Genomic DNA, 72,089 nt, shown 5'->3' on the forward strand with positions numbered 1-72,089 from the left:
AATATTCAAAACCTACCATAGCAGGATTAAAAGGGGCAGAGGAAGCAAGGACAGGCTTGCACCTAAAAGCAGTACAGGAGCAGGGCCCATCTAGCCTTGCTGGTTTGTTCCAGCCTGACTGATCTTTCCTGTGGCTGATGTTCACAGAAGCCAACCTAGCCTGACCATTCTCCTCTAGGAATAACCTCTGTCTCAAAGATCTGAGCGCAATTACCAAAGTGAGCACTTCCCACAGCTTCTTTCTGGAACAAGATAATAGCACTGGGGGATAATATGAAATCTGATGTTGAAAAGTCCACTGAACAGAAACATTCCATCAATAATAATGGAAAAGGTAAAAGGTAACCAATATTAACTATAATACAGAGAGATTGTTATCCTCTTTAGTATCACCTCTTATATGCTGCAAGGATTTTCTACCACCCTACCCAGACAGTGGGATCAAACACACAGCAACCAAAGCAAGCAGAAAGCCCTTAGCTTTTCCAGAGTAGAAATGGAGCCCTTATACCACTGACTCTCAGGTGAAGGCAGTCAGAAAAACCAGGCGAAGGCAGTCAGAAAAACCAAGCTCCCAGCTGACAGAGGTTCCTGCTTAGTTCATTATCCACCTTTGCCTAATTTGTGGAGCTGGCAGCATCTCTCGTGCAGGCTCTGGAGCTGAGTTCTGCCATCTCAAATGGAGCTGGGTCACAGGTGCCTCAGCACTGGGGAAAGACACAGCTCTGTTTGAGATGGCAGAACTCAGCTCCAGAGCTTGCACGGGAGATGCTGTTACTCACCTCTTGCTATATCCTGAGCACCCCTTGCCCCAGACACCTCCCTGACTATGGGTGATGAAGGGGCTGCTGGGGAGGGATGCAGGTGCCCATCTTGGGGGTACAGCAGAATGTTGCCTGCAGTGGTGTGAAGGCCTGGGCACAGCAAGGAGCTGAAGGGGACACTGTGAGTAGTGTCTGCCCTGCCTGCAGGGGGTTGAAGGTGTGAGGGACCTGGGACACAGGTGTGAGGGTAAAGGACTGAGGGAGCTGAGCAGGGGAGAAACACCTCATTGCAGTGTCAGCCAGCAGCTGTGGATCTGGCAGTGACGAACAGCAGGAGACACATCAGAGGCCAGGGGACAATGTGAAATGAGCTGCCATGGCCAAGGAGTGCCATCCCTGAAAAGGAAAGCTGGGAAGGTGTACTGTAGCCACCACTTGTACAGCTGAGCTGTCCCCAGGCCACAGCAACCCTGTGCTGCCCAAAACATTGGCTACTGCTGGGCACTGAAAGTGGCACTTTAATTTGGCCTTACAGGCTGTAGGATCAGGGGGGTGCCTGTTCCCTGTCTCCCACCGTGTGACCAAGGCAGTGTATCCAAGGGGGTGGCAGGGGCAGGGCTCTCCTGTTGTCCCACTGGGCACCTGGGAGACCCTGCTGGCAGAGCTATGGGGGGAGGATGGGCTGGTAGGCTGAGAAAGCCCCAGTTTAAAGATTGGCAGCTTAAATAACCAACCCTCAGGTAAGGACTGAAGAGAAGGAGAAAAATGGATCTGTGATTAGGTCTGATTAGTTTGAAAGTTTCCCTGTGCACATGTTCTTCAAAATTAAGCATTTCTGAATAGGCCTTGTGTATTCTGAGGGTGAGGGAGGGAAGAGAGGAGGGAAACCAGGTGGAAGAGAAAAATGCTTCAGCTGACAATGACTGAGAGGGAGAGAATTGCACAGTAACATGCTATCCATCTACTGGGCAAGATTCATTATTCACGGCTCAGTCATCTGGTTCTAAATTTTAAATGTCATCTAAAGTGCTTTTTGAATTCATCAGTTTAAAAGATATTTACTAAGAAGCAAAACACTATGTTATTACTCAGAGGCACTGAGAGCTGCGGGACGGCAGGCAGCGTGCGGATGGCAGAGCAAGAAGCCCCCTAACCTGGAAACCTCTTATTTTCCATTCAGAGGCAGCCAGTGCTTGTTGGCCCTTGAAGCTGCCCATGGCTCCACAAGATGCTCATCCTTCCTAAAAAGCATCTCACAGATTTCACTCAGGCGTGAGGGAAGAAGGACCACACCTTGTTTGCTGCCTGGCACCAACCTCGTCCCAGTCACCGCCGGGCCCAGCGGTGCACCAGCCTGAGCACCCAGGACAGCCCCACACACCGTCCCACGGGGCACAGAGTGATGATCAGGTTTCCACATGACCCCCCAGCACTCTCTTAAGCAATAATAAAATCTCAGCCACAGTATGTGATTAGCAATTAGAAACCAGGCCTGAAAGCAGACACAGGCCTGGGAATGCTGACATTCCCCACAAACAGCGAGCCTGAGTCACAGGGTGCTGAGGTTTCCTGGGACATCATTCCCCTGCTTCCCCTTCACACAGCCTGGCACTGTGCCTTTTGCATAATCACTCCTGTACTAATGTCTTCAGCTCACATAGTCATTTCTCCACTAGCAAACCCACGCATATCCTCAAGGTATTTAAGCTACACACTGTGTGATGGTAATAGCTTTGTAATGGTGCTCATCTATCATCCATTTTAAATATCCCTTCTCGGCCCACTAACCCATCTCCAACGACTCCACTGCTCATCAGAAGCAAACATTGCTGAGAAGTTTCAGAGGCACATTTGGGGAAAAAAAGGAGTGCAAGGAAAGAACCAAAATGAAAACTTCCTAGCCAGAGCTTCATAGCCTCTGGCCCATACTCGGGACCATACGACTGAGGTGAAATTTGAGCTGACTCAGACCTGAGATGTAGCATCTAGCTCAGAGAACAGCATCAGTAATTTTGTGGAAGTTACCTTATTCCTTTCCTATGTCCATGGAGATTGTCAAACAGAAAAAATAGCAAGAAGCTTTAAAGAGGCTGGGCATAGTGAACACCATGTAGGAGAACTGGAAATAGTATCCTGGTGACTTTTTATCCATTTTGTCTAGCTTACTTGTCTCTTCTGCTCCCACTCAAAGCCCACTGGCATAAAGAAGGACTCTCACAGACTTTGTACGACTCAGAAAAAACAAAGTTTTCTGTGGTTGGGCTTAATTTCTTCCACTACCTAGAGATACAAAATTTCAGTTTTACTTTGGCTCTGGGTCAGCATAAAAGATGTTTCCAATTTTATTTGAATCACTTCACTCATGGAATAATAGAATTATAAGGATTATACAGAGCAATAATCCTCAGCATTCAATGGGATCAAAGCAGTATTCAAATATTAAGCAACACTCAGAGAAGATAGCTCAAGTATTATTATCCTCATTTTCCAGAGCAAGGATGGGAAGAAATTACTTTAGAGCATGGGATTTCTTCCCAGGGGGATTTATATTGGGAATCACATGCTCCAGGCCAGCTTGAGGGCAGGATGCTGTGGTTAGAGCCTAGCCCCATGCCTGGCCCTATGCTCCCTCCTCACCTCCACAGCACTGCTCCTTAAAGCTCTTCCCATTGGACATTTACCAGCCCAACTGCCTTTTTAAATAATGAACAAAATATTAAATATCAGCAGCACAAAGCCTGTGGATCCTCTCTCATGTGGTCCCCCCAGCATGACCTTCACCCAGCCCTGAGCAGCCCAGCTAAGCCGTGTCCCCATGGCTGATGAGCCCATGCCATCACAGGGCCTGCAGTTCCCAGTGCAGAGGCAAAGGGTGGGAGGAGACATCACCCTCCCTTTGCCAGCGAGGTCAGCAACGTGCCCCAGGCCAGGAATTCAGCTTCACCCTGCCACCAGGCCCCATGTTTCACTCATAAGACCAAACCATGTGTCACTGGTTTAATGACTGTTCACTCAGGGTTCCTCTCCAGCACACTGGGTGTGCCCAAGGCACTGCCAGGGCACCGCCTGTGCAAGGAGCACACGCTGCTGCTGAGGAGCTGCACGTCTGGCCCATGAAGTAAACAAGTGGTGATCGCAAGGAGGAGGGAGAAAAGAGAAGCTGACCGTGGTGCTGCAGTGTGTTTACTTACAGCATCTTGAATAAACAAATTCCAGGAACCAGAAAGCAGGCACTCCAATTTTCTGCACTGAAGTGCACAAGATCACAGGCATTAAGGAAGATAAAGAAATATAGCTGAAAGCCAAATACAGGTTACAGTGGCTGGAGATCATCGCTAGGAGATGAAATATTCCTTAAATGATGAAGACAATAATTCACGAGAATGAGACTCTCCAGTGAATTATGGGAGTCCTCTTCCAGTACGTTAGAAGAAATATGATTCTAAAATGTAAACGCACTCATCCATCACTGATTCTGCTTAAACTGATTTATGGATATATACATATTTTACCATTTGTTATATTTTTATAAGCCTGACATTTTAGTTCACCTGTAGATGACACTGGGACATGAAATGTACCAAAAGCTTCCCTCCACCCCTCATGTATTACAGGATTAGAAAACATTTTTAAGCTTAAGAACCAATAGAGCTGACAAAAACATAACAAAAGGTACAAAGGAAACTTGAAGTTATTATGATACTTTGAGGATGGGAGAAGAGAAAGATACTGGTAAATTAACCTTGTAGCCCCATAAAAATTTTCTATGGCCAAATCCAAGCAATAATCATTAAGAGAAGTTGATACAAAGGACTCCGATTGAGTAAGGTATCTAAAAATCAAGTACCTAACTTTAAAAGCAGAATCATTCACTTCAGTGGTGAATATTCATGAGCATAAAAGTTACAGGATCTTGGTAGACTACATTATAGACTAATGCACTTTTTTCTTACACTGGATAAATCCCTAGCTTTTTAACAGTTTTCTCTGATATAAACACACATCAGATGACCAAATATTCAGCTTTGTGTCCTAAGCTGTAGGCACCTTTTTGATATTCCTATTTTCTCTTATCTGCTTCTTTATCTTATCCAGGGAATACATGTAATATCTGGTTTGCAAGGAAAAGGAAGGAAGGAAATACATCAACCCTGGATCAACAGCCTGGTTTGCCATGCACAGCCCTCTGGGTTGGCACATGCACCTGTACAGGCACAACCCACTGTGCACCAGTGGCCAAAGATGGTATTTCACAGAAGAGTAAAAATCTCTATGCAATGTTGTCTGTAATTTGAGGATTGGGAATTGGCTCATGTAGAGAGCACACGTTACTGCAGAAAAGGCTGCCCCGTGACTTCCTGCTCCATTAGACACAGGAGTGATATTCTCTTTTAAGGCTTTGGATTTCACTGCATCCAGTCCAGCTGCGGGTGCTTGTTGACAAAAGTGGTCCTGTGCTCCCTTCTCTCCTGCTCCTGCCACATGCTTTGGCAACCTCCCTTGCCTCAGGTTGTGCTACTGCAGGGCATGGATGCAGCTCACTGAGCTCATAGAAAAGTAACTCACCAAAGTAAAAATGACGTTTTCTCCCAGATCCGACTGCGCGTGGTCCCACAGCTGCTGGGCGTGGCAGATGCAGAGCACGGAGTGGGAGGCTCAGACCTCTCTTCCCCCTCACCTCCTGCAGCCTTCTTCACTTATATTTGGTTCAACACAACAAATGCCAAATGCCCCAAAGCTGGGAGATCTTTGTCCAGAAGTTACACTGTCCGACACATGAAAGTCAGACCCATAGGTCAGAGACAGAGCACTGAGCACATTTCCTAATTTTTGAGTGCTTAAGTTCACAACCTTTGCATGTACATTTGTAAAATTCTCTGGATTTCCTTTCCAATGCAGGTAGTTTACATATGGACTCAAACATATAATCATCCAACTGTGGATTTTTGGGTATATGCTCATACAGATTTTTTCCCACACCCCCACATCCCCATTATGAAAAGCTAGTATATGTCTTTTGATGTAGGCCACGTATCTCCCTGCCAGCTCCCTGCATGCCCTGCCTCACCAAAGAGCTACCCCTAAACCATGCAAATATACATGCAACTGCCCAAACTCTATCACTGGACAAACCCCTCCCCCTATATCCACCACTGCTTTCCACTAACAACCTTTATTGTCAGATGTATTCCCAGCCAGAGCTCACAATCACAAGATGATTTGCTTAGCTGTATCTGTATTGATATTTATGAAGTTTGAGGCACATTCTAAACCAGACCAAATGTATGATTTTATTCTTTATTGAATAGTTACTGGTAATGCAAGTTGTCAGGAGAATACATTGCCCCCCCCCCCAAAAAAAGCTCTCTTAATGTTAAATCAATGATTCATTTACTCTCTTCATGATTAATTGCAAAGTATTTGGGACTCTGATGACTTTTGTGGAGGCAATATCGTTTAATCAAAAGGAAAATAGATCCAATCTGCATGGCAATACTGATTTTTCTCCTGTGTCAGTAAAACAAGGAACTATTTACTTCCACTGCTCCAGGTGCTAGGGAAAGCTGTAAGAATCAATGTGGAAGCTTGAATACTTCAGCACGGGAAATTCAAAGCTGTTCTTCTTTTGGAAAGGTGTGTCTGTCTCTTTGCTGCTGTACAGGTAACACATGACCAAAACAATGGATTTATTATCCCAACGTGCTGGCCAGGGCTGGCCTCCATCTTAAGCATTCCTAATTCAAAGGGAATCCCAGATGTTTAGCTAGTTAAAAACCAGACCACAGCCCAGCAGGTGCCCACAGTAGTTTGCAGACTGGCATTGAGCTTAGGCATCTTTTTAGCTTAGCCTAGCTACAGCTGCTATTCTCCTCCCACGGATCCTCTTTCCAAGGACTGGATCAGCACGAAGACCAGGCAAAGCACCATTACAGCCAGATGAGGATTTCCAGTGCCAGGAGGCCCTCCCAGATGCAGAGAAAACTTGGAAGAAAATCCCAGGCTGTGGTACACTCTTTAGCTATCCATGGAAGGACACTGACCCCTGGCACTGCTCACCCACGCCCGTGTCTGTACAGAACCTGCTTGCTTTGCTGCTACATGTGAAGCCTGAGAAGTCACCACGGCTGCTCTCCAGGAGCCCTGGGGCACTGGCCACCCTGACACGCTGTGATGTAGTACAACACCTCCACTCCTGCCAAGATCCACTTGGGGTACAGGGGACCATAGACGAATATACTTGATGCCCACAGTGGCATCTGAATGGTCAGACAGAAGAGTGTCCTTTACAGGATCCTCACAGCTCTTGCTGAACTGGTGAGAACTGCAAAGGCAGGTCAGGGCAGTGTGCCCATGCCAGGCCCTGGCTGCTGTGGCCAGTGTGCCCGTGCCAGGCCCTGGCAGCTGCAGGATCCAGCAGCAGCCACACTCTCCATCCCTCCCGCTCGGCCCCGTGCCGTGGGCAGGGCTGGCAGCTGCACACAGGCTCCTGGCCTCACAGGGGGCAAAGCCCTGGCTATGCTTCAAGGAGAAGAAGGGAAAGCAGGAAGCTTCAGGGATGCTTCAAGGACATTTAAACCGGCTTTTCATGCCATTTTAGCCCTTAACATGTAAATGACTGCAAAGCTAATCCATTAATATACTCTTGTGGCCTTCTGCAGTCTGATCAGACCACCATGAATTCAGAGTGGGTTTAGAAAGGAGGGCACATGTGATGCTGCTCATTATCTGCAACGGTTTTACCTTGTGGCAGATCCTCAGGTTTTGCTTGGAGGTGAGCTGGTGGTCACAGCTGGTTCCCAGGGGCCAGGCCTCTCATGGTGTCACCAGCAGTGCATGTGGCCAGTGACTAACTGGCTTTTCTGCAGGGAGTGCAGCGTTGGAGAGCTGCTTGGAAACTGGGTCCCCTGCCCCAATCTGGCAGCTGAAAAGTGCCTGCCCATCCACACACATATTTATGTGGCAGAAGGCAGGCAGCAGGTGTCCAAGGAGATCTTTGCTAATGTGACAACATGGGAAAAAACTGCTGGAAAACAAAAGTAATACAGAACAAGAAAGGCTGCTGGCATTGGCAGCAAGGGACCCAACTGGCTCAGTCCAATGTTGATGGAGAGTGGAGTGAGTGGGAGAGGACACAAAGCACCCAGTAAACGGGGCAAAGCTTGAGAGTGGGACAAGAACTGCAGGGTAACACTCCCCTCATGTTCAGTACCTGGTTTCCTTGGCTTTCCTCCTCCTGGGATTTCCTTCCCGTGTTTCCAAAATTTAAAGCCGTGTTGTCACCCAGGGAGCCAAGCAGGGAGGAGATGGCGGATCCAGATTGCAGAGGGTACAGGGAGAGGCTGAGTGGTCTCTGCTGGCCAGAGCAGGTACAACCTACCCCTTTCCTCAGCCCCAAACGAGAAAGAGCAGCTCCAAGTGAGAAACAGAGATCAGCCCCATCTCTTGCACACTGAACATCCTGCACATGTCAGACCCATGCCTGCACTGTGCAATTTGTCCTCTTCACTTCAGGCAGGGCTTGCTGAGACCTTTCATTGCTTGCCCAGCTCTGGGACAGCTCCTGTTCTGTGTGCTGGGGGAGGCTGCCAGAGCCTCCACTGAGGCATCAGACATTCTGCCTGGGGCATGTAAGTGCTGGAGACCAGATTCCACCTCAGCCTTGCAGCCTCCTGACATTCTGGGGCTCTCCAGGATGTCACTCAGAATGGCTGCCTGCTGTATTTAAAAAGGAGAATAGTCCCAGCACATATTGCAGATTGCTTCAGAGAAGAAGGCATGAAATGAGCAATGTTCTGTTTTTAAATAGCTCTGTCCCATGTTTGCCCACTGCCAGTCCATGCTGGCAGGTGAGAGGAGAAGCAAGTGAGGACTTCATCTACTGCTGGAGCCCTGAGCTGGGGGATCTTGGCACTGTACCCTGTGGCAACATGGTGCCACTTGCAAAAAGCAGCTGAAAAAATGCCAGACATCTGTGCCCTCACAGTGTGAACCAAAATGGAAAAGAACCGACTATTTTTCTTCCCGCTGAAATTTATAAAAAGCCCTTGTGTGATCTAAACTGACACACAAAATGACAGTCTCCTATTGATTATTTTTAACCTAATTTAGCTGACACTAATTGTACTGGACCTCTATAATTGTTCACAGCATTTGGATAGAATTATCATCAGCTTCATGGGGCTAATGTTATGCCAAAATCATATTTGACCCATGTTTTCAACACAGTCACACATTTACTGAATATCAGAATATCGACATTTACCTTTCTTGGGAGCTTAATTTTTCTGTTCCTTTCACATTTCCTTCCACTTCAGACACACCACACACAACTGAAAGTACTACAGGTTCCCTCTGCCCACACCACAGCTCTTCCCCAGCCTGGTGACCCCAGCAGCTTTGGTCGGCTGTCCCCTAAGCTGAGGTTCTCCTCCATGCAGCCTTGACCAAGCTCACCCCATTCCTTCTTTAGACAGGTGCAATAAGGGAAGAGTGTTTTCCTATGCTGGGAGAGTCAAGACTCTCAAGTTTGGTTTGAGTGGGGGGGAGAATCTCCTCGTAGCAGATTGAGCACAAAGGGCTCAGTAACTTCTGGAACATGGCACTGAGGTCTCCTGTGCCTCTGATGGATGGGTGATGGTACTACAAGGCAGGAAAGTCAAACATGGCCCAACCATTTAGGGCTTAATGAAGCAGACCTAAACTCCATCTGCCAACCAACAGTGGGGGAGAAGAGACCAGTGAGTCCAAGTGTAAAAGTACCACTTAATAAATGGATGGATACACTGTGCTTTAACTGAAGGTCACAGATGGTGGTCCCAAGTTAGACTTCTTGGTAGGAGCCATGTAGTTGTCTAATTACTCTAAAAGTGTCAAATGCACAGACATAGTGCTGCCCCTCAACGTTTCTATACATTTTTAATTAATGAGAGATGAAAGAACTGCGTTAGCTGTACCCACTGTTTTCACAAATATTTTAGAGCCTACTATGTCTCTACACGGGGAAGGGGAATAATAAGCTCCTACCAACAGACAGATGTAACTTCCATCACTGCTCCCAGCAGGTTCTCCCTTACTGGTCTCCCTCCTCTCCAGGTCCACTTCAAAGAGAATCTCCTCCTTCCTCCATTAGCCCAGCTTTTCCAACTAAAGCTGAGCTGCAAGGTAGTCTAAGGCCCTTAATTTCTTAGACTGTAAAGTTAGCAAAATGGGGAGATTGTGAGGGAATAGAGAAGGGGGAAAGTCTCTATTTCAACTATTCTTTCAACCCTGTCTGCTGATACTTTTACATTCCAGTGTTTTAAATATGTCTTACTATCTGCTGCAGTCACGTGCACAGGGGAGTATCATTCACAGGCAGTAAGCAATGTAGTGAGGGAAAGCTGCTGCTCAGAGGGAGCACAAGGAAGTGCCATCCTCTTTATCTGGGCAGTTTGACCACTTCTCAGTGGATGGCCTGCAATGGGAGAGCTCACTCTCTTTTTTTTTTGATGTAAGTTTTGTAGAACTGAAGTATTTCTCTGGGATGCTTACAAATAGAATCAGTTGTATTTTTAGAATAAGAAAAGGGAAAAAAAAAAGGGGGAAAAAAAGCTTTCTAATTAACTTCCTCTGAAAAATGTGAAGAAATGAACCCTGTGCTGTGCTGGGAACTCGGTGGGGGGGGGGTCCCAAGCAAGAGTTTTGCTGCTTTTGGGCATTGCTACCCAAAGGAGGCCTGATGTAGGGTTTCTAATAGCATTAGAGTTCAAAGCCATCACCAGGTCACACACTAGCAGTGACAGAATATCCAGAAGGGCAGACCCAGAAAAAGAAAAAGATGCCCTTTTGCCCATATACTATTTTGTTTATTTTCATCAGAGACTGTTTTTCAGGGTAGTATGCTATGTTTCCCAAAACACCCAAAATCTAATTTTTAATCCAACTCTTTACCATCAGAGTAGGAGACTTATTGGGGAATGATCTCAAATCTACTCAGTCCTTGCCAAGGACTGCAGTGCCTGCAGGGTGAGGCCTTTGGTGAACTGGGGAGGGGATTCATATTGCATGCTTCCACAAATAGCTTGCTAATGCACAGTTAATTGCTTGCTACATTTAGTGAATTTAAGATTCTGGATTAGAAGAAAAGTACTTATGCAAAAAGCCTCCAGAAATCTTAAGTTGACAACACATCCATCCACATTCCCATTTATCTCACCACTTCTGGACTACCTTAGCACAGTCTAGTAGGAGCTGTGTGTCTCCCCTTCATTGAATTATGAACATGACAGATCATTACAGAAAAATACAAACCACAGCACTTCCCATCAAAAAATGCACATATACAAAAATGCTGCATGAAACTATGTCAGCCCCTCTGCAATCTGTATCAGAGGGGAAATAAGAGAAGCCCTAACTATGAGAGCCTGTCCAGTTCTGTTTTCTGGAAAGAAAAATTTCACTTATTTTAAAATAATATTTGCTTTTAATTTGTTATTAAAGGATAGATTACAATATAATTTCCATCCTCTGCAAAGCTGTGAAGAACCATTTCACTGTATATGGAAACCAGATTACAAATATAAAAGTATTTAATGAAAATGTGACAATCCTTTTGTTAAGGCAATCTCAGCTGATACTCCTGCATTCTGGTTGGTGGAAGCAATACTTGCATTTGACTGCAGGAGTGATATAAAGGAATTTTAAAGAGAGTGAATAAATTAAATTATATTTATGTTAGTATTTACTTAAGTCGTGAAGATGACTTATTTAGAATGTATTCACATAAATTTTTGAGAAGGGGTAGCAAAGATTAATTGAAATATTAAATCAATTTTATGACTATAGGGGAGAATGCAGTTCATCCCTATTTGTCACTGTATTCAATAAAGCACTACAGCTTAAGACTTTGATTTACAAATAGTGGAGCAAAGAACCTGAACACTAGAATACTACTGGGTGTCTCTAAATTAAAGGATCTATGTAAAAAAAAAAGAAGTAATTCTTATCTACTGCTATTAGACTGGCACTATGTGATATATGTAAAAGATAAATAATAAAAAGGACACACCTAATGAGATTTTCAGGAACTTTCAGCCATGGCCTGAGTCTGTTCCCACTGTACTTCCAACACAAACAAGAGCTAAGTGCATTTTTAAACCTCACTCTTTCTTTTAGAGCTGCAGCTCTCATTTTTTATCCCTCTCATCTGTTCCCCTCTGAAATAACCTGCAAGGTTGGAGACTTTGACTACAGGTGCTTGTCCTCCATATGTTCAGTTCGATCCTTTTCAGCGAGGTGAGGAATTATCTCCAGGATATGAAGACAAGACTCACGCTGAACTCAATCTTCACACAGATGACAAAATGGTTTAAATGAATAAGCTGGGGGCACACTTGTGTTTTAGTGCACTGTGATCTCGTGCATGTTGGTGGTGTCTCATCAGATTGTATCAGTGCCATCCTGCAAAACAGTGTCTGGACACAGGAATTTTGCATTTCTCCACAAGGTTGTCTGAAACCATTTGAAAAACTTCTACTAACCTTCAGTGACTTTGGAGTCATCCCCTGTGGCTCCCTGCACTTCTCCTTAACCTTTCTCTCATCTTTCCACATTTTTCTAAATGATTAAAAAGCTGTGTATTTATCTACTACACTTGAGCCTTGGTGCAATCCATGAGTTTTCCTGGCACATAACAAGGATGGAATTGCTATGTGTCCCACCACAGAAATTGTGTTCAGCACCAGTGGCAAAAGCACATAAATCAAGGTCAGAGATAAATCTATCTGATATTACAAATAACTGTTAACTTTTATTAATTTGGATTATCTTTAACAAAACACAACTGTTCAGTGGGTCACTGACTGCCCTCACATTCAGTAGAACTATTCAAAATATACTGAACAAATTGAAACACAGTCAGAGAAAACAGGTGTGAAATTTGTGATGAAACAACAAAATTACCCAGGTCCAACATAGCATGAATGCCTTGGCAAAGAACACTGAGCCAGGACCTGGATATTTTGCAGGTTTTCAGTTAAAATAGAACAGAAATGGATCTTACTTATTACACAAATGCTTCCCTGCTCTTGCCACATTTTCCTAATAAATGTTTCTAATTCAGGCCCTGGTGGGTAATGTTTCTTTTGAAAGATTAGGGTTCAGGGCAGAGATATGGGTACAGTTTTTTAAACTCCTCTGCTTAGTTTAAAGCTCCTTGGTTTACCCTGAGCCTTGCAGCAGTGGGGCAGTCTGTGGCTGGAGAGTATCAATACAACTCTATTGATTCCAGACAGATTTCACCCCAATTTGCTTCAGGCATGGACCCAGTCCTTGATTGTATCCATGAGCCAGACTGTAAGAGCCTGAGTGAGCTTTCCTGACAGCACTGAGAGTCCAGGGAAAAATCTTGGATGACAGAAGATTGCTTAACATCAGTGAAAAGCACTAGACCTAGAAACACAGTTGAAACAAATTATTCCTGCCTCTGTATTTTGTCTCCCATGTCACGGTGTTATCTAAGTGCATGTGTGAATTAAGCTGGTAGAGCTGTGTGCTCTCAGGAGAAGGTGATATTATAGACTGAGCAACCACTGTGACAGTGGGCTCAGAGCTTACAATCCTATTTGTTAGACAGGCTCTACGGGCAAGTATTATAGATCAGAAACCCTGTGCAATGTCAGGTGCTATCCAGATGGCCACGCACCAGTGATTTTTGCTGAAATATGGGCTAGAGGGAGATCTACCCACCTGAGCAGGCAGTATGTGGGTTTGTGCTTTCTTGGCAAGCCAGAAATAGAAGCTTTGGCCACATGTTGATGACCAGCTCAGTCTGCAAGTCACTATCAGAAAGAAGAGGTTTCCAAGGTTCTTACTTAGTGATTTCAATACTGGATAGTTGAAGAGCTGATAATGTACAAGAATATATTAATTTTAGAAGAACAGATGTAATCTTCAGTCAGGCATCTTGCAACAAACATCTCTCCTTCAATCATGTACAGGTCAGCTTTGAATGGGAAGATGACATCAGGCTAACAATCCTGCATACCTGGAAAATATCTCCTATTTAATTTCTAATGACCTGACTGCAAAAGGCCTCTGATTGTCTTTAACTTGTCGTCAGAACTTAGTGAGCAAACAGGTTTTTCATTTGCTGCTTTCTCATATCCCAGTATCTGAGAAGCTCTGAGTGAACAGAGAGGTCCCAGGAGTTGTTTTGATCTTAGCTGGCTAAACAGATTCTCAGAATCATGTTTCTACATGAATATGCAGCATTACAACACTTGAGCCCCTGTGCAGATCTAATTTAGATCTAAGATACTTTATATTCTTCCTGGTTTTTCTCTCTTGAGATTAGGCAACATTTCAAAGTGACCAGGCACAGGTAGGTTTTGGTGTTAGCCCAGCATTAATCCCACTGTAGCATTCCTGCAAAGCACATGGGCACTGGAGGCTGGCCACGTTTGGCTCCTTCTCTTGCACAAATTGTCCCCACCAGCCTCCGGGTCACTCCAGCACCAGCGTGGGTTCCCTGGCATTCCTCCACCCTGGGGGTGGGGGCTGAATAAAGCCTGAATAACCTGAGCTGCTGCTGTATTTATGATGTGGATGAGAAATCTCATTGCCTTGGCTGGCAATGAGCTTGCCCTGGCTTCTAAAAAAATCATTATCCCATCCAGGGAGAGCCAGCCTTGTGTATTAAAGAGTAGGAAATCAAGGAGATGGAAAGGAGGAGCCAGTCTGCAGCACCGGTGCTTCCTTCCTCAGTCTGAGACTTAATTCCTCAGCCGAGCCAGTTCAGAGGTGAACAGATGTCGTCATTAAACTGCCCCCCAGTGACATGCCCTTGCAGGTGCCACGTTCCCTGCAGCAGCTTGCTCTGCTATGAGCCTCCATCCCCTTGCTCATGTGCAGCCATCCTGCCAGCCTGTGCCACCCACCACCTCTGCCAGCCAGTGCCACAGCTACGGGAGAGTGCTGGGAAATACTCTGACTGGGAAAATACCATATTTTAATTCCATACAAATCTAGGACAAGTTTATAAGGAGAAAAGACGTGAAATAATCTGAGCCCTTTTCTGCTGGAGGACTTTGGATTTTTAGTGTGTCCATTGACTTTTGGCCTTAGTATCACCCTGTATTGACACAAGCCTGTCCTGAACAAAGCTGTGTGACAGCTCTGGCTGACTGTGTGGAATTCTCCACAGCTCTTCCTCTTGAATGCTTGTGCACTCAACTTTTTCATCACAGTACTGGACAGTCATGGATTCTAAGTCAGCCCTTCTCCATCCCAAATTGAATTCCCATTTGTACCAGCTGACAATTCTGTTCAGGATGGCACAAATGTTTATGACACCAACAGAGCCTTGTGGGGGCAGAACCAAGTAAACATACAGAAGTTTTTGGTCTTCATGTATTTACTGAAAGCACTATTCTATGATAACAATATTTCAATTGAAATGGAGTTGAAATTTTCATGGAGCAGGTCCAGTATAGCTAGAAAGAAAAATAAAAAACTCTGCACTGTCTTCAGCTTAAAGCAGCTCCAACTACATCTTAAAATAATAGCTTGAGATGTACTGCATGGAGAGTGTGAGAAATGTTCCACAGTGAGGTGATCTATCAGAGGGAAACCTTGAAGCCTAAAAAGGAGGGAAAACAATAAATCCCCAGAATAAATATTGAAAGGAGAGAAAGAAGGAGAGAGATTTCATTTTATTCCATCATTTGATGCCATAAGCATGAACAGGGGAAAAGATTTATTTATTCATGTTTCCCAGACGGGCTGGTACTGTAAACAGATGGAAGAAGGGCTGGAAAATCCAAATTCCAAACAGAAGAGGTCAAGGCACAACGGAGCTGTATTTTCAGATACAGTGATATAGTGGCCATAGCTGACGCAGGGCTCGATTCCTTATTAGATTTGCAGTGGTTTATGGATGGGTTATGCAAATTCCCAATCTGCTGGAAATATGCACGGCAGGACCTCAGGTTTGCTGCAAAGCACTACCCTGGCACAGTGACACTGCAGGTCTGGCACCTGCCTTGAAAACCCTGTGTTCAGTCACCTGCAGGTTTCTCAAGAGAGCAACTCCCTGGCTTGCTTTCAAACCAGAATCTGAACATTTAGATTTAAAGGAAATATATCTGCTAATTTAACTGTTATACAATATTATATATCTGTTTCCACACAAGTTGGGATGTTAGAATGGATCTATTAACTGTTAAAAGAATGTTCTTTTAACTGTCTTATGCTAGTTTTTCAATTCAGAAGTCCACTTCAGCAAAATGTGATGTCGAAATTCAGACTTTACAAGGGCTGTTCAATTAGAAGACCAGGCTCCTTCTCAGGGCATGGAGCTTTTGCTGCTTCTGTATTTCTTGCAGCAGCACCTGGAGATGCAATTAAACACCAGCACCGCGGTGCAAAGGAATGGTTTCTACAATACAACTCACACAGAGAATGCTTTCCCATTCTCCCACTTTTGCTTTGTTTTTTTTTTTTTTTTCCTACTTTTAAGCCTGGTTACCCATATCTTCTCTATTTAAATGATAAATTACTTTAGGAATATCTCAATCAAATAAAATGCTAAGCACAATGGCTCCACGGTCTCAGCCAGTGTGTAACCATGATCCTAAGAAATGGTAACAGAGAGGATTCACAATGCTGTTATATCCCTGTAGGCTTAATTCATGGACACTGAATCATCCCATTGGTTTCAAGGGAAGCAGGTACAGTTATACACATACTTTGGATGTTGCATGATCAGAACACAAGCATGTGGGTCCATTAATTCAGTCTGTTTTGCTCTGGGCATATCTTAAGTTTCACAATCTAAGCTAAAGAGAGCCAAACTAGAGCAAAAATGTTTATTAGCAATTTTTTATTATTTTCTCTGATCCTCTATAGTGCTATTGTAAAAAGCTTTTATTAATATATTACTAAGATAGATAATAAATAACATATACCATTATATAAGAATATATATCAATGAGCCAACAGATGACACTTCATTAATATTTTGTTCAATTTTTAGTCATCATGGTATCTCTCATCAGAGAATATATTAGGTCTCTTGGTGAGTTATTACTGAAGCTCATCAGGCAGAATATGCTGGAGTTTTAACAACCTCTGCTCACAGAACTGCCTGTTTCATTTCTGTTATTATTTTTGTACAGAATGATATGTTGGGGTCCCTCATTTTAATTAAATAGCTAATAAAAGTAAGCAGTGTGTCTTGGGTTAGCCCAGTGGTAAACCAGTGCTGTGGAAAATACTCCAAGGCAATCCATCACCCTCTGCTGTGCCCAGTGAGGAGCTAAATGGGCTGTAAATGACTTGGGGAGAAGGGAAGAACTGAGCAGCTGTGGAGAGAGGGAAGAGCCAAGTACTTGGGGATGGAGGCCTTAGATGGCTCCCAGTTCCCACCTCCCTGCTCCCTGCCTGCTCTCACGTGTGCAGAGGAGTGTTTTCAGTCCAAGGCTAAACTGCTACAGCTTCTGGAGTTTCAAAGGCCTGCAGACTGGGAGGGCTGTTGCCAACTCCATTAGGTGTAGGAATTTATTAGTAGGTGTAATTTATTAGTAGGTGTAATTTATTAGTAGGAAAGTATCCACAGGCTTGATCCAAAGCCTCCTGTATTCAGTGGAATGCTCTGAACACAGCTTTGAGCAACTGTGGGCTATCTATACTAAAAACTGAATAATAATTAAAAAAAAAAGGAAATGGATTTTGCTATTACTATACCAGTCACATAGAAGCAGATCATTTCTCACAGTGCTGTCAGGTAAAGTCAAACTGCTTATCTGGGAGATTAGGGATTGATTAAAGTCCTTGCACTCAGGGATATATATCTGTATTAATCTTGGAATTATTTGTCAAACATCCAAGATCTCTGCTCTGATTTGTGGAATATATTCTGAAAGTCAACACTTCAAATGAGTCAAGATTTTTTAAATTATTTTTATGCTTTTAAGGTAAATGCACAAACTGCTTCATTGCCCCCAAACCAAGCACAGCTATTTTTAACACAGCACTATTTTTGCTTGGAAATGCACTTAATGTGTTGCTGATTGTGGAGAATGCAGCTGGGAAGCTAGAAAGTGGGAGTTAACACACTGTCAGACAAGTCCATAAAGCACAGTCACTGTTTCAAACCAGGAGCCAAGGCCAGGTTAGCACTGACAGCTCCTGCTGCCCAGTCAAGGAAGTCAGGAGGTGCCAGGGAAGCCAGCACTAAAGCACTTCCCACTTGAACCCTATTGAGAGAAGCTTTTGAAATGCAACTTGGGGTTGTATCACAAGAACCAAAATTTGACTTGCCACACCTGGAGCCTAGCATTCAGAAGATGCTCCACACACCATTCCCTAGGATCCTGCAAGCACACCCTGGGCTCTGGAGCAGGCACTGTTTGTGCCTTTTGCACTGCACAAGGCTGGAAAGGTGGCACAGGGAACACAGCTGGGCATCTCTGTGCCAGTGGCTGCTCCTACTCAGTGTAACAACTGCCTCTTGTGCTGTGGCCATTACCCAGAACTGGGCAGGTGTGGAAGCACAGAGGGCAGTAAGGTACAGCCTGCTCCAAGCCCTCGTTAGTAACCAGGGTCAGCTTTAATTTGGCTTTATCCTCCACTGGAGGTGAGATAAAGAAAGATACTGTGATTATTTTTCCCAGCTTGCCAAGCCTGAAAGCAGTCATTCTCGTTCACATTTAACAGAAAAATGTGCTGGGTAATCTGGCTGCAGTTCAGTAAATAAGTTGTATTACACACTTTCATTTGAGGGATCAAAATTTTCTGGTTTAGCAACCCCTGGCAGAATAATCAATAACTTACACTCTGAGAGTGATGGGAAGAGGGAAACAATGAAGATAACAGACTGTAGCAGGGCATCAGGACCTGCAGGAGGTCGGCTAACTGGCTGGGAGAAGGATGTTCTGGCCTTTTGCCATCGGAAAATTAGGGCTCATTGGCAAGGTAGGTAACATCTGGGGGGAGTTGCTGAGACACAGAAAATCACCAGTGCACAGCTCAGCACAGCTTTCAGTATGGCCAGAAAAAAACCCCAGATCTGGAGCATTAAGTAGTGATTATGGTTCACCCAGGCTCAAATCCTATCCTGTGCAGGAGTGAAGACAGTGTGAGCCTTCATAAAGGACAAATTACATCCCAGAGGAGAACCACAGACTGGGCAGCCCCAGCACAGGGGAAGCCAGCTGGAAAAAAAAGGGAAATTCAGTTGGGGCTTCTCATCAGCCGCAACTGTCCCAATTTCCCATGGATTTCCACCTTGCTGGATGAATTAGAACAGCTCTGTTTAACAAGCAAGTGCAGAAGGTTGCCATAACCCTGTCTCTAACTCCTGCCTGTTAGATGTTCACGTCTGCTGGGGACTGAGGTTGGGAGGACACAGGCTCAGGTTGGGTTTGGGGGCAATACTGAAGACACTGTTAATGAGGAGAGCAGGGGAAAGTTGGGGTGGTTTGTTTTTCATTTTGTCCCCTAAACCATAATTCAGACTAAGTTGGAAAGCAATTACTTTTAATATCTTATCTACAATTCCAGACTGACTAATAGCACATATAACCTCCCAGCCAAATTCTCTGAGCTGCTGAGACCCTACAACTCAAGCAGAAATGATTTGGGGGCATAGACATAGAAGAATTGGTATTTATGATCTTGCCTTAAGGTTCACAGCAGGGCTGAACCTGGTCTACTAACTGGGACTGTCCAACTGTAAACTGAATGAGAGCCTGAGGAACAATAAGGAAAAAGCCAATTAGTTGATATACTAGAAAATGGATTCCCTAGAAATAACTGTTGGAATCAATTCTCCTTAAAGGAAAAAAAATTAAACTTGGAGCAAAACAGAAAGGAAACCACCCCTAATTTCACCAGGTAGTAAGTTAAAACAATAAGTATGCAGAGTCTGTAAGATAAGACTGTGATTAGCAACCTTGATGTAAAGAGGGAAGGGTGAAGCTGTGCAGTTGTGAGGAGCCAATGGAGCCTCAGCCTCTGCCTGTCCCTGGCCCATCTGTGCCTCCCATGGGAGCTCTGAGCCTGGAGACCTTTCTGCCTTTGCTGAAACACATCCAAGTCATTCCAGGACTCAGCTCTTGTGCATAAGCCACATTTAACCAGGCTGATTTCCCTGAAATTCCAGAATCCTACCAGATTACAATGTTTTAATTTAGAGAATTCTTATTATTTACTCAGACTACCTACAAAGTTTGGTGATGCATCTCGTGCTTTCTAGGACTAATGGCTGATAGGGAAAACAAGGAATGTTCACAAGATAATTGATAAATTAATAAAACACCGGCAACTGCACTTGCACTCAGGTTTAGAAGGCTTGAAAATGTTTCCTTCTTGATCAGTTTAAACTGCAGCAGTTGTTTTAAATGAAGTGATACAACCAGAGGGCCAGAGTTTTACTGAGCTCCAGCCCCTCTGTGCCAGGTGAAAAGCTGATCTATCAAGACTAAGGCTCCTTGGCAGACAAACTCAGTGCCAGAAATTCAGGAACATCAAAGATTCTGCAGTGAGGTGCCACAGAGTGGCCCAGACATGAAGCCCTGCATGTGAACCTGAACATTGCTCCAAGACCACAGTGAGCATGTGGGGGTCACTCCTGTTGTGTCCCACACGGCTGCACAGCCCAGCCTGAAGGGGCACTCAGGCCACAGAGGGGGAACCAGCAGCTGTTTAAAGGCTGAACAGCCACCAGGGAGCACAGCATTATCCACCTCCTGCCCAAAGGATTTACCTTGCAGCTTCCCCTTTCCTATATATAGAGGGAATTCAGCCCTTCTCCAAGACATTTATCTGAACAGCACAGAAAAACACAGACTCAAACACTGCCTCACTACCGACCTCACAGTGAAAATTTAAAATGGAAAACTACCATTAATTCCTGCTATTTTCTTGTGGTCTTCAGGACCACCAAAAAACAATTGGTGTCTTGAAAATGGGCTGGATTCCTTTGGCCAGCAGAAGGCATCCAAGACAAGCTGGACTGCAGCATGCAAAGACAGAGAAGCTTTCTGCAGCAAGTCTGCCTTCAGTCACTTAGGCTAATGAGCTTAACTAATAATGCAGTAACTAGACTGCTGGCAAAACATAAATAGTCCTACAATACAATAATATCTAATAAAAGTAATGTCCAAAAGAAGTCTGAAAAATTATACTCCTTAAAAATATTCATGAATTTTTGCAAGCAATTAAAGAAAAAGTATTACAATTTTTTTATCATAAGTCTTTGCAATTAAGGAATCATCCATAATTTGTGGCCCAAATTCCCCCAGAGCAAATAGATACTAAGGCAAGTCTATAAGATTCTTATTATCTATTAATGATAAATAACTTGTTCTTTTTCTACTAAACTGACTTCGACTCTGGATATTTTCCTGGAGTTTACAGTCTAGTCCGTTGCAGCAGCATCAATTCAGAGAACTGATGCTGTGGTACTGCACTGGGTTTACATCACTTGTAGCAGAAGAGCAGCAGCAGAACCCCTTCAGAGGGGGTGCCTGAAAATTTGTTCTCTTGGCTAGACACATTATTGCCTCTTAAACAGGCAGTGTGAGCCCTCTGGGAGTGGGTCACTGATGAATTGCTGGGCTGAATCTTATTTATAGATTTCTGCAAGTCATCAGGGACAGGTTGTGTCCATGTGTTTGACACAGGGTAGTGTCAAACAGGTCAGCTTTAGGAGAAGCTCCAGGGAGGGAAGGACCTGCCCGAGCCCCCCTTCCTCTTCCAGTGCATGGGTACAGAATAGGGTTTCTCCATGCAAGCATGGATCTGGGGAGGGAATGAGCTCAGGATACCCCACACCACCCTGCAGCAAGAATCACAGGAATCCTCAATCCATCTCAGTGGTCAGTGAACGTGCAGCCAAGCCTCTGCAACACCAGCAGCCAGGGGAGAGCCCTGCTCCTGGTTTGTGTGGGAAGGCTGAGGCACAGGCCCCACAGACACCTGGGAGCTGGACACCAGGGAAGCCCCATGCAGTGCCATGCAGTGTTCCCCAAACTGGCACCAGCCTTTCAGGATGAGCCCTTTCCCCCCACAGCACCATGGGTTTGGGAGTTGCTCCGCTGCAGGACCCTGCTTGGCACAGCCCTCCAGGCACCACACGCTGGGAATACCTTCACTTCTCCACCTACCAGCAGTCTTACACCCATTAAACCTTTCCACCTCACCATCCTTGTTCTCTTATCCAGCATGTTGACACACTGTTCCAAGTTAAAGGAGTTGCAGAGGGTTTACAACACTTTTACCATGGAACGGCAACTAACGCATTGGATAAAAACGAAAAGCCTTTGCTGAAGAAAACCTCACAAACTGTCCTGACTGAAAATACACTCTCAGATTATTTGTGTTATTGAGACATAAGAAGTGGGAGTTGATGTTCCAGGTGCTGTACAAGTGTATGGACATGTGGAACTTGTAGGCGTTATGCTGTGCTTTAGTCACACGAGACGTTATTGAAATGTTTGATTTTCATTATGCAGCTACATTCCTGTACAAAATCAATACAGTGAGGTAACACAGGGGAGGGGGACAACTGCTGCATGCCATGAAGTGAATTCAAAATGCCCCTTTGCTCTCTCCATGATTACAGTCAGCAGCAGCTCTGCACATGATTAATGCCTGTCACACACCACAGTCAGCAGGGAGCAGGAGGTTCGTGGCACATCTGGCCACACCGTCACCCCAAGCTCCTCCAGCCCTGGGGAGCCCCCCAAGCCCACCTTGAGTGGGGCAAGCCCCAGCTCACCCCAGTTCACCATGCAGCTGGAACTGTTCTGCCTCTGCTGGCACCTGCAAGGGCAGCAAAACCAGCACTGCCTTACCAGACTGGCCAGAAGGTACTTTGTTTATCCACGGCTTTATTTGGGTGTACGTATCTTGAATTCATTTCATTATCATTCCCTCCCTGGGAAGGGGCTGCAGAGTTGCTGAGAAAATGTTGGACTTCAAAAGAGAGAGCCCTCTGCAATGGCAAATGACTGCGAGTGTCAGTCCTGGCTCCAGCTGTGCTGCCAGGAGTGTGGCAAGGACAGAAGGACAGCGTGACCAGTTCCCTCCTCCAGCCTTGCTGACTCCCTGCCCACCTGGTACTGATAAGAAAAGTGGGTGTGAAGTCTGGGTCACCTGTTTTCAGCTGCAAAAACTGCTCCAAGTATGGAGGAATCAATGTCACTAGTGAGGAAGGAGGCACTATCTAGACAACTCTGCAAGGCACAGGAAACCTAATTCTATGCAGCCTCCTTGCAAACGTCTTACTTATAATTGATATTTTATTGTTTACTTTGGAGACTTGCGTTTATCAATGACACTTTGCTGCATGAAACAGCTGGAACACTTCTACCTCCTTTTCCACATCCTGGGGCGAACTGTGGTGATAAATGAGCCCTGGAAAGGCATGATTTATAGCTCTGATGCCTCAAGGTGCACTGCAGATCCTTTTGTACAAATTAAATCCTGCTTAAGACTCCTTAAATTTTTCAAGGTGACCTCTCTTCTTCCCTGTCACAATTCTCATTACAAATCACTGAGACTCTCTCTTCCTTTTAAAAATGTTATTTTAACTAGAGGTCTCATCTTTCCATTTATTTCCCCTTCCAAGTTGTGTTTGGCCTCAAGCACTATCGGTTCGATGTCTGGTCAAGAAGAACTCTACCTGTAAAGGGGAGAAGGCTGGTCTCACAGTAAGTGCATCACCAGAGACACTGCACACACATGATGATGGGCTGTCTCATTGCTCCCTTGTTTGCAGATGTTGCCAGTTAAAATCACAGCTGGACACCTATAGAATCCCACTTTCTGATTTGCCAGAAGGCAGTATCTCTGATACCTGTGGTAAGGAAAGCCAACAATGATCCTGCAAAAAGCACCCACCCAGCCTGTGCTTTAACTGCTGATGGCAGGTATTTACCAGCTAGTAATTATCAGGAAAGATAGACAGGGAGCGCTTGGATGCAGTGATCAAATTGTCACAGAATTTTCACTGAGTACCCATGATACGAGTCATGAGAAATGCTGCAGGCCTACATTTAGCAAGGGAAGGTTCTGGCTCAGCTCTGCAGACACAGCTCAGGCCAGTAAATCCTCTAAGAGGAAGGAAGGACATCCTTCTTTACATGGTATCACTCCCATGTCCTTCTCAGACTAGGAAGTAAAGAGACAAATAAATGATGAAGCCTTTCAGTGGATAATAGGTGAAATAAATCATGCAGTGTTCTAAGCCATAAATATACAATCAGGGAATTTTGAATATTTAGAATTTTTGCCAGCAGTCCACAACACATTCTTATGATAGCATAAAATCTTTAAGGAAAGAGAGGAATTGGATATTTACAAGGATGAGAACAACATCCAATTGTGTTTAGTTAGTTAGTTACCTAATTATTTGTTTCAGAAATTATACCACGGGCCATGCCAAAGGTTTAAAGCAAGGATGATTTTTCCTTTGGCATATTGCTACCAGTATCCTCATCACTGGGTATACATTGACACACAGCTTCAGCCACTTTGGGACCTTGGAAAAATGTCCCATGTCTAATCAGTCCCTGCTCTTTGGAGAGAGCTGAGTGCACATGGGATCTTGGCCTTTCCTATACTGTTGTTTTCTCTGTGCTTTGTGTTGGGGCAACACTTGGACCATCAGTCTCTGTTTGACCTCTCTGTATGAACACACTGCTAGACCTGCTCTGTGTGGAAACCTGTACCGGTGTCCAGCAGTGCCAGGGGCAGCAGTCTGGGGAGCAGAGGTGCCACCATCCTGCTCTGAGACACCAGTGCCTGTTCCTGGTGTGCTGTGGTCTGGGTTACAAGGAAATGTGTGGAGTCTGGAGGATGTTCCAGGGAAACTGTGGCACCCTCTGCACTGAACAGGCCACGCAACAGCTGCAGATGGGATTATGTTCTGAGATGCCACAGTTCCATCCTGGCTAAACAAACCCTTGGCATGTAGCAAGGGCAAACCTAATTCATGTCCAAGCCAGTTTACACCTCATACAAATTTCCTAAACTCCACAGAATGTTACATAGTCCTTTTTTCTATTTAATTCTGCCTTTAAGAGAATATAGAGTGTGTGGAAAGTGTAGAGCTGTTCTAAAAAGCCAGCCCCTCCCACACACTGGACTTCATGGCCTCTGTCCCCTCCACCTTGTGTCATTGCCTGCAGATTCAAAGTGCCAACAGGAGGGTTAAATCTGCACTGTGGTGAGTGTGTGACTGCAGGGTAAGTTCTGCCTGCCTCACTCACCACAAGCTTGGCTCTGCTCTCCTGGAATAATGCTCTGATATGAAACCTTTCCTGGGATTAATGCCTGGGCACGCACCTCGGGAAAGCAGGATTCGGAATACAAAGCAGGGAGAGCTCCAAGGTCTCCTTTTGTCTTAGGGTATTTTTGCAAAAAAAGAACTGTCAGAATGAATTTCTTGGGTAGTTACATGCACATCACATGGACTTTCACTCAAGCCCATTGCAATTTGGCATTAGTTAAATGTACCATTAAAGTAAAGTGTTAGCTAAAAAGCTCCTCAGTAACTCTCCACCCTTGAAAAGCATTTACCAAACCCATATTATGTTCTTGATTGCCTCCCCTGTATTTTCTGTGGTGTTTTTTTCTTTCAGCTGACTGGAATTCTGAGATATAGCAAAACCTTCTTTGGAGTGTGACCTTGAGATACGAGCTCTTGTGTGTTACAAATAATGAAAAATTAGATATATAGGCTAAAACAGTGAGGAAAGTATTTTGTAAGATTTTCAAGGGCTGTAAGCCCAAGAAGAGCTGATGTCTATCAGACTGTTATATAAATAGTCTTGTAATGAGGAAGAACATATAAGATCCAAGATAGATTTCTGCTTTTTAATGAGATGGGAGAATATATTACTTCAGAATTTAAAGGCTAGTTTTCTTTTTGAAAATCAGATCTAGCTTTATGAATATTTTATTTTAAAAATCTAGATGATGGTAATAACTTTTATAATGCTAAGACATTTCTTTTTAACATGTAAGTATATTGTTGACAAACCTAATTTTTTCAGGAAAATCACTTCAAAGTTACTAATATACATTTTGAAACCACATTCAGCCTCAGCCCATCCACTAATTTTCCCAGTACTGAAGCTTTCTGCCATTGTGAGGAATTACAGCAGAAATTACTGATAGCTCAGAAAGAATAATTACTCCTACAGTCCCTGCTGGAAACTTGTCACAAGGATAACCTTGCACCAAAATTGTGTTTTTTGAACAAGCTTGCATCTGAACTTGGCACTGGAGTCTCTGCAAAGAGGAAACACTGCCTCATTTAACAAGTACCTTCAAATCTGCCCCGTGATTGAGATAATATTTTATTGCATTATCAAATGAGTTTTGCACTGTAAACTTATTAAAGGAGTAAGTTTTATTGCTTTATTGGAAATTCATTTCAAAAGGATTTCTCTGGTTAGATCCAGATCAATAGCTGCATTTTGCAGAATATGAAGATTCTCTTTTCATTTTGAAATAGGAGAGATTGCCTTAAGATTAATTTCAGCTGCAGTAGAAGGAGGATGTTGGAAAGAGCAGGCACAGGATTCAGTGCTGGCCATTATCTTACCAAATGTAAAAAGAAGGAACATACTTCCCCCCTCTACTGATATACTGCAGGTAGATCAGTCAAAATTTTCTCAACTGAGAGAGGCACGGTTCAAAAGTGATTGAGGACAGGCTCATGTACAGGGGGCACACACATAATTAGCCATTTTCCAAGATGTTACTCTTCCTCAGGAAGCCAGACTCAAAATCCTATGACTTTTCTAAAAGCTGGAACATCTTCCCAAAGCAAACTAGAAGTTCCAGTTTTCATTTCAATATGCTGTTTCAGTAAGTGCCCACACAAAGTAAACATGATGTTTTGTTTCAGGTTAAATATTTAATAATGAATATTTTGCTTGGTCCCCTTTAGAAATGTCAATGTCATAAGGAAAAATGAATAATGAAAAATTAATCCGAAAATAATTAGCCCTTTCCCTAAACAAATAAGAAAAAAACCTCAGGTGTTCTAATTGCTGAACTACTAATTTCCAACTCTGGTTCTGGCCAGAGGCCTCCCACAATAAAGACCCACACTCTATCCCCTGTTCATCCACAGATTCATTATTTGAACTTGGAAAATTGCTTTTTTGTAAGCCTCTGTTCCATCATCTAAGAAAGAGAGCTGATGTGACAAATCTTGGTGCAAAGCCACCTAAGTGCTGCTGATGAGTTTCACTATATGACAAGAAGGCTTTTAATATTATTATTTTCCTATAGTCTTTTCTGCTTTTTCAGTCATTCCCTAAAACACATCACATTCTAGGCCATTTTTCCACATTCTAGAAAAGCTGTAAAGATCCTCTCTCCAAAACCACGGAGATTAAAAACTCTTTTAGAAACCTTGGATTGACGTGATACACCAACAATGCTGTTTTGTGCATGAACAACAGTGCAGAAGGGAAGAGGAAAACAACCCATACCATCTCTAACCAGACAAATTCAATGTACCAATCACATTCTGTACCCCTCAAAATGTTCACACAGGAGATTCACACACTGCTTTGGGTGACTAGGTGTCCCTGTCACCCACGGGGACCAAGGCCTGCCCCTTGCTGCGGGGCAGCATCGCTCTGCAGATGTGACAGAGCACAAATGTGCTTCCATTCTCATGGGGCTGTTTTACTACACCTCACTGAAAGGGAGTCTCACACCCAACCCCACACACCCCTGCATGGCTGACCTGCTCCAGAAGGCAGGTCCAAAGCCTTTCTGTCTGACCTCAGCTGGCTTGTCTTGCCTTAAGTCAACACACTAATGTTTCTCTTCATGACAAAGTAGCCAATAACACCTGCTCCAAGCCTGGTGTTCTTCAATTTCCACTTGTGCTCCTGGTACTATCATTTGGTAGACATTATCTACAGCAAATTAAGAATTTATACCTCCGGAAAACCTTGACTGGAAGCTCATTGCGGGAAGCTGAATGGGGGTTTTTTCATTAAACTTTTTCATTTCGCTTAAAGATTGAAAAACGTATGAAACAGCTTCTCTGGGGAAGGAGAAATTTCTAACTCCTTAATAAGCACTATTTATCAAAGACATACAGTTGGAGCCGCCTGCCAGATGTAGAGTACATGGTCTGGAAACTCTTGTATATGAGCTGCCTGAAGGCTTGAATCTGCCTTCATCTGTGTGTTACGTTCACCTCTCCCTGACAGCCATCAGACCCTGGGGAAGTTCCTCTCACACCCACACACCCTGCCAAGGCCATCTTCTTCCAGTGGCATCTTCACCTCCATGATCAAGAGACAGTCTCCCCCATGGCATGAGAGACATGAGGCCCCCTGAGGGCCAGTCAGCCCCAGGTTCAGTCCCTGCACACCTCAGGCCAACAGAGACATCAATGGCAGTGAACAGAAAGACACCACGTGGGAGGTGACCATGACTGCAAATCACAAAAAGAAGCACACTGGTTTGAGTCACTGCAGCTTTCAAACCTAGTTTTCATTTAAATTTTCATTTCTACTGCCTTTATAAATCTTTTTATATCTTTAAAGAAGTTATATTCATGGAGCTGACTTATAGTAGAGGATTGTAACTTTTCAATATCTAGCCATGGTAAATATTTGTATAGCTCAAATATAACTAAATTGACCCATAAAAGCTTCATTATATTTTGAGAGTCCAGGTCTCAGTGTAATGGAAAGTTCCTTCTATGCTATTACATTCTAATCAGATTACTTATCTAATCCTCCTCATTTATCAAGTGCATCAGAATTGATCTGCAATGTACAGGAGCTCTTAGTAATTTCTGAGTTTTTTAGGGGGGAGTATTTCTGCCTCTTCTTCCCCAGTTCTTCATTTACTGCAGAAATAGAACGAGCAAACTGCAGAGCACTGGCTCTGTATAAATCTCTAATACCCAGCGAAAGGGACTGTTAGGCAGATTCACTCTTAAACATCAGTGTCTTTCTTGACATTAAAGTTGGAAAATGGAACAATTATTTTTGCATTAGCAAGTCATACTGACAAATTCCCTCTGCACCCTCTTCCTGTCATGCCAAAATGAATCATCAGCATCTTATTAAGGTGCCCAGGCTGTCCCATAACAGTAATAAAGTGTAAATGTATCCCAATTATTCATTTAATGACTTCATGAATATTCAGCATTAAGAAGCAGTAGCTGAGCTCACTACAGTAGGTTACTAAGGACACAGGCTGCATATCTCTTATTATTTCTGAGATGACTGCAGGTTTATTCAGATCTTTCCAGTGTCCATAAATGATAATTCACTGGGACAACACCTATGCTGTGACAGGTACAAATCCATACAGTTTTAGTCCTCTTATTTACATGTTTCTTGGGAAAGGACCTCATCGGGTAATAAGAACAGATTGCAGGGGAAAATCCAACTTCTCTGTCAAAGAAACAGATCTTGGACCAGAATTACATGAAGTTGGATATTTATAATATCCTTTACCTGAACTTCCAAAGCAACAAGTACCATATGCTTTCTAATACCTGCTCAACAAAAGGTCTTTACATTTTGCTTTTTGGTAGCAAGTGAATTCATTTATTGTATATGTTGTGTACTCCCTTTTGCTGTTCCCTCCCCACATCACCACTCCAGCCCAGCCTGGTCGTGCTGTGAGCTCACAGGAGCTGTTCCAGTCCATCCAAAGGGATGGTACAGGGTTAAGTGTTGAAGAATGAATTGGCACAAAAATGCTTGGCAATGTTATCACAGAAAATTGCTGCTATGACACAGATGCTGTTTTTTAAGATACGATTGCCAGTGGAAATGTGAACAGTGACTGCACATTTATCCTTGTGTATGCATTGTTCTCCATCTACCACACTGTTCTGTGCTGCCCTTTGCCCTGTGCTGGGCCATCCTTGAGAGCCAAATCTACTTGACATCTCCATCAGAACCTCTGCAAACCCGTTTGGCCAGAGATTCCTGGCAGTGCCAGAAGAGACACCCCTCCTTTACGCCAGGCTCACAGTGGAGGGCTGTCCAGCCTTGATAAGCTTGTAGTCAGAAGGAAACATTTTTGTTCAAAGAGCTGGCTAGTGCCCAGAGCAAATCTCAGGTGGGCAGGAGAGCAGCTAATCTCCTGACAGAAAATTTAATTGCCAGTCTGACAGGGAAAACCGAGGGCAAATTTTGACGGCGCAGACCCATTGTCTTCACAAAAGGGTCTACTCCTCTTGAGGAAACCTGAACCCAAACCAAAACCCAATCCTGCACAGAAAGGGATGGGAGCAGAGAGGACACGTCCCAGGGTGCTTAGAGGATAAGGATCAGCTCATAAGGCATCTGAATAAGGAGGAAACAGAACCAAGGATTCACTTATAGCACCTACATTGTTTAAAATACAGAGGGAACAGCTTTCAGTATTTTCTGCTCAGCTCATGACCTCTTTTCTTTTCTCCAGAATAATGAACTTTTGAACACGTGATCAGAAGGTAGGGTAACGCCTCAGGAGGGAAAGGAGCCAGTTTCTGATGAGTTTTGCCAGAGAGACTGTTTGAACCCAAGAATTAAACCTGAAGAATTCAAGAACAAGAGTGCCTGCACACTGGCCAGTCCCTGGAGAGCTGAAAAGCCCAGGGTCTCAGGGCTGCATCAAAGCTCAGTTGTTTGCCACCAAGCCAACCACAGTTACAGAGAATGCAAAGATGAAAAACCATTTGTAAGCTGATTTATGGTTATTTATTAGTTTGACTTTGTCAGTCCTACAGACACATAAAAAGCAATGCCTTCCAAACACGTAAGTTGTCATCCTGTGAAATTGATGCTGGTTTTAGAAGGGTTGTCCTTGGTTTTCTGTTTTCTGGTTAACTGGAGAAAATGTTACTTTTACTAGGCATGCTCCCACGAGGATGCCTGAGAGTCTTTGAAAACAAGGAGCATCAGGCTCTGGATGCATAGCTTGACTGCATTAGCTTTTATGAAATAATCTTGTAACTTGAGACATGCTAAGCAACACTTCAAAGAAAATATTTATTTTTAACTCGATTAAATTGGTGGAAGAAAGAATGTCTCTCCCTAAGCCAGCCACATATTCAAAGCACAAAGTTCAATTTCTACTTTCCTTTTCTTCACGAAACATTATTTGCGTTGCTTTTGGTCTATATGTTGTAGACTGATCCTAGGATCCCCTAGTATGCTTTTGTGGCACTCTAATTCCAGCAATTGTATTAACTATGTTCCCATCACTTCTCTTCCTTGAGCAGACCTTTTATGAAGCTCTGACATTCAGGAGGGCAATTATTAACTATACTGTGGGAATCATCACCACAGGGTGCTGGAGACCCACAGTGCAAACTGGTTCAAAATGAGAAAGATTCACAAACGGGCTCCAAAGCTCGTGGAAGGCAAACTCAGCAGCAGCTACTGAGCACAGAGGGGTTTGAGAGCAGCCTGAGGACAAAGAATCCCCAAGCAGCCGAGCTTGGTGAGCCAGGAAGCCATGCCATGGGAAGCATCCTACCCTTTCCCCTTGCTTCTTACACCCTTTCTCTAAGGTAATGCCACTGTCCGTTTTCAGGCCTGGAATACAATCGGATGCCACATGGTTGTTCTTACAATTTGAACTAAAGTTTAGGGCCATGTCTTTGCAACACGCTTTTTGTATCCACAAATGGAGTTTGATTTCCTAGAACTCGTGTTGCACAGAGATCAGTGACAGCTTTGGGATGTAAGGAAGCTGGGAAATCTGCTCCAGGCATTTAGGTGCTTAACTGCCATTGTCTTGTTATGCAAATCTGGCTCTTAAGAGTGAATCATTCTACCTAAATTTAGCCCTGTAAAAGCAAGCACTTAGTCTAAGTAGTTCTTTAGGTTTATGATATTGTCAGGGAAAGATGATTCAAGAACCTGATGGCTTTTCCTGTTGGAGGTATTAGAGTTCCAGTGAAAAACACATTTTCATGCTAATTCCTTTATATAAATGCATGAATAAATGTATGTGTGCATACAGATATTGATACATTTTAAGCATAAGATCTATGTTTTACTCTCCGGTTTTAATTAGGGACTTGTGAAGAGGCAGGATTAAATCTGAGAAAGTCATTTGGATGCCATGATACACTCGCATTCAGGAGGCTGCTCATTTCTAACCATCCCATCTGTGATATCTTTCTCTTTTTAAATGATTATGAAGACTGAAAGATTCTGTTCTCTGAGGATGTGCTCTAGTTTTCAGATAGTTGGGATGTTTGTCATGAGCAAGCTTAAAAGTCAAAGGGTTTAGGTTTTACTGAAAATACTTTACGCTCCTATAAGCTTTCCCTGTAATTTATGTGCAAGTGGCTCCAAATACACAGCTGGAGATGTCGTGTGGGAATAAACTGAAATCTTATTTCTGGGATATTGCATCAATGACTTGAGTCTTAACCTACAGGAAAAGGGATGAAGAAAGAGCGTGCTAAAAGCTATCACTATGATCAGTTTTGAGGCTCTATTCCTACTAAAAAGAAATATTTCTTCTCTTTGTCATCACAATCGAGTTGTGTTTACTCCCCGATATATTTGCGAACAACACCGAGCAACAGCACAAGAAGCATAATTCAAATGAAACATTTCCTAATTATTGTTCCATCTGAGCAATAATTATGTATGGCTGGCTTTTGTGCACGAAGACAAACAGATGCCCTGGGAAAAGGCTGGGATGCAGAAGTCAGTTGTATTTCTTTCTGAGCTGTGTGACCAGGGGAAGGCGCGTGGCAGCGTAACCACCTCTGCCCGCTGCAGGTACACTGCCCAGCCATGGCTGAGCAGAGGGGGCACCTCCCTGACCCAGAGTGTTCCAAGGAAGAGAGGAGGTCTCAAGGGTGAGCCTCACCGAGTGACAAAGGCCTCTGGAATTAACAACAAAGGAAACTTTCCCATGAAAAGAAACTTAGTGCGCATTAGTCAGCCCCCCCAAAATAAATGGAAGTACTCATGTTTGAGGTTAAATCAAATATGTTCTTAGTCACTTTGGTGGTTTGAAGAGGTTTCTGGAACTACAATTCAGAGAAGCATCTAATCTTTCTCAGAGCCTCTTTGTCATAAAATAAAGACTAGCTGCTATTTCAATATTCCATTTTCCCTGGATTCTTTGCATCTCATAGCCATTCTGTCACTCCTTGGAGACCTGAGACTTCTGCTGCTGCTGGCTTTATCCTGACACCACTGCAGGGATTTACCAGCCACCCTCACTGAGACTTGCTGGTGAAAGAATATGGTGCTTCTAAGCAGTACTGTTTAATCACTTTTGCCATCTTCTGTCTGTTGGCTCCAGGGAACAGAACTACCCCTTACTAAGACCCATGCAGGGCAGTTAAGAAATATTGCAAATGAAAGAAGGAGATCTTTATCCCCACTAATATCCTGCAGTGTCACATAACCCCATCCAGAGCTCACCCAGAAGCTTCAAAGTTTCTGGCATCAAAGTTCCCACCACCAAACCTCAACGTTTCCCACTGGCACTGCAGACAAATATCACCACATTTAAAACTGGAAATGCTGTAAATACTATATACTTCTTACATCAGCTTTAGGGCACGTACTGTGGCCCCATGGGTAGCAAGTTTTGGAAGCCAGGTCACAGAAAATTAAACAAAATCAGAGGGCTGGGAGGACTGTGCTGCACATGGAACTAAATACAGCTCTGTCTGAGACTCAAAGCACTCAGGCAGGAGCTCATTCAGGTATTACAGCAAGTTTGAAAAAATCCATCATCAGAAACAGTTCTAATTATTTCCAGCCAAATGCCTGTAACCTTGGCAAAAAGCAATTATTGAGTAGGTTATTGATCTAGTCAGTAAATAAATACACTTATGTCATCAGTAAGCTAGAACCCTCCTGGGTAGAAAACCAAAATCTTAAGGACTACTAGTTATCTGACATATGATTTTAATTAGGATTTATTGATTAAGGGTTTTTAAAAACAAATGGACTTTCTTGATAAAAGGCCTAGCACAGGATATCTACAAAGTTAAATAATGTCTGACTCGCTATATAACAACCTGTGACACACATCCTTATTACTTCACTGAGGAACTTTGCTTTTTATTTCAACAGAAGAATGCAGGCAACATTTATTCTAAATACCACGGAAGTTTAATGCAGGGGGAGAAGGCCACAGGGAGGTGGTTCTCAGTGCCTGATCTTAGCCAGCTAACAATGGGTATTGCAGTCAAATTAAAAAGAATGAAAGGAAAGAGAAAAAAGCAGAAGAACTTGGCAAATGCTAGTTCTTCTAACAAGCTGGACATAAGATGAACTGTAACATCTCCTTGGAGAGGAGCCCCTTTAGGTTCTGCAGATGGCAACAAGAACTGCCTATGGAGGGAAGCTCCATCAGAACAAGCCCCCCACCATTTCCATTATTTTCCATAAAATGATTGCTCAAATCAAAGTCTAACTCAAAGTGAATTAAATGCAGGCACATTTCTCCTGCTGCAAACTGTAACCATTCACATTAATGCAGCCAAGGACCCAGCACTACTTCACTGGCAGCTTAGGCAATTTTCCACACCACAGGTCAAAGCCACAGCATCCATCCCCTTCTCTCCCTTCCCAATTCCCTGAGCAACATATAACATGATATACATACAGATCTCCCAATCTAAGAAACAGGTTGCTAATCTTTTAGTATTACATTATAGCTAAAAAAAATTATCCTCTGAGGAGGAGATATTTCCTTTAAAAGTAACCATTTGTGTCATACTCTTTTATCCACCCAAGTCAGGAAGAATCAGCATTTCCTGAGATGCCTGTGGGGAGCTTCATGACTCTGCCTTCCAGGTAAAACTAATCCTATTTCTTTGTGTCCCACAAAAAGCATATGACCACCAAATCTCTGTGCAGCTCTATTAGAACCATTTACAGCAGAAAATGTTATTGACACTTGATTTTTTTCTTTAAAGTATTTAAGGAAAGGAAAAAAAATAAGTACAAAACTCCAAACCCCTCCAGAGGTCTCCTGATGCTTGAGTGACATAAATATTCACTAGACCATAGGAGACTCTAGTCTAGTTTGTTTAAATTCAATTATGTCACTGTCTGGAGGAAAATGACAGGGGACTAATAAAATGCATGCCAAACCTGTGTGAGGGAGCAGAGGAACTGGCTGGCCCACTGGCAGTGCACTGCAGCACGAAATGGGGCTGAGGAGGTTTTGTCCTTGGCTGATTACTTTGCCTTTATCAAGTGTGACCCCATGTCTAAATGTCACCAGGAGAGAGTGAAAACTTAAATGCTGTCATTTTAATTTCCTTCCCACTGGGTAATTATAAGTGAGACTAGAGGCTGGTTTATTGTCCTTTCCTCAGTTCAGATAAAACTGTGTAAACATTCACGACAGTCTCTCACATGGGTAGCTCTGTCCCTCTGCACCAGGGAGCAGAAGGTTCACCTGAAAATACCAGCAGCACTGATAACGAGACCTCCAAAAGGAGCAATCTCAGCATGGCAGTGGACAATTCCCAGCCCTCCCCAGAGCCTGCTGGCTGGGAATGCCTTCCCAGGACACCACTGTAACCACGGGCAGCTGCGGGGCTGAAAAATGACAATAATCCTGGGGATGTCAATAATATCTCCTTAATTGCTAGAAGCTGGTGTTTGGTGCCTGGATGCTTTTCTCTTGAACAGGTTTGCCCTTTTAAAGAATTTATATCCGTTTGCTTCAGAGAGAAAACAAACAGCAAATTATAATGCTGGGTAATGTTTGCTAATTACCCACACCAATGAAATGCACCTTTGAATGGTGTGGGCTTCCAAACTGGGACATAAACCAGCAGCTAGCTTATTTATTAGCTCTGAAAAGGAGCTGAGGATCAAAACACAACGATTATTCTCTTCAGTCCCCAGGGCTGGTTGCTGTGCAGGTGCTGATAGATAATAAACACGGTCCTGAACTAGAAATGGGGATGGGATTGGGAAGGAGTGGCCTCAAACCCAGCCCTAACAGACTAAATTTAGCTCCATAGCAGCTGCCACTGCCTTCCTCAAATCTATCCTGTAGGAAATGATGGGGCAGGATTATTTCAGCAGAATCTTCAGGACCTGGTGCCACTGACATGAGCAGAGACCCAGAGTCCATCCTCCTATTTGGCTTTTGTTTGCCATAGAAAGCCACAAATACTTCAGATTATCTTGCAAGGAAAACCTAAATGAGATGTGACATTCCAATTAACATCACTAAGCAGTGTGATTTTGGGTGTGAGGAGTGGACAGAAGTCAGGCAAAAAAGAGTCCTCTGAGGAACATGAGTCATGAGAAAACAGAGTGGCCTTGGGAGGCTGAGGGCAACAACCCTGCCGAGCCCAGCAGAGCAATCCTGAGATGTTCCCACAGTGATTCTGCTGCTGGGAGAGGAAGATAAAACACTGCTGCTGGCTTAAACTCCCTGTGAGACTCCTGTCCTGGTGTGCACCTCCTGAGTGCAGAAGGGGAAACTCCTGCCCCCCCTGCAATCAAGCACCTGCATCATCATCTACCCCAAATTGAATCAGGATGTAAGAGGTGGCCATAATGAACTACACTAAGAGCAGAGAACAGGGACAGAAAGAACAATGACTTTTTTTACTTGATTCCGAAATAAGAAAAGAATAGTTCTTTGATTAGTACTAGTGCTAGGGTCTCTATTCGAGTCATTTCCCACAGTTCTGTTATGGGCAAGAGGCAGGAGAGAGAAGAAAAAAAAAGATAGTAATAATAAAAAAAGCCAGCTCAGGCTGGTCTAGTCATCTCAAAGCATGAAGTAATCAGATGGCCATCTTTCTGTACAGCTGTGATCAGTGAGAGGAAATCAAATGTCTTTTACTTCTCTTTTTCTTTTTAAATTGTAGGACTTTTTTTCCTTTGTTTTATACAGGTGCTTTGTCCCCCCTGCATTAAATCTCATATTTATGTTTTTTTCCAAATACCTAAAAGACTTAGCCTTAAAATAAAAATTTGGATACTCAGAGTGATTAATAACACAAGGTTCCACAGGCTTTGGTACAGAATATTTGCATTAGAAAAAGCTATGAAAAAATAAATATTTAGTTTTCTCTCAAGTACCAGAGCATCTATAACAAAGCTTTTCAGCAGTCTTTCTGTAAGTTACACATCATCTTTACTATTTTCTCCCCTTGTTAGTCTCTGGGTTGAACTAGAGGCCGGGAGCTTGGACAGATTTTAGTGTGAATGAAAGAGCAGGAAGACACCAGTGTAACATCAAGGGGAAGTCTGATGGTGTACGTAAATAATGAGCTTTCTTCTCTTTTAGACTGCAGAACAGAATTTCTGTTCCCATTAAAATGGGTGAATGTGAGCACTGTGGACTCCCACCCATCCCTGGGCAGCGGAGACACAGACACAGCCCGTGCCCACGTGAGCCCAAGTTTAGGACGGGTGACATTCAAATCACACAGAAGCCACAAACAGCCCTATGTGAGCTGCAATTTTGTTCAACCTTTGACTTTTAGATGTTCAATACCATTTCCAATAACATACTATAATTAGGCAGTGTGACTGACAGCAGTCCTTGCACTGCCTTCTGAGGGAAACAGGCTGGGTAAGGGGGCCTGAGAGGCACGTTTGGGATAATCCAGTGGCTGCAGCCCTTTTCCTAAGCCACAGATACATGTCCCCAGCTTCCTGAATGACAGGATTTAACAGAAAAGGTGGAACCTGGATAAAGCAATGATGCCTGAGAAAACAGATGTCACTGCAGACCTGCCCACACAAATGAGGAGTCAAGCACAACGTTGCTCTCTATGGCCCCAGTGCTCCCAGGCAGGTCTGACAGAGGCTGAATGAGACCTGCAGAAATATTTAGTCCCTGCTTTTTTTTGTGTTCTTCCACTTTTTATAAAGTACAAATTAAACACCAAACCACACTTTGATGTTGAGTGAACTTTCCATTTATTTAATGATCTGAAAGTTTGTTCAGTCCCCCCACTTGCTGCTTGTTAACTGAGAGCAGCAGTACTATTTACTCTTACAGCTGCCAACCAAACTGGCCTTAATAACTACCTGCCGTGGGCCTGTCTCCCTCCCATCAGAGGCTGTTCCTTATCAAGAACACACTTTCATCAAGTTGGCTAAAAATAACGAACATACTTCATAGCCTGTTTTCTATAAAACAGACATCTTTTTTCAATATATGGAAATTTCATCTGTCCACTTCAAGTGGCATCTTTTTTCCTTTCACCTTCCTTACTCTGCATCCCTTACACATTTCCTGACAGCCTTTGGTGGCCGAGGAACACGTGTTGCATCATGAATGGGAAGGACACAAAGTCCAGTTTATTCCTTAAATGACACAGTCTGGGCAGAACTGGTTCTGCTGACATGCCCCCGTGCCAAGTCCAGCCTGAGTGATCAGACTGAGGTACCCCAACACTGATCCCCACACATTCAGCTGGACTGTGGACAAAAGGTAATTAAATTCCACCGCCACAAAATCCAGGATTAAGGCATATTTTCATCACCTGCATACTTTCCTACATTAGCCTTAATGTGAATGTGCTTCATTCAAGAAAATGTGAAAAAAAAGACTTGGAGTTTAAGCCCTGGTTTTCAATGTTATCAACTTTTTTTAGTGTTATCAGAATGATTTAAGGAAACCTAAGGATGAATGGGTGGTCAGCCAGACCCACAAGGTCCCAGCTGTGCAAAAAGGTGATATAAACACTCCCCAAATACCATATTTTAAGAACTATTGGGAGGTTTACCATCTTTTAATCAAACTGCTACTTTATTCCTTTAGAAAATCTCACCTTCCTCCAGCCTCAAATTACAAAACTGCTGCAGCAGCCTGCAGAGGCTTTTAAAGGAAATTTTTACCTTTGGATGGTGAAGGAGGAGATAAAGGAGAAAATTATTTCCATGGGATAGCTTCGCCTTAAAAACTTACTGAATGTTTTGGTTAGGCTGGGACATTGTTATTTTCTTACAAAAAACAAGGCTGAAATCCTGGTTTTGGCAGGGCCAGTGACTGGTTTGCCATTAGGATTCAGAGGGATTTGGACTCTGTCAATCCCTTAATCTTTTAAGAGAAATTACTACATGAAGTTTGATTGTGAAAAGAAAAACAAAAGGAAGGGAGTTTGGTTGTCTGTCCCCAGGTTGATGCTTTCCTGAGCAGTGGGAAGGAGCCTGCCCAGTGCCTACAGTCTCAACAACAATAAAAGGTGTTGGATTCCAAAATTTGGATATGAGAAAAAGAAAACTGCTAGGTTTAAACAAAAACCATGGGCTACAGAAGCTGAGGAAAACCCCTCTGCATTGACCTCATCCCTGTGGATTCTTCCTGCCTTCTCCAATAGAATATGCAGAGACTCTTTGCATGATATTATCACATGTCCTATTGTTGCTCTCTGTACCCTGTGTGTTCTGTAAATTTGAATGTCTTTCCCCCATGGAAATCCCCAAAGATAAATAGGTTTTTCCCCATGAGGGGTTTTTCCTAAGACCCCAAGAAGTGTAACTTGGATTTTCTCCTGATGTCATCTCTGTGAAAACCCTAAATTGTGCAAGTCAGGTTCTTCCCTTATGTCATCCTCTGAAACCCCCTGTTTGTAATAAATTGTAATAGTTACAACCCCCTGTTGAATATGTAGACCCTAAACCCTTTAAATATGAACTTGTAAGTCCAATAAAGCATTCCAGTTTCTTGCCTGCACCCGGGATCACTTAGCTTTATTGACCTCCACAAAGAGGACAGGGGTCAGAGCTCTGTTCCATTCAGACTCCCTTCACAGGTACCCTACACTGGCTCCTGGTTTGAGAAGATGCCCCCAGATGACCTGGGCTTTCCCAAGTTTCTTGATTTGGTAAATGTAGCTGGAGGGCTCCCTGGCAGCCCTTGCACACCATCAGCCATGTCTGCATTGCTATCCCTGCATCTCAGTTTTAGCTGCAGAGAACTTCCAGCACTGTTCACCAATGCCACCATTGTAAGTCAACATCCTTTATTTTTTTGGCCCCCTTCTCCCAGGAAAGTCCCCACATGATCCAAAGGGGCCTCTTGGAAATCCCAGCCATTACAGAATCCCAGAATGGGTAAGGTTGGAAGGGACTGCAGTGGATCCTCTGGTCCAAGCTCCGTGCTCAAGCAGGGTCAATTATTTTAGCACCTTCTCCAAAGACTGACCTTCAGCTGCTCACAGTCAGAATGCTGTCACTGCATCCTAATAACACATTTGCCACCACAGCTCACTGAGCTCATGGCTGCAGGAACGGCAGCTCTGTGCTGGGTTACATTTAAGATGTAGCCCTTTGAGTGGTTTAAGGCCACGAGGGACTGCCTCATGTCCAGTCAGTATCCTGTTTATTTTCAGGCTATAACACTTGCACTCATCCTGTTCTGAGCTCAGGACATTCTGTCTTTCAAAAAGTCACCATGGTTCAGAGGTGCAGCCTCCATCAGAGCTGCAGAATCCACCTCATCCCTCAGTACATTGTCCCAGTCACTGACTCAAAAACCCCATTTCTAATGGATTTTATCCGACTTTAGCTTCCAGCCATTAGTTTTGCTTTGCCCTCCTTTGCAAGACCAGAGATATCATCAGCTCATGGTATTCTCACTCATTTCACCACTCTTAGGGGGTATAATAAAGTCTCTTCTCAATGTTCTCCTAGACAAGCTGGGTGATCTCTTCATTTAATCACATCACATTTCGGTCTCATGTACCAATGACTCTTTTCCTAATCCACTGGCACTCTTACATGGTTATAACTACATCCACATAGGAGACAGACCTTAGGGAATTACCATAGGGAAGATCAACCTCTCTCCTTCCCTGCTGATCCATACTAGTCCAGAATTGAAAATAAAATGATTCCACATATGGCTCAAGTGTGAGTTTCATTTTGACTTTCACTTGAATTTGTTAAGCATTCAGGTATTTTGTACTTGTTTTGTCAAAAAAAAAAAAAGTACAGGGTATCTTTTCACCCAGATGAGCATTCACTTCATAGATTACTTGAGTTCAAAATGAGCTTTAAAATAGCTCTCAGCTGTATAACATATATAAAATTCTCCCATCTTATGCTCAAGGAAGGGAAATATCCTGCTGGAGCAGTTTTACAATTATATTCAAAGGACTCTGAAATACATTTTTCAGCTTTCCAGAAGTATTTTCTGCTGCTGCTGCTGCTAATGCTTTCCAAGACTCAATGCAATTACTTGTTAATAAAAACATGGTTTAATATGCTGGCAGAAAAATTGATACCATTTCCATTCTCTGCCTTAAAACAAATGAAACGTAGGAAGGAATTGAGCTGTCTCATTTCTGAAATGGGAAGCAGATATTTTTTAAAGTTCAGATCATTACCAAGCGTAATATTCATATAACAAGTTTAACTGACCTTGTGCTATTACTTCTCTGGTGCTAACTTTGTGGGGAACGTATTACTTGCAAAACCTAAAAAAAGGAATAGTGCTTCAAAACCTTCTGGCCTGCTCACTGATCAAACTGGATATCTGTGGCTGGTCATCACAGGATCAATTTGTGTGGAAGCAGTTGGTTGTGCCTGCTGCCCTAAGGCTGTGGAATAAGAACCCACGAGCCACAGGAACTGACTCCAGCCCTTCGTGCTTGACCAGCTGCAAGGCCCCAGCAAAGGCTGCACCGTCCCTGCCCTGCTCTGTGGGTGCTGCAGGTGTGTTCTGTCCTTGTTCACACACATTTTTCTGTACTTAATGGGGTCATTAACTACAAATAAGCAAAAGTCACTCTTCCCCCCTGGCTGTTGTGGGACAACTTCTAGGGAAGCAGCACTGGTCACTCTTTCCACCTTTTTTTGTCCCCGGTGCATCAGCCCCAATTGACAGTAAACAAAAAACAGCCCAGGCTGATTCAAAGCTGTTCAGGGCAGCCATTCAACTGCAGTTATTCTGGGTGTCATTAAACCCAGAGAAAGCTGCTTACTTCGATGCAGCATCTGTCTTTTCCTCGGAATAGGGAGAACCAAGTTCAGTTCCTGCTTCTCCTTCAGAGAAAAGGAGGATACATCCACCAGGAAACCCCCCAGACAGTGCACGATTTGCATCTTGCAAGGAGGAGAGGTGAAGCCCTCCTCAGTTATGGCAGTACTGACACAGGGAAGGAGAGGGAATGGCTTTCAAGGCTAATGCTCAAGACCCCCAGCAGGGCTATGGGTTAGTGCTGCTCCATTTTAATATTTAATTTCTTCTAGTGAATGAAATAGTACCTACAAGGGGCTGAAAATATAACTAGGTCAGAATACCTTGGGGCTTGGTCTCTAGTTTATGTGAAATAACTGTTCACACTCAGAAGGGATCTTGGATCTCTTGCTGCTGAAGGGAGTGCCGGGATAAGAAGCCACACAAAACACCATTTCTAGGCCTGATCACCCCACCTGGGGAAAGACCTATTCCATTTGCAACAGACACGGAGAAGGGATCTTAGCATTGTGTGGGCTGAGGGGAGAGCGTGTGAATAAGGCTCATGTAACCTTGCAAAGACATGGCTGAACTTGCTGCAAGTAAATTCAACGCAGGGGCTGGGAAAGAAGGAGGGCAAACATAAGGGAAGGAGAAGAATCTATGCTTAAGGACAACACTAACAAAGAATAAAAAAGTATGAACAAACCATAGATAAATTCAAGCTTGAAACTAGATTTTTCTTTGACCACCTCCCCTGACACAACAGAGGGAAGAGAAAACAGTGACAGCTTTGCCACTAGGGACCTACTTAGTTTTAAGATGAGGCCTGATAAGCTTCTAGGTGGGATTAGAGGGGATTGGTGGCAGTAGCAGAGGGCAGACACAATGAGCCAGAAGGTGCACTGGAGATGCCCATTTCTGGGTTGCTGCAGTACCACTGGAGAGACTTGAGAGGTGTAAGCTCTGGGATGGGAGTTTGCTTGTTTGCTTCCCTAGAGAGCCTGGATAACATTAGATATAGGCCCGGATTTAAATACCTATGCCCAGATTTTTAAAAGGAAAGAACTAATTTGAAATTTTGATCCCTTTTCAAGGCCTACAGAGATTGATACCGTGCAGAAATCTGAATCCTCATGTTTGCTTTGCATCCCTTTCCCTAAAAAATCCTTCATTCATCTGTCTTCACAGAGTTGTCAACTCTCTGGGACAGTGACTACTTCCTACTCAGTCTGAGTCTACATATAGTGCAACTCTGACCTCTCATGGGTCTATTAGCTCCTACTGTTATTTCCACATAAAACACAGATATGCATATGCATTTAACTATATATAATAATAACAACTGTTTACCTTTCATAGGTACCCTTTTCATAGGGACAGAATACTTCCAAAACAATTAAAAAGAAAATTCAAATAAATTGCCATAGAGGAAATGAAAAGGTTTTTCTTAAGTGGAGAATACACGGTGAGCCCTTAGTTCGGGTCCACCTCATGTGCAGTGGAAGGATTGCAGTAATGCCAACACACAGCCCTCCATAAATACCAGCTGCTGCACAGGCCTGCAGCTTGCCCTCCTGCCACATTAGCCCTCAGCTAATGTCAGGGAAAATGCTTTGTCTCAGTGATATTTATTTTTTTCCTCCCAGTGTGCTCTGCTGAGTTTGATTTGCCTTTTTTTTTTTTTTTTGCTTGCTTTACCTTTGTAAGATCTCAATTATGAATGTGCAGAGCTTAAATTAGAAATAGAAAAAACCCTCTTAATATTAAGCATTTCCAGGAAAGAATTTATAAACCCCAGCAATGCTTCACATGGGTGGTTCAGAACAGAAGTAATCAACCAACTCCATAAATGTCAAGGGGAAGATTACCCTTTACTTCTGATAAACCCAAATCAGCAGCCACACTGAAGGGTGCCTTTGCATGTAGAACTAAAAGGACTATTTCCTGCTTTAACAAAGTCTTTGACTTTCCTGTAGCTGAGAGTTTATCTCATTCACAAAACCAAACTCACCTTGATCTAAGAAGTTAAAACACCTTTGAAGACTATTTAAACCCTTGCTGAAGTTGATAGAAGAATGTTTTGGCTGAGCATTTCAGATAAGCAATTACAGAAGGAGGATTTTTACTTTGATTTTTGTTTGGATTACAAGATTAGTCCATCAGCTTTGAAAAGCAACCCAGAAGGAGCCTAACTCTGAATGTGACTTTCCTTGGTGTGGAAATTTCTTGCTGTTCAGTGAAGGACTAAAGCAAAGCTTGGGTACCATGGATGCTCCACACAAGTACAAACAATAAGCAAACACAGAAAATAACCACAATACATTTCTTGCCACATGTAGTTAAAAGTCTCCTTAATACATCTCCCCTAACCTGCCTGGTAAGGGTTTGAGGAGCAGAAGTCAACCAAAGACTCCCTGGAGCAGGACTGCCTTGGGCCAAGAGCACAACGTGGTCTGTAGGGCTGCTCACAGACAATCCCCACCCAGGAGTCAGGTAGGATTCACTGGGCTCCCTAAAAATAGCAGCCTGCACACTTGGCATTGTGGCCCTATAAGAAACTTCATAGGCAGAACACAAGAAGAAGCAGTGCAGTCTGAAGCTGGCTACCCTTGCAGGCACTGACTCGTGCTCAGTAAAAACCAAAAAGTTAAATGCTTGATTTAGCACTTCTTTCAGAGGTGGAATTAATGCACAGAGCAAGATTTTTAAAATACTACAGAAAATATTAGTCTGTTTGAGTACAATTAGACAATCTCACCACGTGTCAGTGAGGAGCTGGGAGCTGCAGGCACCAACAGGGCAGCAGGCAGTGCCCTCCCCAGCCTGGTGCAGTCCTGGTGTGCCCAAGCAAGGAGGGCAGAGTGGGCTGGGTGCTGGTAACCAGGGTCAGCCAGAGGTCCTGTTAGAGTCACACAAGTCCATAGTGATGAGGAAAGTCCAAGGTCACCTGCAGCACATCAGGGCTGGCCTTGCAGACAAGTAGCCAAATCCAGGACAGGGGAAGAGAATGTAGAGCCTGGTGGCACACCCAGTGTGTATTTGCAATGTGATGGCAGGGCAGTGAAGGCCTTCAGATGCTTTCTCTCAAGATGGTATGTTACTGCTTTCCTTATTCCAGCCTTCTGGTGGCATCCATGGCAGAAATTATCTGAACTGAAGCAGAAAGGCTTGGGCATCCTGGAAAAAAAAACCCACAACAATTGAAAAAGAATAAAGTGGCTTAGTTTCTTTTTTAAAAAGAAATTACGCTTAAAACCACAAGTAAGTTAATTTTACAGCATCTCTTTTCAGTCAGGATGACAGAGTGTCTCTGGCATTTACATGAAGCAGAGACACAAGAAACAAGCTCCTGTTTCCTGTTCTCATGTGAAACCAAAGGAAAGGAAAAATGCAATTATGAGATGTATAAACTACTCGAGAGATGTCCATGGTAAGCTCTTGAAAATCTTCTGTAGCACAGGTATTTCAACACACCCAAATAGTACTGAGCTCTTTATTTTCCCTATAAACAGTGAGGCACAGTAATTTCACAATCTGTCAAACGTAGGAGCAGACAAAACCAAACTGATTGTTGAACCAATAGGAAATGGACTGTGAACATCACGGATTTTTGGCCTCTTCATTGTGTTCTCAAGTGATCCAAAACTGCCAGGCATTAATATAAGATCACTTATTGCCAAGCTATTGAAGCAAAACATGAGGAAATCAGAGCTCTTGTTCTCATATCAGCGGCATAGCAAAAACCTGTGCAAGATTCTTGGGAAGACTAAAACTGCAGTTTGTTGAAGTTGGTGAGCACATTAAGTGGGCTGCACAAAGCCAGCACACGTACAGACATCTCTAGCCCCAGGAACAGGGAAGCACATACAAGAAATAAGCTTGGAAGCACATTCATGGGCATCTACACTGATTTGTAACACATTTTTGAACCATTCCAGTCTTTGGTTTGGTAAACGCCTCTCCCTCCAGATCCTCCACCAGTCTTGACTGCTGGGTAGGAACATTGTTTCTTTAAGCAAATTAAACATGGTGTGGGCTAAGGCATCCTCAGTTTTCCCAACAACTGATTAGCCTTTTTGTTTATAGCCATTACTAGTTTTTGGACCACCAGTGTAAGCCCTGAAAAGTGAGGACTCCTTTCTCCTGGCATTACGGCTCCCGTGAAAAACTTCCTTCCTTTCCCAGCATTAGGCACCATTTACTCACAAGATGGAGGCTGAGCAAAGAAAGGGTTAATTTTCCAGAACTACTTTTGTTTAAAGCAAGTTAGTCAAATGTAGAACTAACCTCTGACAGATTCTGAGTAGATTCACAATGCATGAAATTTAAATAGAGAAATTTCTCTTAAAAAAAAATTCCCTTGAGCCAAGAGAGGTCGTTGTCAGAAACCATAACTAATGCAGCAAAATGGGAGAGCGTCACAGGGAGTGGATGGTCCTTGGCAGCTGGTTAATGGTGCTCCTCAGCTGCAGCACTCAAGGCTGACCAGCACTGATTTTGCTCCTGATGTATCACTCCCTCGGTCCGTGGTGACTCAGCCGCTGAGCCCCCTCAGCCTGCGGCACAGCTCATTGTGATTCACTCACTGGCTCCCAGAAAGCAGGCCGGAAAGTTCACTTTGGTTAAAATATTCAGCCTTAGCAGGGAAGATCCTTTGAGGTGAAGTTCCTCCTTTGCTGTTGCTCTCCTCCCCCCTTTCAAACTGACAGCCATGGAGAAACAGAAGGCTAAGTGTCCTTCAGGACAGCCGGATCTAAATAGGGATAAATTAGCTCTGGAGTGCACTTGGCAGTGACACAAAGCCACCAAAGGTCTAAACAGGGATTCACAGCCCTTGTCTGTGTCCTGCACACCCTCCTCAGTCCCCATCCCAGGACAGTGTCATTGTGGCTCCAATGTCAGGAAGCGTGGTGAATGGGAAAAGTTTATTTTTTCTGGACTCTGCATTTTAATTTATATCTTTATAACACATTTCTAATGTTTCTAGCTCCAGTGATTTCTCAGCCCAAATCCTATGAGCAGGAGCTGATGTTTTATTCTGCATATGCCAGGTGACCTACAAGACCAGAAGGTGTGAGCATTTTCCTGCTCAAGACTTGCTTCATTAGAATAATTTCCTGCCCGGGTTGCAATCACCTTTCCTGGATTTTTTTGTGCCCCCTCCCTGCTCCTGGCCATCATGTCACACACCTCCCTTCTCATCTTGCAACAAACAGGTCCCAGTCCCTGAGGGGAAAGGACCTGTGTTTGGGAAATGGTGGTAGGAGAGGGAGTAGGTGTTTCCCATCAGTTTTTTCCTCTACTTCAAATTTCAGAGCCAACAAACATGTCAACTCCCCACCAAGGTAAAGGAACTTTTAGGCTACCAGAGGTCTGACTTGCTCTCAACAGCAAGTGCCTGTTCAGATGGGTCCACAGCAGAGGCATGGCCACTTCTGCTGGACATTCTCATATCCCTGCCACTGCTGTGCTGGGTGGGGGGAAGGTTCTGGCAATGTCAGTCATTTCCAGCTCTCTGTTTGGACTTCCCCATATATATCCTCGGCTCAAGCCCACTAATAACCTGTTCAACACCTTCCTCTTGCCTCTGGATCTCTCTCTGTCTCTTGTAACCTTTGCCAGAAGCTGCCTCGCCAACCTTCATGCGACAGGAAAGCTTCACACAGCTCAGCTAATGAACTGAGCACGGTTCAGGCAGACAGACAGGGAGCAATGGCAACTCACAGAGAATGTTTGCAGGGCTGCCTCCACTTTTCCCTGCTCTTGTTTTCACAAAGCAAGCCAGCCTGGAATACTGGGAATACTGGCAACAACAGAGGTGCCTGGGAGAGCAAAGTGACTTGCTTAGTCCAAAACGCAAGCGAAGCTCACAATGCTTTAAAGACCAGCCAAAAAGTGCCATTTCCCCCCCCCCCCATCTAGTTTTTAAGGAGGAATCACCATTTGCTGGCAAAGTTTCTTTATAGCACATAGAACCCGAGAAAAAGGGGTGCTTCTGGGTAGCACGTGGTATAAAAAAAATGAAAATCAGCAAGAAATGAGATCAGCAAAAACAGGCTGCCACCATCATCAGAATGGAGGCAATGCAACAGAGTGAGACAGCAAAAAGAGAACATAAAAAATGTAGATGGGAAATTTAGGTTTGATGCAATTAAAAAGGATGAGAGAAATCCATGGAAAGGATGTGGTGGGATGATATGATGGGTTTGGTATCTACTGGAAAATACAAGGAGAGGAAAGGGAATTGGGACAAGCAGGAACTATAACTTTCAGCAACTGCTACAGAGGAACTAAAAACACCAGTGGAGAAAAAGGAGATGCAGCTGCACTGGCATCATATTTCCTTCCCACACTGGAAGTGCAACCTTCACATTTATTGAGCAATCACATTAATAAAAACATCGTAAGCCTTTCTATATTTATTTTGGCAGTTACATTTTCAACTCATGAGATCAAAGATTTTTTCAAAGGCAATGAAGAAAGTTATTAAAGAAATATTTAAAGACAACAAATTAACAGTAAAAGACATTTTTAAAAAATGGCTATGAGAAGCAGTCAAATTGGAATCAGAGCAGCCTTTTAGCTGAGTTTAGATTATAGCAAGCAACTTCTTATAGCTGCTTTTAGTTCAATGAATTCAAAGACTGTATGTGAATCAGACATTTCTCAGTGCAGATCTGGGCTTTGCTGTGTGAAAGAGAGAACACCTTGCCAGCACCACTTTTGCAGGGAGGTTGGCAGTCAGCCATATTACAGGAAACTGAGAACAAAATCACTCATTGAGTCCTGTTATATTTTAGCTTTTATCACCACTACAGAAGCTTTTGAGTTTAACTACCCTTTATCAGCAAACACCAGTCTTTGAGACCAAGAACTGTACCTTAACCAACACATTTCGTCACTCTCATTTCTTAGTACCTTAAAACAAAAATATCCCCCTGAATCCCACATTGGATATATCCCCAAGTTCTTTTACTTAATGTAAATATCAGCATCTGGTCCTAAATCAAACAACAGCACACCATAGCCTACAAATTCCAACTGCCTCTACTCTTTCAGCTGCCTTTATTTATTTTCATAAACTGTGCTTTCAAACCTAGATGCCACGAGTTATCCTCATGTTTTCATTGCTTCATTGAAAATTGAGGTTTCATATTCGAGCATCAGCTCCATTTTTAGCCTTATCTGCACAACTTCAAAATGGCATGTCAGTCTGCCTTGTGGAATATTTCTCTTCTTGTCAACTCCCTAATCATTGTGTTGGTTTGTAAAGCTCAGTATAGCTCATTAAACTCTGTGGCACCTGATGTCCACTTCAAACACAGTGAGGTCTTCTGGTCCAACATGGTTTGTTTAAAGGTCTGCAGGAGCTGGATTAAAGAGCACACCTGAGGTGACAGCATGTTTTTTGTTGCCAATCCTGCCCTGACTCAAATCACAGTGGCAGTGCTACTCACCATCCATCCATCCATCCTTTCTTTAGCAGACTAAGCCAGAGGGCAGGGTGGAAACCAAACCTGGTGCATATCTTGACTCAGTTCTGCGAATTCAAGGTGCATAAAGGAAGGTGAAGCTTTGTTACCTACAAATCCTCATTGTTTTGATAGCTATGAAACTTTCCTGAAAAAAATGCATGGTTGACTTGTTGGTGTAACATGATGCTGCCACTAAGACAGAAGGGATGTGCACAGGTGAGGCAGGACAGCAGAGCAAGCTGCAAGTCTCCTCACTCTGCTCTCCTGTGTCACAACCCAAGTCTCCTTTCACTTGCATTAGCACACGAATATTTCTACCCAGTGAGGACTTGAGATGAATTTCAGTTTGCTCAGGCACTCAGGCCTGCCTGGAAGGCAGAGCAGCTGTAGCCTCAGAGCCAAGGCTGCCACCTGAGGCACACTTTGTTCAGCAAGCATTGGCTGCCTGCCTTCATCTCCCATTTCCCAAAAGGAGCATAAAGTCTTTATTTTTCCTTCAAGGGGGTGAAATTGCAATAAACACAACATGAGGACAAGGGACGTGCCAACAGAGCCTTCTGGGCTGAAGCTGGATACTGAACAATTAGGTACATTAGAAGTTTGAAAAGGAATGTAAATGGAGCCAGTAGGGAAAAAAAAGGTCTTTGGCTTGCTGACCCAGCCCTCATGAGCAGTGGTTTCTGTACCAGAGAGGTATTTGATACCAGAGTACTGAGAATACCACGTGCACTCACACCTGTGTAACAGAATGAGGGTGTGTGTCAGGGCTATTCTGCTCACCATGCAAAGCAGCACCAGAGGCTGAACAGGCTCCGCAGCCCCTTAAAAGAGCTGTTTTCCACCTAGCTTCTCAGGAGTGACAGATCCAAGATGTGAAAAAGGAGAGATTTAACATGCCCAAAAAGTTCTGACAGAATACAGTTGAACATCTTTAAGTATCTGAATACAATAAAAATCTGCTATGAAAGCCTTTTAACTCAGAGACAATGTACCATGAACACAGTGGGTTTTCATGCAAATCCTTAAAATGTTACTTCTCAGTTTATGCATCATTACAGGCAGCTTAAAAAGGTTTTACAGAAATATATTTCAATCTTGAAGTGCTAGTAGTCAACTATTCAAAGAATGATGAGATAGGAGAATGCTCAGCTGCTTTAGTATCATTTAGAGATGACATAAATGACACTGAACCTTAGAGGGTTTTGGAAGTTAAATAGTTGGCATTAGCAAGGCAGGGCAGAAATAATCTCTATGGTAAGCACAGGCATTACCAACATTTACTTTATTTCATACAGAAGGGCAGTTGTTGCTATTTCAGAGTAGACAAATCTTTCTGCATTAAATGCAACAAACTAGATTTTGGGGTAGGAAAAACCCACACAGAAAATTGGGATACTCCTGCCTTCCCACTGGTGTTACTCTGTGTGAATGGCAGCTGTAAGAGCATCTGGAGGTACAAAGGCACTGAACTGTCTCAGAAAGCAAGGGCAGGAGTAATGCACTGATGATGGATGAAGTGATTCCTCCCCACAGTGGTACTTCAGCAGCACCTGCCAACTGATCTGGAAGTAGAGGTAATTCAGGTACTAAACAGCAGTCTTTTGACACCATCATATTTTTCTTCAAAGCTTACACAGCTTTCTAAGAACTATCTCACTTTAGAACAGGCTAAGGTAGTATTTAGGAGTTTCAGTTATTTCTTCTCCCTGTGCTATTCCATTACCCACACCTACTTTACCCACTCCAGATGGAAGTGCTGTTGGTTCTACTTTCCCTCCCAGCAAGGAAACCACTATTTCTTCATATAATCAACCAGTGGCCCAAGTACTAATGCAGCTCCCCTGCCTTGGCTGTGGCTGAGGGAGGTTCATGGCATTTTATTTCCTCCTCACTGTCACTACAACACTTGTCCACTGCTGCTGATCTTCTGGAATATGCCAGTCCACCACTTGTGTTTTATTCATGGCTTCTAGAAAAAAAAAAAACTGATGCAGAATTTCAGTCAACAGAGTTTTGAATAAACAAAAATAGATGGCAAGACTGAAAGCCAGTCTGAATTTATTAAAGTGGAAGTTGAAACAAAAAGATTTCCCAGAAAAATGCCACTGACATTTATATTAAAGAGGGGAACAAAGCCCAGATCTGACATTTAAATATAATGCCACCTGTGTATAACCTAAACCTCATTTTTTACAGGCAGTTGGAAAGCTTCAAGGCAACTCCTCTTCTCCCTTTGTTAATCGTGAAGCCTTTCATCATAAAGGATTTGCTTCTTTTGCCTTTTCACTTTCTTTAAAAGTGATATGAATAGTGACTATGCAAAAGGCAAGGCAGCAAGAATTAAGTGAGTTGAAGAGATCTCAGCACAGGTAGTAGAGCATCACATTTAATTCCTTTCATCCTTATTTTAATAACATTTATCATGATGAACTCTTAAGTCATTACAGGGCATGAAATATGCAGTGCTGTGCTTTGCCATTTAACATATAATTTATCTCCTCATTGCTGTGACTAAGACATTATTACTTTTTTTTAATAACTTCTTATCAGGCAGGTTCAGCCACATACCATTGGTTTTATTTCAAAACTTGGCACTACAGTCATATTCAGGAACTGATGCCCAATTTTTTTCTTCATTACTAAGAAAAAACCCCAGGCCACATGTCAGAGTCACTAATCAACAAAGTTACCTGCAGGTGAAAGGTAGGGAAAGGAGATCTCACTTATCACAGACCTTGTTCCCAGGCTTTTTGTCTCTCCTTGTCTGGTTGAATGCTTCACTGATCCACAGGGTAAAGAAGAAGGAATATTTTTTTAGGTTAGAAGGGGTGCTGACAGACAAAGAATTTCACCATGTCACCTCTGTATCAGACCTATCCATTTGTGATCAAACTACAATGTGTTGTTGAGCTGAACACCTCATCCTGATTCGAAGCGACTGGAGTACTTATTTCATCTTTAAATAAATCACTAATTTCTCTCACTGTGCAAGTACTTTCTCTCACTTCACTTTAATTTCCAGCTATTGGACTTAGTAGGTGGAACAGAGAGCCCTGGCTTAGAAGTCTCCTAATGTGTAGGTACTTGCAGGTTCCTGCCTCCAAGCCCACCCGGGCAAGGGACAAAGACTGGTATCTCCTAATGTCTCACTGAACACTTTGTTTGAAAGTTCTTTGCAGAGGAGAGTGGAAGGTACTGCCTAATGCTTCTTAAAACACTGTAATCCCAAGATCACTGCTTCTTAATATTGCTTTTAGCGTGACTCACTCGGGGTGAGCACCAAATGTGCTAGAAAAAGCTCTGTACCTCAGCAGACTTTCAGTGCACTTATACAGGGGAAGCAGTGATGGCAGCAAGAAACAATCAGACCAGAAAATGAAAGATGAGCAGGAGTCAGAGCTCATCAGCTGCTTTGACTTCAAGCATTTTGTAGGCATTGCGAGAGAAGCAAGATTTGAGAAGCATAACAAACACAAACACGAGTTCAGAGTGGTGGTGTTACTATTATTAGCATGTTTTTTCACAGATTGCCTCTCTCCTAATTTTCATGATCACCTTTGCAACAAAGTCCGGGCTGAACAAGATGAGCTACACAAGCACACTAACATGTCTTCAAGCCAGTGGTCATGGCTGAGGAAAATAAGTCAGGTGGCCAGTTCAGCATGGTGCTCAGGCAGCAAAGGCATTCATAAAAATGTACTGTGCACATAAAAAATAATCAGGAAACAACAGCCAAAATGGTCACTGTGCACTTCCTGTAATTTAACTGCCCAGCTGCAACTCTGAATGTCTCTTCACATGATGGGAAGTTTGGAAGTGCCTTGAGGACAAGGAGCCACAGTCTGACTGCAAAGCAGAGTGGATTAGGATAACTGGGGCTAGACTAGACTAGACAGAATGGGGTTCCTCTCTACGTCCTCATGAAGTTTAAGGTTTCAAAAATAATGAGAAAGCTCTTCTTGATTTCGGCTGCCCTGATTTTAGCCCCAGGTGGTGTAAAAGCATATAGATTTTGATAACTCAAAGTAGACAATTTGTTAGATAAACCAAAAGACATTACCTTGTTGTTCTCTACAGATAATTTGGTGAAACAAAACAGAAAGGGCTCACTCTGTGCATCAGTTTTGGATTTGCATCAGAGCTGAATTACAATACCTAGAGAACTTAATGAGTCTATTGGCTTATTTACCCATTTATGAACTGAGTTATTAATGATTAGTTCACAGATTAATTTGCTACGGCAGTTAACCTGACACAATTAATCATTATGAATATAGGACAACTATTACTTTGCCTTTCTGCTGAGGAACCCCCCCCACTCAAAATGGACAACTGGCCTTGCACTGTCCCTGCCCAAGGCAGGGACTCCATCAGTGAGGCTCAGCCTCTGCCCAGGGAGAGATCCCTTCGTTGAGATGCCCTGGCCCTGTTCCCTGTGCACACACAGCCGGGCATTGCTCCGTGTGGTCTGTACACACCGGGGGAAGGAGGAAAGGCAGGGATTGCACAGAGCCAGCTTTTGCTCCTATTGCCATTAGACTTCTGAACGCTGCCCGTGCAGAACAAAGAGCAAAGGCAATTGTTCCGGCTCGGCAACCTCTCCGGGGGTGCTGCTCTGCTGCCCACCCCCAGCGGGAGGGGAGGAGAGCCCAGCCTCGAGTGGGGTGACTGAGAACTCGGGTGTTCGCCGCAGGCACAAAGAGCCGATGAACCAAAAGCTCACCCGGCAGCCGGTGACAGCAGCGTCCCGGTGTCCCGGGGGCCCGGGGGCACAGCCATGTCCTGCCCGGGGCTCCTGGCTCTGCACAGCCCCGAGGGGCAGCAGCACAGACCACGCTTAAAAAACATTCCGTGTGTGGAAACTGCATTTATTCCTCCTCCCACTTCAGACACAATAGGCTCTAAGCACTCCTCACTTAAACAGCTTTTAACCCCCCCATTTGACAGATATTTAAGAAACACAAACTTCAGTTGTATCTCCTTCCATTGGCAACTAAGTGGTTGAAAAAAATCTCCAGTATTAGCTTCCTTTTTGTACACTGGCTCTCAATCAAGGATACTTCAGAAACTGTTCTATTTGTCACAGTACAGTAATCCAGCACTTTGGGAATCATAATGTATCATTTCATAGCTTTGGTGGATAAATAGCTATAATTTTCATTAGTCCTTCTTGAATAAGCTTTCCTAGAGTGTGAGGTTTTCCCTAAAACTGTCTTTCTACTGCTAACTGGTAAGCTACGATGAAAGGACAGAAATGACAATAAAGCCAATCAATATATTACCCTGTATGCACACATTATATACAGCAGAGGAAGGGCTTCCTTTGTACCAGGTGCTCGAGGGGACTTCGTAGCCTATTCCAGCAGCTGCTCTCTGTGCACATCTAAACAGGCCAAGGCCCCACCTTGTGTCTGTGAGGACACCACCGTGTGCTGCCTCCTGGTGGGACAGCCTGCCTGTCCCAAATTTACTGGGGAAGGGGTTGAACTCTCCTTCCTGTGAATGTGAGTGATGTCCATGTGTCAGAGGTGCAGCTACACAAGAAACCAAGAATCCAATACTCAGCTGCAGGAAGGAGCAAAATGCTATTAAGCCTGTGGGCTGGGAATACAGGCAAATACCCCCCTGTCAAAGGCAGATGCTCTTTTCTCTAGAACAGTAACAATGGTGAAAAAATTCCAGCATCTCAATGAAGGGAAAAATGTAGAATACTTTCATGTACAGTTTTCTTCAGTTAAAAAGAGCATTAAAGTACACAGAAGTGACATGGAAATTAAACACTGAGTAAAAACTTGAGGAGCTTATAAGTTACTTTCTAATATGGCTGTTTATTGTTTTAATATGATTTAGCCCTGCTCTCAAGGGGCAGGTGGACCAGACAACTCAAGTTATTCCATCCCTCTCTGAACCAGTGTTCAAGGTTTACTTATAAGCATTTTTCTTGGCATCTTTTACCAATCCAGAAAACATCAATTTATGTCTACACCATGCTGGTAACACCTATTACCCATCTGCTGGCCCCACACATAACCACAAGGATGTTAAATGTAACCCAAACACTATAAACAGAGCAAACATGAAAAAAAAATTAAGTAAAGCCATTTTCTTTCCAGACACGTCTGAAGGCACAGAAAATGGATCCTTCCCCCAGCTGGAGCAGATTTCATCTTGAGCATTTGCTATCTTATAGAGCACTGTAATTGACAAATTATCATGGAATAATTTTTGCCACTAAATATATCTTTATAGATTTCTCAAGTCTTGCTGTGTTTCTAAGGGCATTAATGCAATCTCTTAATATCTCAGCTATCTCTAAACAGAAGGCAGAAGCCCTTGATTAAGTAATTAGTTGTGTCAGTAGGAGAAATCATCAGCAAAATCATACCTTCCTTTGGTATAAAAGAAACAAAAAACCCCAGAGAATAGATTTGTAGTACAAATTAAAAAATCCATTTATCTTTCATCAATAATTCACCTCGGCACTTTGCATCCCTCTTGTGCAGAGGGCAAATGGCTCAGTCTCTCAGCACAGAAAGTACTCCCAAACTGGGGAAAAGGCCCATAAGCAGATGGCACCTCCACACACAGACACACTGTGACTTCCATTGGTTCTCCTGTGGGACAGGGGATACATCCCTGTCTCCCTGCAGAGAGTGACAACTTTGTGATACTCTGTGGTTGTGTTTACCTGATTAACTTATCCTTGGCCAGAAGGGAAGATGTGGTCTGGCCTCAAAATCTGTTATAAATTCTCAGCAGGATAACAAACCTCTGGAAATGCATTGATCTGTCAGCCCACATTCACAGACGGGGATCACTGAATGCTTCCTTCTGCTAAGGAATTCACTGAGAAGAAATATAGCTAACCTGGGTGGTTTTTTCCATTCACTTTCAAAAAGCCCAATAACCACATCTTAAAGGCTGAATCACTACAAGAGCAATCTTGAGAACTAATAACATGAAAGCCAGTATTGATGAGACTGGGGTGAGAGAACAACTATGCAGCTGCTTTTCCCGTAAACACAGGGAGCGGGAAACCTGCTCATTTCCTTGTGGGCAAAATAGATGCTCAGGGGATGTAAATTCCACCAATTTCAAACCAGAACCAGACCACATTGCTTTAGAATCCCTTCTTCTGCTTTCAGAGTGATTACTGCAGCAGTATTATACCACTTTCTATGTAATGTCAGTTTTACTTCCAACCACTTTACATAATAACACTTGATTATTCATTACATATTATTTTGACTCAGTGCATACACTCCTGCCCTGGGAATACAGCACATACTTGCAGAAGCAGATCTTCATCTTCCCCTGTGCTTTGTGCTTTTCTTACCTGGCATTATAGAGGCTGTGAGTAGGTTGGTCTCTAAATGCACATCACTCAGCTCCTGGCCCTGCACATGGATGACAGATTTGTGCTTTAACGTGGCTGAGTCTAAATAAAGCTTTGGTTTGTCTGAGATCAGCTTTATCTGGTCTGGTAGGTAGATGATCTTTGCTTTGCCAGTGCTATTTTGTAGTCAAAAAACCCCTACTTTCTATGAGGGTTACTTACAGCTGAACAGAGAATGGTTTTATAAGTCTGATCGTGTTCCTCACAGCATTGTCAAGGAAAAAGTAGTACAACAGGCAAACATGCTGATCCAAACCTCTCTCCAATCAGCAGTGAACCAGCCTGCCCTGTCCCACAGCCAGCTGAGGAAACCTCAGAGCCACTACTCAGCTTTGTGGTCTAGTGACCCTCTGCTGCTCACCCTGACAAAGGAATCCTCAGGGAAGCAGGATGGCCCGTGCCATAGTTGAAAGTAAATGTTAATGACTCCATCGGGCCTGAAAACTTTACACTGGGAGAGTTTCCTTTTCCTTTTTTTCTGGAACTGCCCAGATGAATGGAACTCCTTCAAGCAGCCTTTCATAGAGGTCCTGGTGAGATGGTCAAGAGTACCTTGAGTTCTGCAAAGACCCCTTTTTCTACTGTACAGCAGGAAAAAAAAGAAAAAGACAGGACTGAAATAAATGTTTGTCTAAACTCTGTACACAAGATATTTTCAGTGTGGTTGTGAAATGGCTTTAGAATTGGTTTCAAAGGAACATAAAATGGCTTTGTAATTACAAAATAGATTCAGAATGATTGAAGTCAAGTACATGTTCTGAAAAGCATCCTAAAAACGTCTTGGCATTACAGAGCCTTAGATGTTTGTTTTATGTTCTATCTTGGGAGCAGATAAAATCTGCTTTTTTTCTAGACATTAATGTCTGCTATAAAGTGTAATGAGAAAGTTAGCAGGATGTAGCAGAGGAAGTATTCTCATGCTCACAGAAGAACATTCTGGGCAGCAGTGCTGCTGGGCAGATAGTGCCACAGCAACTGAGGGGAAGCAAGTGCATGGGAATACAGCCTTGGAACTCAGGGAGGCAAAGAGCAATCCCCTTGCTGTGCAGCCCCCTGGGTTTTACAGCAGGCCTGGAGATGTGTTTCCAGCCTTTGGCGCTGCTCACCAGTGCCAGGAACCCACGGGGGCAAACACAGAGCAAGTGGGTAGTGAGGGGACATTTTCCAAGAGCAAACATGGGACATCATGCCAGAGTGCTGCCTCTGCCTGCTCTGAGTGCTTGGGGAAGCTGCCTCAGGGACAGAAGCTTGGACTGCAAAGTGAGCCCAAAGAAAGGTGTCAATGGGAACCTTGTGATTGAAGAACCATGAAAGGAAATTAAGAAGGGTGTCACCTGAATGGCTCTCAGGTAGTGCTCGTCCCTCCATTGACTCCAGTGGGTACATCCTCTGCTAACTATGACTGCACCACACAGCACTTCAGTTAGACATTAGCTAATGGTAAAAGCACTCTCTTCATCCCACCCCTACCCTGAATGGCCTAAGTTATGCTGCTGCAGTAGACAACAAAGCAGTTGCAATGCAATCACCTCCACGCTCCCCACAATTCTGCAGATCTATGCCTTTGCTCCTCACTAATTAATTCTTGCCCTCATTCGGCCAATGAATTCTTATTTCAACTCAGGAAGAATTTGCAATATTCATGCCTTGATCATCTGAACAGAATTATTTTGGACAGCTAATAGGACAACTGAGGAAGTCCAAGCTCCACGCCACAAAATGTTTCTGTTTCAGCAGAGAGCCCATTCATTGGATCTTGGTCTCAGTGATTTTATTAGTCAGACTCTGGGGGGCACTGGGATCTCATGATGAAAGACATGGGATAGAATCTCTGTTGTTTCCCACACTCATATTTGCAGCTATTTGGATTTTGAATGTAAAATCAGGGCCAACAGTGATTAAGTTTCACATGAGTTTCATCACGCTTCAGAATTCCCCTACTTCCACTTCTACAAACTCTCTCTGGACCTCTTCAGCTGGGAAACCAGCACAGAGATCTCAGGAGAAAATGCTTATCTTCAGTTCTGAAACTGAATATGCTACATGAAACTGCAACGTGTTAAATATATAAGAAGTCCTACACGCTCAGCTGGCACAGCACGAGCATGGACATGGGCTGGTGTGCTGAATCCCAGAGCTGCTCCCTCTGGACTGCTTACCCCTTCCCTCTGCCCTTCACAGTACATTAGGTTAGCTTTTGATCCCAAACAAACCTAGAGAACACAGGGACATGAGCAGGTTGCTGTTTTTTATCCCATGGCTTCTGCTCAGCAGTGACTTTTCTTTCCTCAGAAACACAGGGTGGGGTTTATGTTCTCTTACAATCTTTATCTTGCTCTTCTTCATAATCATCTCAGCTTACAGGGACAAAACAGCATCCAACACCCTTATTAACTGCAATGAGAAAATTGCTCCTAAAGACCCGTTAAGGTGATAAGGCAGAAAAACTATGGTTTGAGGTAGGCACCAGGAAGCCTTCCAGGATGCCAGTTGCCTGGAACATCCACACAGTCATTCGCCCTGTTCACAACACTAACAAGGAACCACTACCATAAAAACAGCAATAATAAATAGATCCAATTGGAAAATGCACATTTCAGCCTGCTCCTTCTATGGATGATGTGATATCATCTCCTCTCCCTGACCGTCTGATACGGTTAGAGCCGAAATGGCAAGAATGGCAAACATTATCATCAGACATGTGACTTGCAATTTAAGCAATAAAACCATCTTCATGTAACTCCCTACTATGTAAGGCAAAAATAGCACAGAATTTAAGGAATTTTTCTATATATGCAGTATTTCAACTGACAATTGCCTGCTAGCAGTCTCAAGACCAAACAATTACACTGAAACATGTTTAAATAAACCATACTTCTGCTTAAATGCACAGATTTTCAAAGAACACCAAAAACCTTGAAAATCTCTTCAAATTAATCACTGCAAATTATTCAGTCAGTTACAATTCTAGTCATCTGTGCTTGGGAGAATAAAAAGCATGTAATTTATTTGTCTGACTCTCAAAAAATGTCCACCCATTCCTTTAAGCTCTCTTTTCACTGTGCTTTATGGGGACTGTTAGACAGCTCTACAAAAGCATTTTCACAGCAAACTGAACTTCCCAAAGTACACTGGGCAGAGACTAGAACTTCTAGGTGAAATCCCCAAGAGGGAATATTATGTGGCATCTTTGATAATTGTAGTCCCTATTGTCTTTAATTTCTAGATTAAAAGCAGAAGGAGGTGGTGAAAGAAAATTCTTTTTCACAGACTGATATTGTCGTCTGAGGATATTATCTAACTATAATTTATGCTTTAAAGCACTTCAAAAGGAACTGATATTTTTGTAGACGCCTGAACTCTCATAATCTGTACAGCTGCCAGCTGTTAATACTCAGGAGAAATAGAAATTCAGTTATTTAAGACCATAAAGAAACAAACCAAAAATCCAACCTAAAAAGCATACAAAGAGAATTCTAATTTGACCTTTGTCTTTAATCCAAAGTCAGAGACTGTTTGGCTGAAAATGTGGTAATTGCAAGACTCAATTCAAACCCACTCAAAGGCTGAGAAAGCTGATGTGTATCTGATCCTCAGCTAAGCACAGACAAACCCAGTGCACAAACACCCACCTTCACAAGCCTTAGAATGATCTTTATTTTGGAAAAAGAGTCATCAGCCTGTACTTCTGTCACAGCAGTGCAAAGGAACCAGCACATGTACATCTAATAGTGCCACTGTCACCACTAAAGGCTACAATGGACACTATTCCATCTCTGCTTTGGATGCATGAGAAGGTGTCACTGTCACTTCTGCTTGGCACTTTCTGGAGCTATTATGGGTGTTGAACTAAACAGTCCAAAGTATCAAGAACTGGATTTTGCTGCCCTTCACTTCCCCGAATAGCACAGCTCACCCCAAATCCTCACGCAAACAAAAGGGTTTCTCAGGAGGTAGTGTGTTAGTCAATATGGGAAAGAATGACAGTGCTTTGTCCACGGAGGGGATCCCACACTGCACCCTGGGGCTATGGCTCCAAGGAGGAAGAAGGCTCTGTCCATTGTCCCACCGTGCTTTGGCAGTGCTGGGGTGTTCAGATATATCTGACTTTTCCAAGGTTTTGTCTTAAGATTTATTCATCACTGCTGTCCTTTTTGTGGGAGAAACTGAAACTCAACTTGATCTTGAGAGGAACCCATTAAAGAAACCAAAGCTCCTCCACCCTCTGGCCACTACACACCTATCCCTTACCTGGTCCACATTTTTCTGAGCCTTTCTGTTTCTACCGAAAAGGATGACCCAAAAGCCAACTACCATACCTTTCTGTAAACCCTCAGCTCCACACCTCTCCTTTCTCTCAAGGGTACTAGAAAAAAAACCACAATTCTTACACCCAAACACTGCTCTTCAGTAAGTCCAAGCAGAAGCTGCCAAGAGAAACAACATTCTCCCAACAGCTCCCATTCTCCACCATTCAGGCATCCACGGCCAGCCAATTCAGCAGGACACCTGACTGAAGCACAGTGCTCCTGCTCTCCATGTCTGAGAACCTGCCACCCAAAGGCACCTCACCTGAGGGGCCACTCCACTCAGCTCACCTCTCCTCCTGTTGCCTAAAAGACTCAGGCAGAAAAAGAACTCCAGGGCAATTTAAGTAGGAGGTAAGATAAGAGAAGGTTTTAATGAAGCCTCTCAGGCTCTGAGAATACAAATCACAGACACACCCCCTGACCCAGGTGTTACAATTTTTATAATGATGTTCATCCAATCCCTACTTGTCCACCCCCTGTCCTTTGCCCTGTTCCGCCCCCCACCCCTCGGGAATTGAGTCTAGGGGAGCTTTGGGACCCCTTCTTCCTCATCTTCAGCTTCTTCAGAGCACATACAGTCCTTGGAGACTTTCCAAAGTCCTGGGATATATCTTGTTTTCCAGGCCAAGGTGTAGATATTCTTAAACAGAATGAAGGCTTACCTTGAAAAAGAGACTAAATATGCTACTGGAATTTAGGGGGAATGTATATGGAATGGGGTAATAGGGTTGAGTATGTGTAACTACTGTGCTAAAGAGTGAGGGAAATACTTTTAAATCTACAAAATTAAAAAATCAAAAAACTCCAAGGCAGCACTCCCCATCACAGTAGGAAAACAGTGAATCCAGAAACCTCGGCCTGATTTCACAGGTTGCCCTGTGCTTCCCACCACAAGACATTTCAGAGGTAACCTCTGCACAAGCAAATACCAAGCAGGCCCTGGGCACGAAGCACCCAGAGATCAACCTTCCCTGCTCCAGCTGCTGAGGAACAGCAGCCACAGAATTCCAGTTTTAATCATAGTTTTGTTCACTCTCCACAGAGCAGTAATAAAAAGTTCAACTGAGAGGAGGGGGAAGACATCCCACAAGTAGTCATTCCCACCAGCCATACATCTGGCCCTTAATTACCCTATGGTATTTATATAATCAACAAAATATTCAACTTGTATGACTGATCATGCTGGAGTAGTGGAACACATTAGCAAATAAATAGCAAAACACACAAATTTGTCAACAGATGGATTACAACCCAGTGTAATTAAATGCAAAATAGTTCTGCTTTTAAAGCAATTGCTCATAAATTAGCCTGTCAGCAAATGTATGCAACTAATTGCATGAAAAAAAGTAGGCCATAAGACAATGTTATCTGCACATAGTCTTTCCAAACAATGTAGAAATGATTGGGTACATTATTAATTGAAAAGAAGTCAAACTGCATTAGTTTAATTGCTCTTTTTTTGTGCAAACCTATTAGAATAATTTATACCATATTTACTCCTCTTTACATTTGATGATAGGTATTTAACTCTTGTTTGTAGACTAACAATGATGATTTCACCTTTTTCTCATCTTAATAAAAGCAATAAGAATTCTATGTTTGTCCATGGCAATGGTGAACTAAAACTGTTTCCCAAGAGGGTTTAAGGAGAACAGCAGCTGAGGCTGTCCTCAGAGACAGTCTTTTTAAAATGAATCTGAGACTGTTACGGAAATCAAAGGTGGCAAGAAAAGCTTGTCTGAAGAGACGAAAGACTAAAGAACTGTAAAACATGTTCTAAAAAAAGTGTATCCATAATGACTCTGACAGCCCTGAGCAAAGCCAATGCAGAGCTGTGAGATTTCACATCCAGGGCCCGGCTCAGGGACACCTAATTAAAGGTTTAATCCCATGATTTTTGGCCCAGGATGTACCAAGGCTAGCTCAGGATCTGGGAGCTGCTGACCAAGAACCTCTGAAAGGCCATGCAGGAAAGCAAACCTGCTCTCTTATCCTCGCTGGGCAGGATTTGGCATCTTTGGCTTTGTGAATCCCCACTATTTTCTCCAAAACCCCTGAAAAGCACTCCTGGCCCAAGGCTGACAGTCTCAACACAAAGATCATGTTGATTTTGGGTAGCTTTGCTTAGGTTCTGTAATCAGGAGAGAGAAATATTGAGCTTAATTCCGGCCTAGTGCTGGTAGATGGGGAGAGCTTCTGCTGACATCAGAGAAACCACCTCGAAAAAGATCACAAGTGTGATGCATTTCATGTACCTAATCAAACCATCTGCAACTTGAGCACGGGCACAGACAGTTGGGGAACTAAGAATCACCCATGTAAATTATTCAGCAACTAATTAATGCATTTGAGAAAAAATGAAAGTTTTTTACTTTACATATCTTAAGCAGTTTTCCTCTCCTTTCTCTACATGAACTAAAACTGTCAGAGAACAAGAAACAGAATTGCATGGATAAACTACCAGTTTGGTGGCAGAAACACACATCCCTCCAAAAAGCTCACAAATGAGCAAACTTGTCAGCTGAACCAAAATGAAAACTCTAAAATCTTGCTAATTTGTCACAAAAAAAGAGAAAAGTTCTCTCAAAATCAGGTTTAGACTTCCCAGGAGGAAGAAAATAGGGTTAAGATTTCCTCATCCTGCTCTGCAGGTTTGGAAGATACAGTTTGATAAGGATGTTTATTTATGTTAATAAACAGATCAATAAGTTTAACAAGTCTTTAGTATTGCAAAGAATGTTTCTGCTTTTCTTACATTATGTTTCCTAAGCGGTTTTGGAAAGATACAAAATCAAGGCTATTAAGAAGAATTCTTTGATTCAGACAATGCAGGTGACCTGGAGAAACTGAGCCAAAAGAAATGTGAAAATAAGAGTAGCAAATTTAAACTCGTTGCTCCTGGGTTTGTTATTTCACAGCATTATTTCCAGCACAGGATTCACCTTCAAAATCCTTATTTGACACCATTGGAATTGCTGGTTATAGTTTTTTCAAAGTGAGTGCTTGCTCCTGAGAAATTTGCATTATATGAATTTTGGGAACGTGATCAGAAATTAAATTTAGCAAGTCAGCTGCTCTTTCAATATCCTCCAGGCCTGCAGGGTTAGGAAGAGCAGATGGGGTGGACCTGGAGCACTGTCCAGCACCTTTGCCCTCTCAGACCACTGGGGAAAGTTAAGGCTACAAGGGCCACTTGCATTCTGTGCACTGGTGGAATCCTCAAGAAATGCTCTGGCTTTACCACTAATGGCACTGCTAAGAAGAGGTAAAAATTAAACTGCACTGGAGGGAAGCTTCTGTGACCACTTTCAGTACACATTATGTTTCTGAACATTTTTGCTTAGGCCATATCTTGTTGAGAAGTGTTAATGCCTCCTGAAGGAGGCATTGGGGATCCATCCAGAAATCTCCCAATACCCATCCCGGTGCCACTGAGCAAAGGAGCCTCACTGATCCTGAGCCTTCAATCTTTGCAAAGCCAAAACAGGATTTTTATTTCTTCCTTTTTACATTAGATCCAACCAAATGGTTGGTCAGAAGCACAGACTTGCTCCACAGCTGGCAACTTCTCAGTTCCTCTCTCGATCACCTTAGGGTGCCTGTTGATTAGAGAAAGTGAGGAGCAGAACTGCAGAGACACCAACAGCCCTGGTAAACACCTGCTTCTGAGACAGAGGAATTTCACAGCAAAGTTAGGCCCTACTTAAAGAATTCTAATGTATTCAGCAAGTGTAGGACAGTGCTGAATTATTCCTGAATTGATAATCAACGGTGCTTTCTTCCCCAGTTGCAAGATTTGCTTCACAAGGCTGGCTAAACTTTTACAAAAAATGCCACAAAGCTGACAAGCATTTCCAGATGATGGGGAGAAGAACTGCTGTTAATTATTTGTATTCCTGAAGGGCCCAGGAGCTGGGGTGGCAGGCCAGGAACACACAGCCACGGCTGTCTCCATGCACAGTTGTCTCTGCTGCACAGACAGAGCAGGGACAACCTCTTGTCCCACGTGCTTACAGACCAACAGGGCATCGGTGTCTGAAGGTGCCCAAATTATGGACCCAAGTGTGAGGGACTTTCCATCTTAACTGCCAAAGGAGAAATGGGAGAATGCTTACACTACTCTAAATATGACACTTCCTTTCTGTGCTTTAAGATGTGTAATCTGGGTGCATGCACTCAGAAAAAAAAATTAAGATTTGCCAATGTGGGTGGATAAACCTGTCATTATTAAAATGAATCCATTAACTAAGATGTTCTATAAACTCCAGATGATCTCCCTCCTATTATCCCGTAGGGAGATTAAAAATTTTCATTGTTGCTTTTATGCAATTTTTTTGTAAAGGGAAATAGCTCAAGGTTAAATTGAAAAGCCTTTTTCATCCAATAAAGAGGCCATATTAATTTTCCCTCATCTTGGAGAAAATATATGGCCTTGTGAGACATGAAGGCTGTAAGTGTGCTTCTTTCTAGGCTCCTTGCTGATCTGTTTAATAATGGAGCAGTGCCTTGGCCAGCCATCTGCTTTACTGCATTGCTTGGAAGGGAGCAACACTGCCCAAGTCACTTCCAAATAGTTAAATTCAATCCGAACAGATAAAAGTTTGCAAAATACATTTTAAATCCCAGGAACAAGCAGTTAAGCCCTCTCTTGCAAATTAGGCCTTCAGTGCCTGTGATCTCCCGTTTAATTTACTGCTTCCAAGAAAGGAAATAGAAAATAAGAACAATGTTTCATTCCTGGCAGCAGTTTAGAGTACGAATGTGGGGACTTATGCCAACAAAGTGCCATTAGCAACCATGCCAGAAAGTTACATTTTGGCCTGTTGTACACGAACTCTGCATTGGTTTTAATCAAATATACATATACTCACACACACATTAGTATTTACACATGCACACACACACCTGATTTTACAGCTGCAACAGAAATCCTGGTCTCTGTACGAGGTTAACTGGTATGGCCCTACCCTGACCCAGACAGACAAACTTCAGGGCTTCACAGATTCCTTAATTATCATTTCCCAAGAGCCAGTGTAAGACAGTGTTTCTCCTGGCACACACTGCTGTCCTCCCACGGTGTCCTTTATGCACCTCTCCATGTTCTCTGCTGCCCAGTCACTCAGCACGCAGCCAGGTCTCCTCTGCTCGTGTCCCCCCTTCACAGGGAGGCCATCCCCACCACCCTGGCTAACACTGGGTGCTCCAAGATTCTTCCACAAGTGAACAGTTCTCTATAGAGTAAGCTCTATAATCAGAGTACTGGTTTTCATACCAGAAACGCTGGCCAAACATCCGCTCGGGGCACGTGCAGCAGGTTTTGGAGTGAAGCAGCCATGGTGCTGGCACAGACTGTCTGTACAGCTCATACACGCTCAAGAAGAGTCAGCCCAGACATACTGCATCCCCCAGCTTTCCATGGAAAGATGGAGTCTTGGAAAATCTCTGTGGGTGGCAGCCCTCAGCAGTGACAAGCTCAGCAGCTGAGGAGTTACCTGGTGGCCAGCCCTTTGTGCTGAACTCTACCAGCACGTTTCAGGATGTTTTGGGATATAAATGTAAGCGAACAGCCCGGGGCAGGCACAGTCCCCACAGCAGTTTGCCTGTTCTGAGTAGAAGGTGGGCTGACCCCTCTCCATGGGTGAGGGCACACAGCCCCAGCCCACCAGACATCTCAGAACAGTGAGCCCTGTCCTGCTCATGGCAGCTTTGGGACTCATGGAATGCATGAACAGAAGGGAGAGCACATCCACTGTAAGGCACTAATGGCCCGTGGCTGTCACCAGGGACTAATCTTTCTTGATGCTTTCAGGGGGATGATTAGAGTTTATGCTGGAATGCAAGTTTCCATGAACAGCCAAGGTAAGTGAACATCAGGAAATTATACGAAGCATCAGCTTTATGAGCTGAAAGATTTGTTACTTCCACCCACACAACTAAAGGCATTATTTTAAGAAAGTGTTTAAATTCTTCTTAAACCTTATTCTTGATACATCAAAAGAAAGAATCAACTAGAACCCTCCCCCAATTCTAGTGTCAACCTCCCTGGGTGCTTTTCAGAGGTTTTTGATTAATAGCTTAACTCCTAATTGTCTATTCAAAGCCTGTGCTGGTTCTAAAGTCTACTTGATTATCAGAGCTGCAGCCAGATGTGCTGGCATCCCCAAGAATGCCTGTCCCCAGGATTCTCAGAACACCACATCTCCAGGCCAGGAAGACAGCAAGAAGCCACCAGCCTGGACCAGACACCCCCCACCCAGCCACCACCACTGCTGGGACCTCTGCTTCACTCCTGCCTCCCCCTCCACCTGATGGGAGCAGAAACAGTCCAAGAGAGTTGCTTGCATTTTATAGGGGATGTTCACTTCTGAGAGGGGGCCTGGAGGAACAGACCAGGCAGAATATATGAGGGCAAAAAGGAAGACAAACACAGCCCTTCCCAATTTTCCTCTCCATCCTTCTTCCCCTCCCCATGACTCTACTGTACATTGTTTTAAAACAGGTTTGCTATTTATCCATGACACCACAAATAATCTACACTTGCTCTGCTCAGTTACAAAGAAGTATTTTCATTTAAAGAACACAAAAAAATCCCAAAGCAAAACTGCTAAGGTCACCAAGTGAAATAACAGAGTTACATATCAAATGGTTTATAAACATCAGACTCTGAAAAACAACACTGGTTAGAACAAAGATTCTGACCCTTACCACAAGTCTTTGCAGAAGACTGAACTAGTCTTTTGTAAGTATTTGATCTGAAGAAGTACCGGTTTGGGAAACATGAAAGAGTAACCTGCCATCTGAACCAGTTGGGGAAAAAAAAAATCAATAAGGAAAAGTTAAGTTGAAAGCCTTTGCATGAATTTCCAAATGTCGTAGAAATATTCTTTTTCACCTACAGATCAAATAAATATGGGAATCTTCTGCCTACAGATATCTTTCATGACTCGTATCTCTTCAACACAGAAGCTGCCTACTCAGAATTCCGAGTCCAGCTCCTCCTGCCTATGAATCAAACAACTTCTCTGAAAGCAGCAGGAATTATTTGCCACTTGGCTCTGCTTCTTGGCAGGAATCACTGACATGCTCCTGATTGCACGTACATTTGTCTCGTACACATGCTGTCTACCACAAGTTGATCCAGGAGGATCTAGTGTGGCTTCTCTAGGCAGGAGTTTGTTGGGTTTGGATTTGCACACAATGACCTCTCTGAGAGCTGCTCAAAAGGCAGTTGGTAGCTCTCTCTGTGACTGAGGGCTCTGTTTCTGAAATGCTGAAAAGGTCTGAACAAAATGTCCCTTGACTTAAATCCTTTATTCATTCCAAGGCGCTCATATAAACTGACCAACTCTTTACACAAGTGATGGTAAGTTGTTGGTTCAAATCATTCCTAACCGAGGTCTAATTGATTTAGAAGATCTTTCTCCATGATCGTACAGAGCTCTGGAGCAAACCTATTAAGAAGAAAGGTAAGAACATACTGCAGCTAATTTAAGGATTAAAACTTCATCCTAAAGCAAAACTAAGTTTGACTTAAATCTCTGGGTTTTGAAAGAGCTTGGATAGTCCCCTTCACCTCCTCTATGTCACCTGTGCATTGCTGGGGCTCAGGGCTTCAAAATACAAACCCAGCAAAACCCTTGTGTGTGTGAAGGAAAGAAGAGACTCAGTCAGTCTAGGAAAAGAACGAATTCTGAAACACAGACAACATGTCCTTTCCTCTCAGTAACACTTCAGTAAATATTCAAATGCCTGGTACTCTTTCAAATCCAGTCTTTTGTGACAGCCTCCTGCAATTTATCCTCATAGAGTGTGAAGAGGGGAGTGAGGCTGTGCCCGGCCCAGCAGCCTGTCTGAGCACACACAGGTACAGGAGCAGGGCCTGACGCTTGCCTGCCACAAGTAAAATTAAGTCTTCAATCTTTTTTTTCACAACTTGAAGCTGAAAACTCCAATCAATAATACTCACAGTCTCCCTTGAGCTACGACCAAAGAATACAGGCCAAAATCTCTGTTACTTATTTTTTTAACTCTTCCCCATAGCAATTCTTCTAAAAATTCAGTCTTGTAGTTCAAGCTTAATTGCTCACTTTGAGACAATCCAAACCTCTAGGAGCCCTGTCTGACTGAAGAATTTGTAGTACCTTTGATGTTTTTGTAGCATCAATGCTCAGAGGCACTTTTTAAAAAATTTATACAGACTCCCTCTCCTCATGTGCAAACAACGGGACATTAATAATCTAGCGGTAAAATTTAAGACATTTGCGTAGTTTGGAAAATAATGAGACCTCTATTTAAGATATCTGCCCCTATGTAAGTTATTAGAGTACAAGGATCTGTCCATACATAAAAATCAATCTTAACTGTCCAGAACCAGCTATCAGCTGGATTTAAGAACACATCATTGTAATTCATTGCAAGTAACAGACACACAGCAAGTGACAAATACCTCAGCCAAAAGCACATGTGATGGTCTGCTCCCAAGCTGTTATTTTCCTGGGATCAGACACATTCTTTTAATGAGATGCTCTGTGCATGGGATATAAGAATGTCTGTCTGACCTTAACTCAGCAAAGGACTTGCTCCCAAACCCAATTAATGTCTGTGCTTAAGAGCAACGTTGAACTTGGAGGAAATTCAGAATTCCCACTGACTTCAACAGACAGGAAAGCTGTAGCAATATGAATCCACAGCATGCAGAAGTATCCCAGGGCCCACAGAGCCTCATAAGGGAAGCACAGCTCTGCATTAATCTATCTCAGGTACCTCTAGTGAGGATCCATTTGTGCTGTGCTTTGCTAAGTGATGCTGCAATGGCCCTTCTTCCCCCAGGACAGCAATGCCCCAATTTCCCTCCTGGCTATCTACTTTTGAGCTCACAATTCCCTTTCCAAGTGTGATTTCTGCAGTGAAGTTTTGATGCTGCTTCTTAGCACCACGACCCTGTTCAGGCTCGCAGTCCTTGCTGGTGGGAGCCACTGCCCAGATCCACGAAAGGATGGTGACCGATCTCTTACGTTGGCAAATGTTCAAGACAGAACCACAGTCTTCAAAAAAGGCTACCAAGTTGCAGCTGCCACCTGGGCCAACAACATCTCTGTCTCCTACATATCACAGTGCAGACACACCTCTGGCAATTCAGAACGCCCCATAGGCCCAGACCTGCTTTCATTTCAGCTCATGTGTTCAGACCACTGATCTGGGATGGAGTGGGAATCCCAGCACTATCACTAGTCATGAATAAAAGCAAGCTCTGACCTATTTTTTCACCACTGTAGTTCGACAAGTAAGGGCATAAGGAATTAATTCCAGGAAAAGACATGGGTTGTCTTCTGCAGAAGGAGGTGACTCAGTTCATGGAAAAAAAATGGCAATTACTCAACGTTTTCTACAGCTGGCTTTATCAACTCCTCCTTTGTTTCTGTGATACCAGCGACTGCACTCTCTAGAGAGCCTGAAGTCTAAAAGCAGGACTGGGAATCCCTCTGTGATTGGGATGATCTGTCCTTCAGACAAATAATGTAATACTAAATGTCAGGCTTATATCTTCTGTATATTTAGCCCAAAGTGTTTTGACAAGGAGAGAAGGGTCTTAAACATATGCTTAAAGGCAAGTACAAGCTTCAGTGCACTACAAATAGAGCTATTTAAGTTTGAAATAACACATTTTGTAAAGCTCTGATCCAGAAAACACACTTCAAGGTTTTGCACATAAATACTGCACAGAGCACCAGTAGCTCTAACATTTCCCATATGCTCCTGTGCACATTTCATTCATTTTTTCCTCTGCTATTGATCATTTATATGCAGGCCCTCCTATCTCACAAAATCATGTGCTGAGGTGTTTGTTTTCATCATCCTCCATTCTTGGTTTTAGCCACTCTGTGTGTGTGTCATCAGAGAGTTGAACCAGTGGATAATGAAAGGCTCCAAGATTATTATTTTTTTTAATGGTTGAAGATTATAAGTTCCAAAATCTATGAAGAGAGTTCCCCTTCGGAAGACACAAGCACAGATGGTTTCTTTTACCCTGACACATCAACACCTCGTGGATGATTATTTCTTGTTATAAAAGATACAATCTCAAATACTTTATACTTCTACTTTCTCCTGAGATCTGTTTTATCTGTCTGAATACTGTGTCCTAGAAATATCTGCCACCTCACAAAATGCTTTGATGCTGAGATTAATTGTATCAGCTTTCTTAGCAGAGTGGTCAGGTTGGTTTTTAAACATTCCTAATGAAAAATTTTTCCTTTGTTCTCCTCATAGTTCATTAACTTATATATGTGTATATATATATATATATATATTTTTTTTAAGTCTGATCCAAGACTTTGCTGAAATGAGCAGGAGCAACAGTATTTGAGATTGCAGACGTGGTTAAAGCCAGCATCAGCTTATGCTTAACTTCTTTTCATTTTTAACAGTCCTTGCCCTGCAGGTATAAAAAGGGAATTAAAGCCATAAGCCACTGCTTCAGATTTGTTCTCTTAATTAGCTCCTGCCATGGTGGATTAATTCCATCTGCAATGTGTTGCCATCTCTGCAGAAGTTTATCGTAGTGGAATGGGGGATTAATGAGGAGAGTGGATGCCTTGACATCCCAGCTGTCCATAAACTGGCTGTAATGGGATCAGTGCAGATGGTACCAATGCTCTCCCTAAGTATCACTGAAGGTGAGGAATTCGTTTTCTATAAACCTGCCACATGCAGTTACTCATCCACTGCAGAAAATAAAGTCAGAGCTGCACATCTGACTTAAAAATAGTGGCCAGTGGATCTGATAATCTCAAAAGACTCTTCCTCTCCTGAAGAAATAGTGGGTTTATTAGTTTTTGCATTTTAAGACAAATGAGACAGACTAACTGTATTTTCTCCTCTTGCCTTCTGACTACAGTAACTAAATGTAAATACCTTTAAGAACTGGAGGATTTCTTTCAAAGCTGGGAAAGCTGCTGCTGGGACCAAGGCAATTTAGCAGTGAACTCTGCACTGAGGTCTCATCCCTAGTGAGTGAGTCTCTGGGATGGACTCTTGGGGCAATATGGTTTTTTTCTTTAGTGTAGTTTAAAACCAAAGCTAGGAAACACCAGAGGCATGAAAGTGGTGAAAGGACATTTGAGGATCTTTCTATTTTAATTTTATGTTGCACTTTTTCATCTGTTTAAAATGAAAAAGTCTTGATTTGCTTCTTAATGGTCTGTTCCCATAGAACATCCTCATGAAGTCAGATCTGAAC

This window comes from Manacus vitellinus, unplaced genomic scaffold (assembly GCF_001715985.3).
Source record: "Manacus vitellinus isolate BGI_N305 unplaced genomic scaffold, ASM171598v3 scaffold_60_pilon, whole genome shotgun sequence".
NCBI classification, from domain to species: domain Eukaryota; kingdom Metazoa; phylum Chordata; class Aves; order Passeriformes; family Pipridae; genus Manacus; species Manacus vitellinus.